The sequence below is a fragment of the Falco peregrinus genome, chromosome 11 (assembly GCF_023634155.1).
Source record: "Falco peregrinus isolate bFalPer1 chromosome 11, bFalPer1.pri, whole genome shotgun sequence".
Lineage (NCBI taxonomy): Eukaryota > Metazoa > Chordata > Aves > Falconiformes > Falconidae > Falco > Falco peregrinus.
The window spans coordinates 4642887-4713150 of NC_073731.1; the positions used below are offsets into that span (position 1 = coordinate 4642887).

Consider the following 70264-nt stretch of genomic DNA (forward strand, 5'->3'; position numbering starts at 1 on the left):
CTTGTTTTTCAGCTGAATCAATGAGCCAGCCTGTCTAATAGGCACACAATTGCACAAGTCAACAGAAATGTGTAGGCAAGAATGGTTATTAGAGGTAATGAAGACTTCATGATATTTTGCTGCAGTGGGGTGGAGGGGGCATGCGTTTGGATAGTTGCTCTGCTTCTCCATAATAACAACAGGAAAACAAACATGGGAAGACAGGAATTTTGAGAAATTCCAGGATTCGGGTTTAAAAAAATAATTGCTCAGCTATTAGCCCACTAATGTTTTGTTACATGTAAAACATACTAAGTACCTGTTTGCTACAATACAGAGGTAGGCTCCAGACCTGTAAGCTGTTTCTTGTCAGTAAGACCTTGCAGCGTTGGAGGCCCTGTGTGACAGATGTTTGTACAGACTGACAGCCTGTCCATCTGAAATACTTAAAAGGATCTAGGCTTTAAGGCTTAATTGTATTAGTATGGGATAGTAAAGCCTTTGTGCAAAGCTGTCACCTTCAATGGACTGTAGGAGTTCAAATAGACTTGAGTAACTGCAAAGGTTTAAGGTTGTAACAGCTGCTGTAAAGTTGGGTGACATCACACTGAGTAGTGTTTTGAATCTGTAAACCTGACATGTAATTTGAACAGTTTTCCTACTAAAAATCACGCTGAGCTGGTAAGATAGCAAAAAAATCTCATGGTAGTTCCTGGGGAAATTTCTTATGGTTCCTTGGTGATTCAGAAGTACAAATGGCACTGAAAGCTACCTCTGAGCTTTCAGAAATCTTCTCTTAAGTGTTCGTACTATTTAAGCTTTTCAGAAAAGCTATGAGAGCCTCACTAAAGAACTGCTAGTTATTACAGAGACAGTATTTAATTAAGAGTCAAGGCTGGGACAAATAAGCGACAGCTCAGAGGTAGCAGTGAACAGACCCTTTTCACCTCATTGCAATGTAACTTAGATTGATATTAATAAAGTTAAACTTTGACAATTACTCTGCTGATGACTGTTTCAGCTGAAACACCAGTTGTTTCTAAAACAGAAGAACCAAATAATCTTATTCTAATCTGATCATGCTGGCTTTTTTATACCATGCTACCCTCTGGTCATTGCTGGGGAATAGTTCTTCTAGTAGAGATAAGCATCTATTAGAGTTACAGAATTTTTATATAAAAAGAAAATATCTCAAATATTTTGCTTTATATTTTAATCTTTAAAAAGAGTAATCTACCTAGTTGTTGTAACTTCAGTTGGTCAGCAAAACTTAAGTTATCTTGCTGTTCACTGAAGGTCTGTGCCTTTGCAAAAAGGCAGTTGTGTTAATGGCTTAGCACATCTTACAAACTAACACTTAACTTTCACCTTCTTTGCTTGCAGCAGTAATGTCAGTAATTGCAGTCTCTTAAAACTCCATGGAAAATTACATTCAGTGCAGCCATTCGGAAAAGATCAGTTTCCCCTGCAAAACAGAACAGGTCTTGTAGCTGTACATATCCTGGAAGAACGTACTGCTCTAGAACAATCTGTCCTGGCTCCAAGGAAAGGTTTTAGTTCAGTTATAGACATACACAGATTAAATTATTTTCTAACACTTCATTTATACAAGGGGTTTTTTTCCCCAATGGGGATTTTCAGTGATAGCACTGGTTGGTTGGCTGTTTTGGGTTTTTTTTTCAGTTCTTTGGGGAAATTTGTTAGTAGCATACAAACCCATCAACTTCAGTTTTGCTGCAGCCTTGCTTACATCTACACTACGTGGAATTTGTGTTTGCAGAAATTAGTGCAAACTACTGGTATGTGAACTTGTGAGATTGGATCAGAGAGCTTTGTTTTCAGTCTTGGATTTGAAAGAATCACTGACATCTTTGAAATAATTCTATGGTTTCCAGCTTCCTCAGAAGCCAAGGATATCTAGGATCATTTGGATAAGAGGTGTAAAAATCACAAATCAGTCATAAACTGAAAATGGCACCTAGTAGTCATTTAAAAGCAATTCTTGGATATTTCCTTTGTTTTTGTGGGTCTTGAATTCTCTCAGTTAAATATTTTTCCTTTTATGCTGATTTATTTATGCAATTTTAAAATAGGAAGAATCTAAACCCCTGAGAAGTTACTAACAATACAATAAGTACAGTGACATCTTATTAAAATAATTTTAGCAGTGAGTCCAGTGGTGAACACAAATAGGGACTTATTATTTTATAGGAAGAATATTTTTGCAAAGAATCCTGCATTATTTGGAGCACATTAGTTCTGTTCTAGATGTCCCTGATGTTTTTAGGTTGTGAAGTGAAAGAAATATACAAACAAAACCTGTAATTTGCTGGTTTTTGTTGATCTCTTGAAGGTGTGTGCTCCAGTCAACTACAGATGAGATCGTATGGTCTAGGAAATAGGGGAGCAGAAATAAATGGGTCAGTTAATCCATTGTAGAAAAAAACCCAGATCCATAAGCGTTCTGGCCAAGTGAGGAACTGAGGATTAAACCTCAGGAATGGCCAATGCTTTAAATAGGTAAGTGAAAAGGTTGTACCAAAGTGGCTTGTTGCCAATATCAGTTATCCTGACTTCTACATGCACTGTCAGTCATGAAGAGGGAACACACACATGCCGGAAGAAGGTAATTGTAGCGGATTAAAGCCCCATGTGAAATGAAAGAGCCATCAAGATTCTTTATAGTTGCTTGGCATGAGTTCTGATAAGACAAAGTTCTCTTTTATTATTATTTTAAAATGAAGCCATTTACCACAGACTAAACAAAAATCCCACAACACAATAGCACCGGCCTGTACATATAGTATGTTTAATTGCTGTGCACAGCTGGAGCTGGCCAGTTAAAAGTAGAGACATGACTTCTTATTCAAATAAGAAGATTTAGATTTCTTCTTTCCTGTTTAACTTCATGTCATATTTTAGCTGCAGATAGGATTTTGTTGTTTTGCTATATTTTGGATCTATCTACCTGTTCTTATTTATTTTACATACAGAGAAACATTTTTTGTGTTCTCTTGTGTGTCTCATTGGCAAGAATAAAAAAGGCACAATTCCGTAGTGTTGGGGTCACAGTGTACAAGCCTGATCATTATGCAAGCTTAAAGAATAATGCTTATTAAATGTAGCTCTTGTGAAAATCACATGTAACAACATTGACTTATTGTATATGAAGCCAACCCTATGATGATAGTGTTAAGACAGATGTATGCACTTGAGCAGAGATCCATAGGTCATAATTTTCTTCAGGGTTGTGTTTAAACTACTGAAGAGTTTACACACCAAGGAGGAGGAATACAGGACACGATCTTACAGTTGTATTTTCTCTCTTGCCAGTCATCAAGTATTATGCAGTAATATTGCTTGTTACATTTAAAACAACTAACATGGGTTTGCACAGGTATTGATTCTTCTGTGCTCACCGTGTTTTATGCTGGTTTAGGTCCTATTGTTCCTGTTTGAAGTCAATAGGTGCTCTTATCACACAAAAAACCACAGCCTTAAATGTTATGCAGCCAAATTAGGTTTCCACCTGCCCAGTCCTCAAGGAAACATCAACAGTTGGTGACAGGAAAAGGCCTCATTATTAAAAGGTAATTACTGTTACTTTGATGCTTTTCAGTGCATTTGCTAGCATATTATCAGCAGCGCGATCACACAATTAAATTGCTAAGATAGTTGCACGTATAAAAAAATGACACTAGCAGTTATGAGAGATAGCATAGTAGTTCAGATTTGATAAAACAGTAGAATAAATATTTAAAAAGGAGCTGTTTCCTTCTTTGAATAACTTAGGACTACATGTTATATGTATAGACAATGTCTATGTGCATGCATAGATACACACTGTAAAATGTTGCTTTCTATATCTGTGCTTTAAAGACAAATTATGATTGTTGATGTTGAGAAACTAAAAACATTTACTTTCTTGGGTTTTGTGTTTGCAGAACCTCAGGCACAGTATTATTGACTTTGATTCTGATTAAGGGGAAGAAATATTGTAATGTTATTGGTGGTTTATGTGCTTGTACAGTCAAATATATTTGAAAGCATGCTCCGTGCTGTTTGCCTGCGTGTGTACTGTGCCCTGTGCATAAACTTCCACTCAGTGTTGCCTGGTTCTAAATTAATTCAGGCTGACAGATGCTGCCGTGCATTCAGTGTGGATGGATTTCACAGAGATTTTGAAGTTTTAAGTTACCAAATACTGAAACTCAACTACTATTACAGTATTAACAACTGTTTTTAGTGATAAAAAGACCTAGTGTTATGTACAAGTATGTAAATGCAAGATGTTGTTCCAACTAAATAAGGTACCAATAAGAAAAATCTCTCAAAGAGAATTTTAAAAGAAAATCATTGTTCCCAAAAAATGAAAACGTCAACTGAACTCAATTTTTCCATTTGAGCTTCTGCCAAAATCATAGAAACATTTGTCATTTCAGTTTTCTTCTGTACATTTTTTGATTTGGACAACTATGGAATTCCCAGTTTTGTTTTTGTTTTGCTAGCGCAACTAAACCAACCAAGGTCATTGTAGAAATGAAACTTACAGTAAAATTTGAACAAAACCATGACTTCCCTGCATCTGCTCTTTCTCTGTTGTCTGGCCTACTATTTCCTTTTGTGGTGCTCTAGTCTTTTCCAGAGTCTGCATTTTCACTCATCCTCATGTTTCTTCCCTTTTTCCCTTCTTTGCTTTATGGTGGGCACTCTTCTCAGTTTGCTTTTTCACCATTTTTCTTGTCAAAGTTTCCTTTTTCCCCTCCTTTTCTTTTTTTTTTGGTCAACCTTTCCTAGTTCTGTCTCATTCCATCATCTCTGTTCCCTTCTGCCTCCTCTGTCCCCACAGCCCCCCTGGCCGCAGCCATAATCACAGGCTGGTCTGGTTCCGAGGTGCTGGTAGCTGGACATGCCTGGGGAGAGCTTTGTCCAGGGGTCTGACACTGCCCCCGTGCTGTTCCCTCTCACTGCATATGGTGGGTACACAGAGGGAACCATAAATTATCCCGCTGTCCCAGGGACATCCCTGGCTTGGTGAGGCAGGGGACCAGTTACGGGGAATGAGGGAATGATAACTGGAGAGGGAGGCTTGCATTTTGCTGAGTGAATTCCCACTCATCTCCACACAAGTCCAGCAGCTCTAGGTCTTTGCCTTTTCTTAGGGACCGCAAAGTGTCCCAGTCCCACTTCCCGCCCACAAGGGAGCCATCCTTGCCCTGCCAGTAGCTGCAAGGGTCTTGTTGTCCACAGTGAGTCCTGTTTCTGTTTGCAGGGAGCAATGCCTATTCCTGTGAGGGATGTACGCTTTTAAATGTACTGCTCTACTTATTTGAAGAGATCTGTCAATGACAGACCCTGTACTTTCAACATACTTCTTATTGTTCCTTGGTGAGTACCCATGCATAGAAATTTTATTGAAGTTGTGTAATTTTCATTCTCCAGACATTTGCAGCTATCATTGATTTGACTGTAACAGAACTTGTTGGGTGCAAAAATTTGATAGTAGTTTAGAGTTGCTTTAATTTTTTAATTGTGCGTGTTCATGGATCAATTTCAAATTTAAAAAAAAAATCTGTAGCTATTAGAGATTTATTTTTTCTGATGTTTTCCCATAATCATTACTTTTGCTGCCATCTCTACCGTTCAACCAATTAATAATTCACCAAGCCTGTAATGAGACAGATGTTTGTTGTAGGAGTTTACACAGATCTTTGCTACCTTCAGACTGCTCGGGAGGAGGGACAGGATAATCAGCCTGTTGCATCGTTCAGTGGTAAGCATAGAGATCCTGGGATGTGAGCATGCTGTGAGCTCAGACTCTAGCTGCACTGCACAATTAATCTTTGTGAAGGTAAAACACTTGTGATGGCATCTGGTAGGAAGAGCTGCAGTGGGGGTGAGGTATGTTTTTTAGGTATATTGTGTGGTGGAATGCTTGCAAAGTAAGAATGTGTCCATGTCTTTATTTTCTTGGCATCTGTTTTTCTCTGCTCTTTTTTACCTTGTTCCACAGGACCTTCCATGAAAGGTGTAATCTTGGGAGGAATGGGTGGGTTAGAGCTAGTTTTAGTTGCACCTGGCCTCCAGCTCTTCCTGCAGATAGACTGCTCCTGTTCTTACTGCTCAGCTTCATAGCGTCTGAACTGCATACGGATAATGAGTCCATTTTCTTCCTCAGTGGCAACAGGGCCAGACTTTGAAAACTTCCTTTGCTTCAGTTAGATCCCTGGTTAAATCTGAAAGCAAATGGGAATATCCCTTTCATGTGATTTCATAAAGAGATGGTTCCAAAAATCCTTACTTTAGTTTGGTTGGGAACTTAGAACAGATAAGACAAATGTATTTCACTTGCAGCTCTACACCCAGCAGAAGAGTTACTGGCCTTTGATAAGTAAGTATGCAAAAGTAAAGATGAGCTTGGGAAGTGGATATACTAGGGAAGTGGGATCTGTATTTTTGGGTGGAGTGACTCAATGCTAGCATGGAGGGGCTTGCAAATACAAATATCTGTGTAATTAGCCCTTTTTTGAAACATTTTTAAATTGCCTTCCATTTTGTACTCTGAAATTTGCTGCTCTTCTCCCTCACTACAATAAAAATTCTGTATGGTAAGTGCTGAAAAGTGTATTATTAGTTCTCTTCCTCCTCTATGGAATTTGATGTTTACCCTCATCAGTGGCGTATAGGAAACCTGCATAATAATAATAATAATGGGTTATTTATTTGTCCTTAAAATGTAGTCCTTTTGGTTTGTTTTTAAGAGGTTATTCAGAAAATAAGCAGAGCATCTGGAGAAAATACGTTTGCTGGCACTATAGCTTAAATACATGTTTGTCTACCAATGTTAAGGTGACAGCTGGGAGAAGGAAAACTTGAAATGTTTTTTAGTTTGTTGCTGACTGTTAGGCAGGCTTTATCTGGGTGAAGAAAGATCTGAATCTGGAAATTTCCACCAATTGGTAGTGTCCACATTTTCATGTACTTGCAGTAATTCTGTATCAGCTGTTTTAGTTGTTCGTAACATTCTCAAGTCTTTTTGCATTAAAACTGCTGACAAGCATATATATTATTTGCTTTCTTTGGAGCTAAAAAGCATATATACTCTGAAGTATATCCTGTCTGTTTCATAACAAGAACATGACCAGCTCTTATTCGTTAGCCTCCCATACAAAATTGTGTACACTGTTTTCTGCCTGCTATACCTCCCCTTCCTCAGTGTCTGTAGTTCACATACTAAACATGCAGGTAACTGCTGGTACAGTGTCTCCAGGAAATGCTTCTTTAATATACCATGATATTTATTCCAGAAACCAGGATGGTGATGTGAGAATGCAGGTCTTGAAATGCCCATCTTTGAGAGATTTATTTTTCTCATCAGGGACAAGTCGTGCTGCCTTTTTTTTTAATTTTTTTTTTATTTGGCAAGGATAATGCAAACATTGCTTATCATAGCTTGCAATATATATCTTCTTGTCACAAGCAGATGTTGCAGCAGAATAGGGCAATGGGCATGATGTTGGTCTGGCTGCTCTACTGACTTGCCGAGTCGCAAACAAGCTATTTAATCTCTGCTTCTGAGCTATCCCCTCCTTCTCCTGGAGCACCCTAGCAAAGAAAATTCCGCCCTCACACCTGCAGCAGCTCTGGCATAGAGGGTGGGCTGTCCTGCATAGATTCCTCGCCCGCCCCGCTCCACCCCCACCCTGTGCTGCACTCCAAAGTGACAGGGACGCTTGGCTCCTGCTCCCTGCCACATAGCCCAGTGCCTTTGAGTCTGGCAGTAAGTCCATTGTGTTGAACTGCCACAAATCACAGATGTTGCTCTGGTTTAGGCTGCATGCATGTTGTCATTTTGTTTCTAAATAGCCTAATAAGTAAGGTGTATTTGCTGTTTAATGTAGTGTTAGGATAGGCTATGGGGATATCTATGCAGGCACAGGTGTTCCCGCTCTAACAGCATGTGGCTGCAAAAGCAGATGGGTCTCCTCTTTACTCTCTCTGGCAGACCTTGTTGCAGGTGAGTGACACCACAACAGCCTGGCAGCATTTACCTGGCATTGCTGTTTAAGTGCAAGTCACAATCCAAGAACTGTGCCATAATTCAGAGTCTCATAGGGTTCATCCAAAGCCTCAGGATCCTTTTCCATGTCCTCAGTGTGTTTTGTACTGGGCCTCTGCTGAGAGTGAGTTTGGAGAAACTGCCATCCACACTGCTCTCCCTTCCCGAACAAGCGCAGCAATTTGACAGCACACCCGTTTGGTTTTGTTTGGTGATATCCATTGCGCAAACTTCCTTTGTCTGTGGCTGCTTAGCAGGCAGTATAATTTATCCTAGTTTAATGTGAGGTATTAAGCCTTTTGTGCAATTCTGACTGTTCCTTTTTAGACAGGACGAATGTTTTGTAAGAAGAAAGGCAACAAAGTAAAGATCATTACATATGTTGTCCTTCCTGCTGTGTTTTAACTAAACACCATCTGCTGAAAGGCTGAATCCCCTTTGGAGAGACATCAGTTGTCTACTGAAGCACTTCTGAAAAACTTGTTGTTTTAAAGAGGAGAGTGGCATTTGGATAGTCTTTAAAGGAATTTTGAATAGTTGAAATAGCACCTGTTCTGGGAAACACTTTATACTGTCAGTTGTTATTTTGAGTGTTTATGGTGTAGTAGGCACTATAGAATAGAGGAGCAGAATAACAGTATTTTGAAAATCCAACAGTAAGGATACTAAATAGCTCTGAACATGTGCTAGTCTTTTACATCCAAAATTTCAGAGGGATCCCCTCACTTTGAACACCTAAATTTCTATGGCTAATCTTTTTTGCATACTTCAAGTGTCTAGAACAAGGAAAAGCAATAGATTGTAAAAGCTGGATGAAAAAAATGCACCAAAAAAAGAGCCGCTTCTGAAAGTGTTGGCATTAACTGCTTGGAAATAATAGAAAGGTATTGTGCTAGGTCGTTAGGATTTACCAATTATTTGTAAACAATCTTAAACACTTGGTGCTGAGGAATCAAAATAATTTTCTTTTACAGCTATTTTTCAACACAAGAGAGGCCTCTAGCTAGCAAAATAATTTCAGGCTTCCACTAGATGTGTTAGAAGAGCAAATATAATTTAAGTCACTGATTCCTGCCTGTATACTAATGCTTATCAGGTTATTTCAGTAACATGCATGTTAAATTAATATTTGGATTTGCTGTTGATGGACTAACAGTGACAATTGAGTTCTTTTGAAACTGGACTCTGTTCTTGGGGTCAGTTCTGTCCATTGGCAGGCTTACCAGCTGAGTAGAACTGCTACTTATACAAACTTTTAAGGTTGCCAACAGAATGATCAATCGAGTTCACAGCATGAGTAATCTGTGAAGCAGGCTAGGAACTTCAGGAGAATTGTCTTGCTGATCAAAGATTACCTGCAGGTTACAGTGAATCTCTTTGTTAGAAAGGTGCAAAAACTCTTTGAACCCCTGTGCCTCTAAATAAATCCCCCAGCCTGGGTGGGGATGTCTGTGAGAGTAAGGACTGGGTAGAACTGGAGTGCCTGAGGACAAGATGTGATTCACCATATCACAGTTGGGGTCAGCAAAGTCAAATAAGGAAATGAAAGAGAGTGAGAAATGTCTGATACTCCAGGCATGCTGGCTGCCAACATTAAGCAGAGCAGTCCTGCAGAAGTATTTAGTAATTTGCTTTGCTGGATTTGAGATTCAGTATTTTGCAGCACTGGAAACTTGAGTGTTTAGAGCCTAAAGCAAGATATTTTGGGGGAAAGGTGAACCCCCTGTACCTGCTGAAGACATCGGATGGGAGTTGTGTTATAATGACTATAATGAGGCTAAGATTGGATTGTACATCATCTAATTCCAAATTTCTGGACTAATTCTTGGCTGTGTTTATTCTTGTTTGACCTTCTTAAGTCTAGAGGGGGCGGCTTTGGCTTTTTGCCTTTGTGCCAGCATTAGTAAATCCGGCATCTCTAAAACTTCTTGAATTCTGGGTAGTTCAACAGAATATTTTAAGCACAAGGAATTAGAAAATCAGTGATGTGTCTAAATCATTCTGTCATTAAAAAAAAATAGATCTGTAGTTTGAGACTATTTTGGTGCATTTTGTTTAGCTTGAAAGATGAGACTAAGAACTTCCTACTACTTGATACAGTTTGGGGAAAAAAAAAAGTCTAGGAAGGCAGATTGCATTCCAGAAAACTGTGGAAACAATTACATAATTAGGTTGTATTTATTGTTTACAAATAGGCATTGTCTTAGTTCCAAAACTTGCTTCTAAATTTTTAGCTTGCAGCATTGTTGTACCTGATAGTAAAATAAGTGTAGCTGAGCTTGATTTAGATTTGATGTTTTATTGTGCTGTAATAGATAAGACTTCTGTTCCTAAAATGTTGCAGTAAGAAGGTTTTTGAGGTCTCTGAAAATGAAACTGTGAGGAAGAGGTTAGACGGAAAAGCTGTGTGAATTACTTACATTCACTGTCAACACCTGGGAAAATTTCTGGTTTTTTCTTTTGAGTAGTCTTTTATAGCATTTATACTACATTCTGAAGTACTAATCTGTTACTTGAAAATGACACCTTTATTATTTTATGGTAGAAATCTTTCACACTTCAGCAGGCAATCGTTTTCCCTTTGCCAGGTTTCTTTTTTCAGCCAGAAGCCTTTTGCTGTATATTGCTATCTGTGAGCCTTTTGAACAGCATAACAAATTCAATAGTGCCTATGAAGCACACACTAATATTTTCAGTGCTACTATTCTTTGTAGCGCACACCAAGACAGGACAAAAGAAAGATGCACATGAGAGAATGCATAAGGTGACTTTATCTAGTGTATTGCCTTTTGAAGGTGGTGGATGGCCCTCTGAGGAGTGGTCCGAGGTATGAGTGCTTCCACATTATGAGATTAAATTTTGCTTTGTAGCTATATATGGATATGTGGATGGCTAACTGCCCTGAGAGGGCTCATCCCCTGCCTTGTGCTAGCTTTGGAAGAAGAGTGGGACAGTTTAGCGAGCTAACTGGCAGAAAAGTTCTTGTGGGACTTGTTGCTGACCATTTAGTTTCCTGAACTAGCTCCCTGGAGGGATATCAGGTGAGCAGTTCAGCCAGCACAAAGACTGACATAAAAGGACTGGGTTACATCTTGCTGTAGCAAAGACAAAGTGCTTCCTGTCTGGGAAGGATGAAAGGTGTGAAGAGTTACCAGTCAGGAGAGCATCTCTTGGAAGTGGAGAGGTTTAAGCATGGCTTGTTGAGCTACAGCTTTGCAGCACTGGAAATAACAAGTTGCAGGGGTATCTGATCAAAGATAGTGGATATGCCAGAAATGCCGTCAGGATTGAAACAGATAGGGTTCCCAGTTTGTGCACCTGCTACTGCTGGAACTTGCGTACCCATCAAATGGACAGCACTTATAATATAAAATTGGATCCTGTCTTTTCATTAAGAGAGGAGGTTGCAACTCTTATTTTATGTTAAAAGCTTTTGTCTGCTTCTGCATAGAAGAAACATGTTCCCCAATGCTTCTGCTGTGGAACAGAAAAAGCCAACGGATGTGTAAAACTAACTGCAAAGTGGATAAATCTTTAGACTGAATTTGGCTGGATTTGAAATAGGTTCAACAGGATCAACCAACCATCACATTAATGTGTTAAATTCCATAATATGAAAAATTCTTGTGCTGGAAAATTAAAAGCTGATCTCCAAATAATTTATTCAGCATCAGGCAAGAGGAAAAAAATTAATCAGATTAAACAGTAACATATTTCTTATCCACAAAAGTTATTCCATGATATTTTAGAGTATAAACACCATGAGCTGACTTCTGGAATTATCACACAATCAAAATACAGGGCTATGTATGCATGTAAGGCTATGTGTCTGGTCCCCACTCCAAATTCCAGTAAATCACAGATTAAATTGAGATGTGGTTTATCTGCATTTGTTTCCACTTATCAAACATTTACTGTCTTCAAATTCCCTGTCTTCAACTGGGAATTCTGTGACAGTGAGAAATGGATGAAAGTGGGAAGTCTGGGGACAAGGTGCAACTAAGGAGGCGCAGACACCTTCCTGGCCCTTTTCAGAGAGCTCAGTCTTGTCTGGTGTAATTTGGCCTTTTGAAACTGAAACAAAAACATTTTCTAGTACTCATGGGATGAAAGGGATTTTGGTTGCCCTATCCAGAAAACACTGGGGTGAATTTACAGACTTCGGGTGCCACTGCAAAATGATGATTGTTCCCCTTGGAACGGTAGATCCGTCCTGGGAATTCTTAGTCCCTCCTATGCTATGTCATATCAAAAAAAGTTTATGGCATTGCTCCTGGCTGTCTTGTCTCCCTTCAGGCAGGGACTAAAGCAGTAGCTTTCGAAGATCATGTAGCGAAGGCTTAGTACTTACCTCAGCCAAGGAATGAAGGTCCTGAGTCCTAGACCTTGGAGGCACTAGGAGCCTGAATTCTGGGCCAAGTGGTCTGTGGTGCAAATCTAGGTTGTTCTTCTGACAGGATCCTGGTGAATTTTTGAGAGAAAAATGCTGTCTGGCTTATCAAGCAGGCTGAACATCACTCGGAAATTACACTTCCACTTATTAGCTTGGCCACGCTTCTTTACAGGAGGCTGTTTACTCTAGTTCTCAAAAGCTGTACAACAGAAGTACCCTGAAAAGTCCCTCTAAGCCCCTTGAAAATAAAGTTTTTCTTTGTCATGTCATCAGAAAATGCTGTGTAAGAGAATACTTGCACCTGCTGTATCTCCCATAATTATCCTGAACTCGGCACTGGATTTTGTGTTCCTATTTTTAAAAGCCATCTTGCTAAATAGATGTAGAGAATGTTCCTTTGGAAGAGTTAGTGAGCAGCAGCGCAGCATTAGGGAATCACCATGAACTTGGCATGCCTGGTATCAGCTGAGAGACTGAAAGGAGGAAGATAAGGGAACTGAGTAAATGAGCATGTTTTTTTGTGTGCAGAATACTGACTTGCAAATCTGGCAATGACAGAAAGAAAAACTCTCTTTTTAAGTCCCTTTCATGTAGTACCAATCACCTGAAGGATAGTTGGAATCTTTTTCTGAAGGCATTTATCTTATATACTGTTTAAGATGGAATAGTTAACCAAAGGAAAAAACCCTTGGCTTGCAAGCATTTGAAATAAGCATCTACAAAAATAGACAGCAAAGCAGAGATATTGCAACCAGAATTCTGCATACTGATTGCCAGGTTTTGAGTCTGTTTATAGAAGCTGGCAGCCTTGCATGAAACAAGAGCCAAGTCGTTGGTTACAGCTTTTGAGAAAGCAGAGAAAACAAAGAGAAGAAAAAGACATACAGAGCTCCTGTTTGGATATGCTACGTATGATTAAACTGAGGTTTACAAACCTTGGAGCCACATTCTGCAATTTGCATGGCTTATGCTCAGCAGAGTTACGCTCAGAACATAAGGGGAGGGCTGTGAAAAGTTGGCTGTCACTCCCTCACCTGCCGTATCAGTTGTGGAGCCAGCTGGGGACTGCTTCAGTCTGCACTTCAATTTAGTACAGGCTTAGCCCAGCCAGTAGTTGAAGCACCTGCTGGCTGTCAAAGCAAGAAGGCCATGAGTAGTAGTGAAGGCTGTGCTGGCTTACGTGTAGGGAGATACTATGTTTCGTAGGAAAATGCCTACAGCAGACCTATCCAACAACTACGTTGTAATATCTGAATGGCTCAGCACAAACCATGCATGCCGTCTGAGCAACAAGATGAGTATGTTTGGGCAATGAAGTGGGGAGGGAGGGAAAAAAAGAGTTAAAACTTAGTGGGTCTCCCCCCCCCCCCCCCCCCCCCAGTTTTTTTTTTATGTGTTCAGTAGAAATACACTGCAGGGCTTGTCTGTGCTTAAACTTGCCTAGTTTAATTAAACTGATCATTTAATCAACGTTAATACCTCAATGTGTGCATGTATCATTTTCTGCTTCTTTGTATGAGTTTTGTGCTCCCCTGTAAACTACAGAGCAGTTTTAACTGGACTGACGAGCATTGCCAAATGTGTTTGAAGAGTCCAAATTGCGACGGCCAGTCTTTCACATTCTTTTACTTAGTGTGTAAATGTTCTGTTTTGGGAAGATGTATTGTGCTGATAGTTCTTTTGGGATTATTCAGGACTGTGTAGAGGTCCTGTCCGAAATGGTGTAAGTCATAGGAAGCCTTATTCTGTCTTGATCTTTGAGTCTTTTCTTGATTTACTTTTGGCCTTGGGGAACCAGCCAAAGATACTAGACTGGAATTCCTGGGAGAAGGAATTGCTTGCTTATGTTTGACTTTTTGTAGCCTGCATGCATATAAAGCAAAGCAATCTAGAATACATCGTTGATTTCTCCTCCAGCATGAGACTGATGGCAAGACTGTAGATACTGGCTGCTGCTTGGCAAAATGTTGATAATGATGTCAGAACAGGACATGTGTGCGCCCCCCCCCCCCCCCCCAATTTCTAGACAGGAAAACATTAAGAAAGGGGTAGCTGTATTAAATGAAGTGGCTTTTATGAGAGAAAAGCAATAATGAATCTAAATAAATTATGTAAAACTCCTCTAAAAGGTTATTAACTTATAAGAGGGCAGAAGTGTAGACTATTTCAATGCTATAGGAGTGTGAATCCATATGAGGATAAAAGTTTAGACAGAGCTGAAAACTTCTGGTTGCAATGAATATTATCACTTGAGAACAAAATAGATCACACCAAAAAGTCCTCATCGTTTGTGGATCTTTATAAAGGAGGGATTTGTATATGCAACAATATGGGTGGTGGTGGTGGTTGCCTGTTTGTACCAACAGACATTCACATACCCAGTGTTAACCAACAGAAGTACCTAATGCTCTACACTTCAGTTACAAAGTGGCAGATGCACAACTGGGTGTGCTGCACCTAACAGTACAGTAGGATAGAAGAACGTGAGCCGTAATAAAAAAATTACTGCATGTGGGTACATGGATGATATTAGCGGAATCATTTCAGTGTGTAGATGAGGAACATATTTTCATCTTATCTAGATGAATGAGCTAATTTGACTGGAGGCTATTATTTGCTTTTGCATTTATATATTTAATGAGCATTTCAGGAGGGAAATTGAGAGGAAAACAGATGTGAAAGGTCTCTCTCTACTTTGTTTTCTAAAATGAACCAAGTTCCAGACCTGGGTTAGTCTGCCACCACCATCAAAAATGGATCATTTTTCTTGTGATTAAAGAAAATCACCATTAAAGCTATGTTCTGTAGGAGGTGTCAGCACACAGTGAAAAAGGCACTGTTCACTGCTTTGGAAAGGAGCTCCACATTTCACTTCCACACAAGGTATCTCTGTACTCAGGCAGTCTCGGTACATGCAGGACTTGGAGCAGACCTCAGCCTAGGTTGTGGAATGCAGAAAACAGCTGTTTTGCCTATAAATAAACCAAGAGCCTCTTCTCATACAAGACTTTTTTAACAGATATGTGGTAGGAAACGAATTGTCATTTTAACTATTGGTGTTTGGATAGTAATGGGATTCACATTCTAATGTATGAGAGTCACACTGTGATCAGGTTTCAGTCTTATCGTGTTGGTATCATGTTATAGTAAAACCACTTGTGCTGCAAGAGTTAAATCTGTCAGCTTTTCTGTTTCTAATCCCCAGGGTGCCAGAGGTTTTTATTTTGGGTAGAAAACAAAACTGCATGGGATTTACTCAAAAACATCTCCATGCACCAGTGATTATTCTGTTGTTTCATTCTCTTGTTAGATGCTTACTTTTTTTAATATATGAATTAACACAGAATTTTACCATGGGGGGAAATGCCTGTTTGATCTCCTGGGCTGATTTGTTTTCATTTTTTGGCTTTGGTTTGGGTTGTTTATTTTTTGGTTTGGTTGGGCTTTTTTTTTTTTTTTTTTTTTCTCCTTTTTTTCATGTGAATCCACAGAGCAGCAGTAGGAATTCCACTGATCTTGCCAGCTGGCTCAGTCCCTGGTGACAGTTTCTCAGTGACCAGCTAGTTCAGATGGCTCTGCTTGACCTTTGGCTACTTGCAGATACTCCTGCCAGGTAACTACGTGCATTTGTGATAACAAGTAATGTGAATATTTGTCATATAGTGGGATACTGTGGCAGTAAAGGGGAAAAATCTTTAACTAGCAGCCAGAAGTTCTACCACCTGTTTAACGGGTATAAATCAATCATCGAATTAGCCCCAAAACAGCAGGCTTCCGCTTTCCATTACACTCAATTCTAATCAGTCGTTATCAGAGAGCAACCTTGGCTGTACCTCGTGCTCGTGGAAAAATAGCAGTTTTCCTCATCTCAGAACAAAAGCAGGAGCTTTGAATTGCAAGGGTATTTGCTCAACTGCAGTCTAGCCCTGTACCAGCCTTGCTGAACCCGAGCAAGCTGGGACAAGAACAGAGCCAGCAAAATTACCGATAGCGAGTGTTGGATCCGCCCAGTATGAGAAGAGCCCGGCACTCCCAGTTCCCGCAGTGCTGAGCAGTTCGTGCAGCCCTGGGACTGCAGCGACTGCTGTCGGAGATGGGCAGCAGCCAGGTCCTAGCACCAGCGATCTTCCTTAAACGCTTCTGGCTGCCTTTTAAGGGGCTGGCCTGGGGCCATGGTTTGAGTTTATGTCATCTTATCTCCTGATTGCTTGGGCTGGAGGGAGGGGAGAAGCTTTTAACCCTGAGCATTTCTGTCCCTTCTCCTGAGTGGCAGCTGGAGCAATTGGAGACTAAGGAGAGCACAGCTCCCTTTAAAGGAGCTAAAGGAGATAAGGCACAACTCCTTTCTTCAAAGGAGCTCTGGACCCCTTCAGTCTTTCTCTCTGTTTTCGCTCTGAAGTGTAAATGCCCCATTTTTGAACAGGACTGCCAACCCAAAAAATAAAAGGAAAAATGCTTGAATTATGTTTAATAGGCTTTGACATTCTTGTATTTGCTTTGTGGTTTCTGAGATTTGGCATTCACTTGGAGGAAGAATTGGGGACTATAATAAAATTCTTCCTTCTCTGTCTTAAAAAAAATATAAAAATCTACAGTTGATGTTTTTCTCAAACCATACATTGAAAACAAAACAACCCCCACCCCCACCCCCAAATGCTAAAATAAGAAATTTAAGCATAGTGGCTGTTCACCTAACAAAATTGGCATTGACAGTCATGTAGCCACCCCCCGCGGTAAGCAGTGCCTCTGGTTACCCCGGTTTCTGGAGCAGCAGGCATGTCCGAGTCCCATACAACACAGGCAGCCCGAGTTGGGTATTAGTTCTGAATTTTATGCTAATAGCTCTAAAAGGTTTCATTAAGCTTTTCTTCTCAGTTTAGCCAATCAATTAGTTCTCAGAAAGCAGCTTACATGCTAGCAGCCCTGTCCTCAGGGCTGTGGTTTCTATTCTGTTAACAGAATATTCGGTGTGTTATTTCTCTGACAAAAGAACCCCCTCCCCTTCTGTGATATGACCTCTCTGTGTCAGAGATGTTAATGAAAATACTTTTCTGATTACAGTTCTTCTGCACTGGTTAAAAGGGTTTTTCAAGTAGTACAATAACCTTCCAATAAGGAGAGGATAAAATGGTCCAAATTTCTTACAGCACGTTTTGCCATGGGGAGGGGGAATTGCTTAGTTCTCCGCAGCTGGGTCCAGCCAGACTTCTCTCTGGGACAGGTTCCCTGAGCAGACCCTCTGCTGAGGCCAGCAGCTGTTGCCTTTCTTGTTTGTTAGAGAGAGGATATTAAATGTTCTCCCTGCTGCTCTCTGAACAGAATATATGCATAGTCAACCAGTTAGTAACTGAGGATGGTAGCTAAGGGGGTGAAAGGATGGTCTATTGATAAGGGTAATAGGCATCTGCAGGCCTCTAGGGAAACTTGCCAAAACCTTTTTCTAGTAACTGCAGGGATTATCTAAAAATCAATAATAAAGGCGGTAACTAGGAGAAGGAAAAATACATCTCTAAGGGAAGCCAAATTCTGTAAGTGCTCTAGAAGAGCAATCATGGCAGGATTTAGTGTAATTGTAAAGCAAATCAGATTGAGGAAAATTGTTTTAAAAAGGACCCTTAGCTGGCAGTAAGGACCATATGTTCTTTCTTATCTCTGCAGAAATACCCTACTTTTTTAGCATATTGACTTATGTGAGTAGCTGTCACAGTCTTGATTTTTAGCATCTACAAATATATTTGTAGTGAAAAGAATAAATTGCTCTAATTGAGTACGCTATATCAATCTTTGTGGTTTTAACTTTGTTTCACCTCTACTAGTCTGTAATGTGTGTCATCTTATTAATCTGTAACATACAGGAACATTGGGATAAATTTCCTGAAGTTAGTGGACCTCTATCCTTTTCTGCCAGAAGTGATCTTGGCTCATCATCTGTTATTCTGTGTTATTCCTAGCAGATGGTCTGTAGTAATGATGTAATCTCTTCTCATGGCACTTTGAAATGCTAGTTTGGTTTGTGTGTGTGCATTAACACTTTATCGTTCCAGAAGAGCGGTAATTGCTATTAATACTGAAATCTTATTTTGTCCGTGATGCTGTTTAGATCAGGAATATCAGCTGTTGAACAGAAGTCTTTAAATATGTAATTTAACACTGTCTGTAAAATTGAATCTGGGTAGGACTTCACAAACACTGATTTCTTTTTTGTTTCTAGGGGCAGGATTTTTAGTGAACTTATTTCATTGTAGCATCTAGGAACACTGGCCATCAGGCTCCCCTGTGTTTAGATAAATGCATGAAAAATATAAGAAATATTTCTGCCTCCTCGTAGCTAGTGACCTGTAAGGCATATTTGTAGCCTTTTAAATGTCTGCTTGTATAGAGTAAATGGGAGTGTGGGCCCCTTAGCTGCTTTCTAAAAGGTTCAACTTTGTGTTTTGAGGGTGTGGAAGTTAGGTGCCTACATGCTGTTAAAAATCCGTCAATTAATCTCACTTAGAAGGGACAGGGAATTGTGTTAAGGTTTTTTCTTTTGTTTTATTCCTGCCTTTGTTCTTAAATGGTTGTGTGATATTGGGCAACTCTGTATCAAATCTAAACAATGTAGCAATTAAAAGATTAGCTGCTATCTTCCCACTCCAGAGTCTTCCCCACCTGTGCTATTAGCACTCTATTTCTTTCCTTTTTCTTTCCTCACTCTCTCCACTATTTATTTGAAAGGCCATTAACTTATATCAGTTTCAACCTTCCCTTAGCCTAATGCTTTCCATTATGTCTTTTCCCTGGCTTGCTGTGTCCCATCCTACAATAGTATTCTTACCCCCTTTTTAACTAACTCGGCATACAAAGTGCTTTTCTGAAGTCCAGACTGCTAAGAAGTGGTTTTTATATAGATAGATAGATAATAAAGTAGATCTATTCGAAGGCAAATGCCTGGTTCATGGAGAACTGATCTTTTACCAATCTGTGTTGCATTATATCTCATTTTTCATACTAAACTTTGTATCTTTGTTTTTGTAAAAGTACATACCTTTAAACTTTGCATGTTGTCAAGGCTAGGTTAACAGATCCACAGCTGATTGTGTCCTGTTTTCCTTCACTTCTTAAATATAGCTGCCATATTTGCAACTCTCATCATATGATACTACCCCCAAATTATTTTCACTGCTTACTCCCAGATCTCTAACTTCATATGGCAGTTCTTCTAGAAGTCTGGGATGGAAATTGCCTAGCACTTCCTCTTAGAATCATTAAGATCTTCAGGTTTTGCTTCTACCTGGGGAGTGGCGATGTCTGTATGTGTTCCCACTCTGGCCTATGTTCCACTGGCTGCCATTATCAGTGTAGATGGTCATGTAGGATTTTAAGTTTTTAGCTTAATTTTGAAACCTGTTTATTTTCATTGTTTATCTTTGATTTCTACCTGGCTTTATTCCTCCCACCTCAGTTTCAATTCTGCTTTCCCTGAGTTGATCTGTTAAAAGTGCAAAGAACTTCTGTCATCTTTCTAGTGTGCTTTGTGAGATCTAATCCATCTTTACTGCTGCAAAGTCTTTTATTATCACACTTCCTTATCACTTTCAGAAGTAATCTAAACTGATCACTTTATCGTCAGTATGTCTTTGTGCCTGCTGAATACCTAATATTTGTTATTTTCAACATGGTTGGTTATTCAGTTTGGTTTGGACACTTTCCTACATTTTTGTTCTCTTCTTGTTGAGGATACAAACTCATGATACAAGATAGACAGGAATTTTATTCAAGGAAGCTCCAAGCTTCCCACTTCTGACTGTAGAAATTCTTTACCTTATATTATAAATATTAGGTGTATTGATTTCCTTCTTGATTGCAGAACTGTACATATTGTATTCTTCATTTTATCTATTCAGATTCCTTAATTTCACATTTAAGGCCTAAACTGCACAAAGGTCTTTGAAACCAGATGGCTGCACAGACAATTACTAATGCAGTTTTACAAGTATAGAAGTGTACCCCTCAGTGTTTGATATAGGATACTGTTGGCCTAAGGGATGTATTTTTTTAATATATTAAGAGAAGCCTTAAAAATGCATATTTGTTTACTGAAAACCATATTCCAATAAGGAGACCTGCAAGTATGTTTTGAATCTGGACTTTGACATTTCTCTAATAGCAGGATTTTTAATAAAATACTAAAGTGTTGATTACGAGGTACCATTCGTATTAAAAAAATACTGTCCTTAATTCCTTTTCTTTTTCCCTGGGTGGAATTAGTCACACGGTAATATTTTTCTGAATTAGATGGTAAAAACACTGATAAAATCAGTTTGGAATCATGGATAAGTCCTTATTAAAATATATTATACTGTGCCTATAAGGCTTATTTGTAATAAGAATGTAGCTTTTTCTGCCATAATTACTTAAGATTATAAACTCTTGGGAACTGTTTTTATACTGTGTAGTTCTTAGCACAGCTTCAGGCTCAGTGGTCATGAGGTACTTCTTGCTATGTAGATGCAATTAATCATGATAATTTTGTCATATGCAAACCTTTCCCATACAGCAATGACAATTTAGATTAAGATTCCAGAAACATTATTTCATTTGGCATCCATACAGAAGTGAACAGCAGCCCAGCCCCACTCAGGCTACTGTCAGAAGCAGTCCCACAGAAATACAAGACCTTTTGGGCTGTCCTCTTTAAAGAAGCAGAACTTGGTTCTTGGATGATGATGATCCACTGGAGATCATGGCAAAACATTTGTCTTTTTTCTCTGCAGAAGTGCTTCTGTCCTTGTGCTAGCCAATACTTTCCTAGTAAGTGCTGTAGAAATAATAAGATAATTTATACTTCTCCACTTCAGCATTCTCGGCTCCAAAATGGTTTCCATAATGAGCTAATCCTAACATTTCTGTTGTGAGCATTACTGCTGCCATTGCTGCTTTTTTTTTTTTTAATCTGAGTGAGCTTATGAGACAAACCCTTGGAAGTTATATGAAAAGAGTGCAAGTTGCTCCATATTCCCTGAAATGATGTTGAACAGTCTTTGTCAGTATCAGAACTTACACACATCTTTTATCTTTTCAGCTCCCATGGAAACTGCTTTTTATCACTTCTTTTGAGTATGAAGCTATGTCTGTAAAGTGAGATGAATCAAAAATCAAACTATGAAGACCTCCCAAATTCAAGGTAGTGCTTGTCAGGTATAATGTAGGTATTTTTTTCCTGTTCCTGGCAATGTTTTTGCAGCAGATTGTGAAAATTAATGTATTCATGGTAGATAGGCGGCTTTTGCAGGTGAATTCACCCAGATGCTATAATCTAAAGTCCTTGATTTTCCTATGAGTATATCTAAATGAATAGGTTTAAATGAGTACTCCTCCCAACTTTCTCAAACCTTTATGCTTTTATTTCTAATTGTAAAATATCACCAGTGAAAAGTGAGTTAGGTATGCATTTCTCATGCATATAGCTGTAGGCAGTATGCAAGCGTATGATATAGTTTCTTCCTGGATCTGCAAAAGGGTGGCCTTAGAGCCTTCACTGTCAATTAGAACTTCCACTTGATGCTACACAGTTAAAGCTATTATTTTTTCCCTTGTAATAAGCACAGACATTTGCAAAAGTTGCAAAAATCAGAGGCTTCTTACCCTGCTCCATGGGAAATTATGAATAGAACCAACCATCAGCACTGTTAACTCCTGTGGACAATTACTCAAATCCTCTGGTCTAGAGGAGTTTGTTTATGACACAATTGCTAAGTCACTGTTGATTTAAAAAATGGATAAGCCACCAGCAAGGCAAAAAGTGGTGTGCCAGAAGGGCTCCTAGCGTCCTTCCTTTTCTCTGTGTTTGTGTGGAGTTTGGTCTCTCACCTAAATGCTATTTTGAGACAATGCTTTTTCCTGTCTCAATCTCATCTCTTAACTGGCCTATAGCTAGTAAGTAATGGTTTGCCACTTAAGGGTTTGGAGGTGAGAGAAAGGTTATTGTAATTGCATAATGCTGAACTGGGTATGACATGCTGTCCTTCCCCTGTATGTTGCAAGAAGTATGACTGAATAGAAGACAGAAATTGGAAGTAACAATGACTACTTCTCACCCTGGGTTGGAGCCTGGATATTAAATACCAGTTAAAGCCCTTAAATCATAGATTCATAGAATCATTTTGGTTGGAAAAGACCTTTAACACTGAGTCCAACCATTAACCCAGCACTGCCAAGTCCACCACTAAACAGTGTCCCCAAGTGCCACATCTACACGTGTTTTAAATGCTTCTAGGGATGGTGACTGAACCACTTCCCTGGGCAGCCCGTCCCAATGCTTGCCCACCCTTTCAGTGAAGAAATATTTCCTAACACCCAATGTAAACTGCCGCTGGCATAACTTGACGCCATTTCCTCTTGCCCTGTCACTTTTACTTGGCAGAAGAGACCTACCCCACTGTACTACAGCCTCCTTGCAGGTAGAGACTAGTTGTAGAGACTGATGAGGCCTCCCCCTGAGCCTCCTTCGCTCCAGGCTGAACACCCCCAGCTCCCTCAGCCACTCCTCATAAAACTTGTGCTCTAGATCTTTCAGGAGCTTCGTTGCCCTCCTCCTCACATCTCAGCACCTCCGATGTCTGTCTTGTAGTGAGGGGACCAAACCTGAACACAGTGCTGCAGGTGCAGCCTCACCAGTGCCAGGTACAGGGGGACAGTCACTGCCCTGCTCCTGCTGGCCACGCTATTTCTGAGCCAGGATGCTATTGGCCACCTTGGCCACCTGGGCACACTGCTGGCTCATCTTCAGCCGCCTGTCAACCAACACCCCCAGGTCCTTTTCTGCTGGGCAGCTTCCCAGCCGCTCTTCTCCAAGCCTGTAGCATTGTGTGGGGTTGTTGTGACCCCGACGGTGAGGTATAGTGTTGTTAAATGCTAATGCAATGCTGTGGTGTTAGTGTAGTTACTCTAATGACTGATTCTGATAATCCTGTGACAACATGTATGGAAATAATAGTAGGCCTTTTTATTTAGGTTACATTAGTTGGGTGCTGTAGCAGATGTCAAGCATTTTGAACAAAGCTCGCCGTCTAATGGGTAATACTTCTGCAGTGTAACTCAGTCTGTGTAACGTGGCCAGTTCTGCAGGCAGATGCTTTCATGAGGCTGTACTTTAATTTGTAACTGAAACTTTCGTATGAAGAAGCTCTTTTACTGACTTCATCAATAGAAAATCACTGCCGTGGAGAGTATAAATTATAGTTCCATGAGACATTGGATTTTATTACTATTATTCTGATGAAAATCTTTATTGATCTTCTGCTATTTCTGTTTTAATTGAAGACAAACTGTGCACTTTATGCTCAGAAGAATCCAAGGAGAAAAAAAGGGATTACTTGAAAATCCAAATGAAAGAAAGGTAAAGCCAAAGTTTTTGCCATTAGACTAATTGTAATAGAATTGTGGTTTGGTAAATATGCCTTGTGTTCTTCCAAGAAACAGCAAGCAGGGATGCGTACTGACATGCTGCTTGTGCTGCATTTGAAGAGTGTAATGTTGTTAATTTCAGGCTGCTATTTCTACTGGTACAAACGGAGATTTATAAAAGCTCTGTAAGATCAAGGTAAATCTGAGGAACAAGACTGTATAAAAATTCAACTTAATTCCGTTGGCGCTTCTGAATTTTGTTTTGCTTCCATGGCCCCTCTTCATCTGTTACAAAAATCCTAGCATTTCCCCCATCCTCTCTTCAAAAATTAAGAGTTATTCTTCCTTTGTTGCTTTTATACCTGTCACCTGGTGATGCAGAAGAAATTTGTTTTGCAGTCCAAAAGAGACAGATACCTGGCAGAAAAGGACTGTGGAACTGGAAGCTGAACTGAAAAGATGCAAACATGAGACACCTTCAGACCAAGGGAATGAATACGTCTGCTTTTCTAAGATAAGTCTTCTGCCTTTCAGCTGTAGAGGATTGCACCTTTTCTTTTTCATTTCCTGTGCTTGTTGTCAGTGTATGTTGGAGTGTGTTTCATGATGGAATTCTACACAGAAATGGCTATATTGACTTCTATATGGAGTCACTCATCCCTTCTGTATGAAGTCATGTCTAGCTCCTGTCTATGACACCCACATCTTTTCTAATTATTTCTGAGATAAGGTGAAGGGATAAGAACCTATAGTATTGATAGTATGGATTATGTCTGCTGGGGTTTTTGGTTTGCTTTTTAATGGATACTCTCAAAGATTTAAACAAAGCTGTTTGTCAACGTTGTCACTTCTTGATGACGTTAGTGGTAAACAAAACGCTCATAGGTCATTATTTGTTTGGTTTGCTGGTAGAACTGATTACTTGGAATAATACCACTAAGTTTGTCTCATGCTGTAAATCCCACCTTAATAAAACATTTTTCAAGGAATAGGTAAAACGAAAATTAGATGTTTCTTTGTGGAATGATGTGCTTTTATACGGTTAAGAAAATATTTTATCCGTAACACCAAGAAAGCCTTCCTGCACAGTTGTTGCCTGTTTTGTTTGAACTTCTCAAAAAGAGAAAAATCAGTGGATAACGTAAAGCTTAAGCACTTTTTTTTCCGCACTGTCTTCCTCTCCCCACATTCTTGTCCTTGAGCCCCCTGCCAAAAGCGGGACCTCCTGCTCAGGCTTTGCTTGTCACTGCTATCAGCAGATTGTCACCTGATGGATGCCCTCCATGGTGTCCTTGGTCTGTGCTGGGACACTACCTGCAGCTCCGTTAGCAGGTGTGGCAATCTGGAGGGGGGAGCTCTCAGTGCAACAACCTGATGTTTGATCTGTGGGGGTTTCAAGGGTTTTACTTTTGCCTAGCTCTTAGTCCTTGGGACCAGATGCCCAGTGGTGGCTGGGATGCATCTTTTGGTTGATTTGATCCAAAAGGAATCCAATTTGCATTTTTTCAAGACTACTCAGTGATATGAACCACAGTGCAAGATGCATAGACAATTGGAAGACTTGCATCAAGTGCATTCTGCAGCCAACCAGATGGTGACGTGGAAGTACCCTTTGATTTGTTTCATCTCTTTTATGTGCTTCAGAAGCTTGAAGATGAGTTTAGTTCTCCTGAAGCGTGCCTGCTGACCATTATTCAGTGGATGCCCTGCAAGCACGGAGCAGCCTCTGGCAGGAGGGCCTGTGCTGCCAGTGTGTTCCAAGCTGTCTTGTGAAGACTGTTCTGAGCTCTGAAGGCAGCCCATCTTCCAGCCCAGTGAGACTGATAACACTGCCAGGGAGGTCTGATGCAGACAAATCCTGCCTGTGAGTACGTGCATTCTTGCTTCATTGCCTGTTCTGAGCAGAAGCTAGATTTCTGGGAGACAAGGAAATCTCCCGGTCTCTCCCCTGGAATGTCCTATTTAGTAATTCTGCATGCATGAGGCCTTTCTGCCCAGTAATCTCATGGAGTATTGGGAATGTGGATGAATATTTGCACTTTATGGCTGAAGAAGCTAGAAAGCTGCTGTCCTGCCACCCACCAATGGGTCAGAAAGAGAAGACTGAATCCTGTTTTCCTGCTCAATAGATTCTGTGAGTGAGTAGTCTCTGTATTCACTACTTGAAGCTTTGTATACCAGCCCCCTGCTCATTATACAGGGAATTCATAACTCTCTTACGTGTCTGTTCTTTTCTCCATGGCTGTTAGATGCACTCTGAGAAGGGAAGAACAAAAGAAGAAAACATTTAAAATCCTAAGACACTCTAAATGTCTGGCAGTTAGACAATATTAATTATACATGTATCTGTGTATTTGGAAACTCAGTAGAACTTTTATTTCTCAACGGTTCAGAAGAACAGCCTTTTCTGTAAAAGGTGTTTTCTAACTATAGACAGATATCAATTCCTTTATTGACTGAATTGATTCCTTCCTCTGCTAATGTGTCTACCATCCTACACTGCCTGATGAAGGTGACTTTGACATAAAAATTTACATCTTTGATAGAGGGGATGAAGAAAGCTGTTTCGTTCCCAATGCTGTCAGTGTACAGCCACTGCACACTGGTGCTTTGAAACAACTGGTTGCTTTCATCATCCTGAAAGTTCCCTGGTATCTGTTAACTTAAATAGCACACCACTCCATATTCTACTTTTTCCATGGGCCAAACATATTATAGGAATGAAGGCAATCTTGGATATTCACCAATGTTATTTTTGTCTCTGACCACAAATTTAATTTGTTCAAAGGCTGATGAGCTTTATGTCTTTGTGGTGTCCCACACACTAGAAAATGAACTCCAAGCTCTCCTTGTCTAGGAAGCATTTGCCAGAACTGATAATACCATTAAGCCAGAATATGCCAGAAGGAATTCAAGTGCAGGTGAGCTCTAGTCTTTATATTGCTGTTGTCCCTTAAGAGAGTTGTTTGAGTCAGTCTCAGATATTTAAACATAAACTTGGAACTTTTTTTTAAAGGAATTCAGAGGCTTTTGAAGGTGCTTTTAAATCATCACAGCAGGAAGATCTAGCATCATAGTTTTAAGATGATACAGGAAATGAGTATACCTCTTGGGCAGAGTGTTGGGGAATAGGGAAGTTCTGAAGGAATCCTAATGGAAAGACAGCAAGAGAGCTAGTGAAGAGCAACATTCTCTGGTGGTCTGCAGCTGAGAGATGTAAAAGACCCTAGGCATGAAATTCTTCTGCATATCTAGAGAAAGATAGGTCTCTCCTGTATTCTGCACAGCTTGAAAAGAGAGGAAGCACTCAGCCTTACCGCATGACGCATGCTGTGTCTGGCAACGGCTTCCTCCTTCAGAATGTAATTAGCATTGGACTTGGACATATCCAAGAAAGGGCTAACATAGACACAATTTCATTAATATTAATGGACTTGCTAAAGAAGAATACTAAATGTTGACAAGATAATGCACAGCTTTAATATAGACAATTTCTAGAGCTGGCAGGGATTCTGGAGTCTTCCTTGTGGAAAGTGCCCAGCTATAACATTTATTTTCAGTGTTTAAAATTACTCCTGAGAGAGATGTGGGTGAAACCCTGGTCCCTGTTTCAGCCAAAGCACCCACTTCTCTTACTGGCACCTAGCCTTTCACCTCGCTTTTTCGAATAAGTGCTCACATTCTTGAGGCTGAGCAGAGAACATTGAAGCTGTTTTTCAAAATAAACATGGAGCACGTGGTGTCTTTTTCCCTCTACCCAGGGCAGCTTGTTTAATTAAAGTGGAGGACACAAGCCTGTCTGGAAGGAACTCAGGATGGAGAGGAGGTGCAAACCCAGAGGACCACCATGAAACACAGCAAGCTGTTTGTTTTTTGTTTAAATGGAAGAAGGACAAAGGAAGGGAAAAAGGAAAAATCTTGATTCTGGAAAATGAGAAGGTGCTTATCAGAGGAAATGCAGGTGTGTTGATGTATGTATACCAGTGCACAACAGTTTTCTTTCCAGTTCCCATGCTTATTCTAAAGTGTTTTGACTTTTGAAATATATTAAAAGACAGGTGGGTTGTTGCTTGTTTCCGGTGTTGAGAGAGATGAAAAAAGAAGAGGGGGGCAGGTTTTGCACCATTGAAGGGAGGAGAGGCATTTCCTTAATGTCCGTTGGTATTGAGTAGAGAGAAACAACCTTTTATCTTTGTACAGTAAAAAAAAAAAAAACAAAACTAACGTGATATTTTGGTGTTCCTGTTAGGAGAGAAGCATACAACCTCAATGTAAACTTTGGATTTGCTACAGTGCAAAGAGAAACACTATGTTGCTGGTAGTGAAGATGTATTCTTCATGGCAAAACGCTGGGGGAAGCAGTTAAGACCTCCTAACACTTCCATGTTCTCCAGGGCTGTGAGTCTGCAGGTCACAATACTGCTGTGTGACTAAGGGGGGTGGGAGAATTTTTTTCCTCTAGTAAGTCAAATCTTGAGAACTGAATTCTTACCGTTCCTGTAAAGTCAAAGGTAGGGGTGTTGCTAGGAGTAAGAATGCTTGGAAATCTGCTGCTGAGTGCTTTTCTGCCATGTATCCCTCATGTATCAAACTGGGATCTGGGCCTCATCAGCAGTTGGTCGCTGAACCTGCCCCATTGCAAAATGGATGACTTCATCTAGAGAGTTGAGATGTTCCAACAAGTCACCTTCACTTTCCATAACCTGCAGAGCTCTCCAGTCCTGCAGGTGTTGTCAGAGTTGTGCTCTAGGGAAACTTACCCCCTGAAAAAGCTGTGTTAACCTCTAGCAAGTCCCTTGGAATCTGCAGTGCTGTCCCAGACATACAGTGCGAACAAAGCCCAGGGTGCTGTAGCACATTTGTACCAGGGTTTCCTGATTCTAAGTGCAGTGAGATATGGCCTAAAATGAACCATTGTTATAACAATGACAAAGATGCTGGGGTAAAAATAACATTATTTCCTTTGGAAAGAAAAGAGTTCTATTTTTAATTATTTTTTTCATTAGTCTTTCTATTTCACTCTACCAGTGTTTATAGTACAGAGTACAATACTTTTTGTTATGATTGTTCTTTGTGTGACTGGGACATAAGTAGGCATTCTGTAGCAAAATGTCTGGGATACAGAATCCAAAAAGCTTGTGCTGCAGGAAGTTCTAAAAAAGCCCCACACAATCCCCTCCCACCCACCCTCCAAAAAAACCCAAACCCCAAACAAAACAAATGAGCAAAAACCCTAAAAGACTGCCATAGTTTCTGTGTGGAAAGTTATTGTATCCTTTGGAATGTAAGCTTGCCTATCTCTTCTGTTAGGACACTTCTCTTAAAACGAATACTTTCTTCGTGGAAAATCAGATTTGCTCCAGAATTGAAAATCTTGATTTTGATTGCTAAAAGACATCAATCTGCCATTGGCAATGATTTTTGTTGTTGTTGTTGTTGTTGCTTTTTTTAGTGGGGAGTGGTTGGCGGGGTTTTGGTTTTGGTTCTCCTGTTTTTCCATACAGCCAGTTGATCCAAACAGACCCCTGTGACTGCACGGCATTGTAGTCTTCAGGGAGGCTTTCACACACGTCAGGCTGGTATTACTGCTGAAGGAGGTTGGTTTTTCCTCTTTGCTATTATTCACATTTCTCCCTGTGATGGCAGAAGCGGCATGGTTAGCAAGGGAACAGATCAGGAAACTAAACTGAGTGAAAATTTGTAGAAATTTGGAAGGCTTAAACTGATTTGAGGAGTCAGGGGAGAACTAAAATCTTTAGTTCTCTGTTCATTTTATCTCCTCCAGCTTTGTGGGGAGGGAGGGTGTGGTTTTGGTGGGTTGCTGTTGTTTCCTTTTCTCTAAATTTTAAAGGGTTTTGGCCATTGTTAGAGGGGAGAATGGACTGTTTGCTTGTACCTCAAAAACCATTAATTCCGTGACTGTGGCAGGACAATGTGAGGAGTTTGCAGTCCAACTGTAGACAAGATGATATACTGTAGGTGCTGCAGAAACACAAATATTGTCTGTTCAGCCTCTTTTGTGGGCGCTAAGGCTGCACTCAGTTGAGGAATTCCAGGGGCACACCGGTATACCACTGTGTACCCTATGCAGCTACTGGCAAAATTGTATTTGACATTAAGGGGGTCAGAGGTGGGGGAAGCTGTAGCTGAATATGTCTTCCAGCAACACAGTCTTGCTGGTGAAAAAGTTGTTTCTGTGTACACGGTTTTGTCTTTTGACCTGCACCTTCCAGCTGTTCTTTGTAGAAAGGAAAAGTCTTAATGAACAACAAAGGTAAAATTTTAAAAATTATTGTAAAATATCTGTGCTAGGCTTATATCAGAAGTCTGGGGAAAATGATAGTCAGATCCCTCCATGTGTTTGAGAAGTGATTTTTGTGCAGTAAACAAAAAATAAGAAATGCAGGCTTGGGATGTGCTTGTACATTATGACTGAGACAAATTAACAACTCATCTTGTTCTTTACTTCTCCCGCCTTATTGGCAGTCATCTGATCTTCCCTCCCCTTGTGCTTGCCCTGCTGCTCACCAAAATGGCTGGGAAGAGCTTTTGTTGTGGTGTGGAGTGTTTTGCTAAGATTATTTCTACTATTTTAGCAAGGTGAATAGGCTTGCTGGGTGCTCAGAAGGACTTTTTGATCTGCACTTTACACGCCTCAGACCCTGTTCAATAGTAAACGGTCAGGAGAGAGGAAAGGGACTGGTCCTTTTCACCTGAAGCAAACTTTTAGAAGCAAACTTTCAATTCATTTCAAACGTTTCTGTGAAAGCACAGGTTGATTAAGAAAAAAATTTCACAAGTACTTTATCAAGTATGTCATGCTGACTCAGTCCTTTGCTCTTGTTTATGGTGAGTGAATTGTATCCACAGACTTATATGCACAAATTGCAAATAATTTATCAAATTAAATCTTTTCCTTTATTTTACAGGGTGCCTGCCTGAAGGAAATAGCAGAGCTGAAGGCTGTGTTGAATGGGTACTGTATGAAAGGGGCTCTTGTGGTGGTGAGTTAGGCTGGAATACAACTCGCAGCAGAAAAGGGAAGCATATTTTCAGCATCTCTATGCTGTTGTTTAGATAATGTGTTTTACTGAAGTTTTTCTAAAATTGTTATTAAAAAAACCCAAACAACAAACTAACCAAAATCTTACCACATCATGGAAACTGCTTGGTTTCCTGCAAGGTGACTTATGAAAGCAGACAAATTCTGCTGTGCAGCTTCTTTGGATTGTTTTGCGCTCTGTTTGGAGAAACCTTTAATGATACAATGCTGTAATTGCTGCATGAACCTTTGTTCTAGAGATGAATGTATTTAGAAAAGAGGATCATAGCTATAAAACTATGAATCCTTAAAAGAAAAGGAGCAAATAAAAGAGTTCTGTGGAAGTTTGGATTATGTAGAGAAACTAGCTTTTAGTTGCAGGTTGGCTGTGTCCTTGGGCCAGCTGTTGTTTAGGCCTTGTAGTTCTTGTATGTAGCTACTAACCATGTAAGGAAGTGTTTATCTTAGTCAAGGAATGTGTTAAGTGATAAGAGAGGATCTGTAGCAGCAAAACCAGGCCGAGCTGGTTCTATGGTTTGTGAAGAAATGCCAAATAAGGGATGTGTACCAAATCTAGGGGGTCACAGAGTGAACCATGGGATGAAGAGGAGTGAAGAGGAAGTAATGACCACAGACCATCAAGACAACCACCTAGAGGCCTAACTGCACAGCCATAAAAGGACACCGTAAGGTCCCGGGAAGACTCGTACATACGCAAATAATTCTGGGAAATGTAGTGAATCTGTATAGCTATGTGACATAAAATGGGACCTGTGAAATAGTTTGGGATGCACGTTAGGTGGAGCGATCCCCCGTGCATCCGGCACTGCAGTAAATAATGCCTGCTTCTTAATACTACATTGCTGTTAAGGAGTTGTAGTCCCAGGTTTTGGTGACATTAGGAATCTCATCTACAGACTTTGTTCTTTATCCTAATACTTGTCCTTCCAGAATGTCTTCTACCTGAGGAATTAAAAGCTTTTTGCAGGTTTTGTAGGAGTTGTCTTTGTCAAGATACAGGCCTTGTGAGAATGGGGTGGAAAGTGCTCTGTAGGCTGCATGCTGGATGGTCCTTGGCGTACCTGGACAGTCCCCACTTAGGTTTCCATCCCCTTCAGCTGCCAGCGGTTGCAGGGGATGGAAATTCCTTTAGGATGTGGCAACGCTGTCCTGGAGAGAGGAGTTATGCAGGGATTCATTTCACAGAAACAACTTCCAAGGTGGATTTTCTTTCCATTTAGTGTTAAACTGAGTGTGTTTCACAGGTAAATAGTGCTGAGCTCAGCTGTGTGGCCTAAAGTGGAGTTTGCCCCATGTTTTATAGTTGCTGGTTCTACGTTAGAGTAAGGAGGGCAGGCAGTAGGCTTTGGTATTGTACTGTCTAAAAGAGCAGTAGTTGTTGAATAAAACTGAGAACTTTTTCATAGTTACTCTTTATATGATGATGAATATTACCCAGTATATTTGCTGCCTCATCAATGCTAAATGTATCAATGACTGGGTATTCTGTAGCTAAATCTCATTTAGAAATAATGATGTCTCCAGCCATTGTGAAGTGGCATCATTGTGCAATATCCCTGTGCTTTGTAAGTAACTTCAGAAACATAAAGATCTTGGTGGATAGCATTTTCTTTAATGTGTTAATGTATTCGCACATCTGGTTTGGCCAGTAAGAACAGAGGACAGTTTGCTTCTGGAGAAGATGAGAGAACTGCAGGAAGCCCTTGAGAAAATCTCCCTCGCGTAGCTTGGCCTCAACTGTTCATGAGAATGGAGCAAGGTTACCAGCTTCCCAGCAGAGACCAGTGGATGTTGGGTCAGGTATGCAGATTGCAGAGGCATCATTGCCTGTGCTCAGAAACATGGTCAGTCACTGAGATAAATTTGTTCTGCCCCAGACTCAAAACTGTTGGCATGTGGTTGGTGATTATTGGCTTCTGAAAGCAGTGGTGCAACTTGGCTGTCTCAGTTTTAAACAGTTTCATTATTTTATGCATGCACTTTTATTATCCAGTGAGGAATGGCTCTAGCTGTTACAATCAATTAGAAAAGTCTAGATACTCCTTTCAGAAGCTGCTCAGCCCCATGAGTGAAGTTGCACGGCTGGTTTGAAGCTGAAGGCTATTTCTGTGCAACATTGAGCTGCCTTTCGGTGGGAAAGGGAGGAAAGGGAGCTGTGTGGACAGGCAAGCCTGTGTGCTGCATGGGTAGTTCTGCTGCTAGTTCTCAGGGTTAGAAACAAGCTGGAGCAGGCAAACAGGTACCCAGCCAGCTACACGAGGAGGGTTAAACTCAGCTTCAGCTTGCTAGGCCAAAATTAAATCAGCCTTAACAGGGTATGAGGAGAAAGGAATTCACCCAGGAATAAACTATGTATCTAGTTAACAAGCAAGGGCTATGGGAAATTCTGACTGAGGAAACTAAATGGACAAGGATTTAAAATAAGAGGTTTTTCTAGTCTTCATAGTGGGTGACTCTGCAAATTTATTTTCTGAGTTTTATTTAAAGTCTTAACTGCTTAGTATCTCAGCTCTGATACTCACGTGCTTCTGGTCTGACTGCCTCAGGAGGTATCACAGTTTTGCAGTATCATAAACCTTATGAACCCATTGATAGCCATTTCTTAATAATGGATATTTTGCAATGGCATGATAAGCAGGCCTGTGGTGTCAGCCAGACTAGCCTTAGCGCTTTGTGCTGAAATTCTGCTGTGTAATATTTGGAATTGCTTTTTTTTCCTTAGAAAACTCTTTGGAGTTCAAAACCCCAAAATGGCCATCAACAAGCAATATGTTAACTCACACCTAGCTGTTTGCGTGGCCCCTTGAGCGTTAGACCTGAGAGCTCATCACTTGGCTAGCTGTGGTGGTGCCCTTGGCAATTCCAGTACTTTCAGGGATAAAGTTGTTACTGGACTGAGCTCCCCAGAGCTGAATTCAATGAATGACACACACACACACACACACAAACAGCTATAAGAGCTGATTTTTCTTTATTTGCTTCTACTGCTTATTACAAACATCACTTGTGTATCTTTCATCCATTTTAGAAAATGTAAGATGGCCTAAAATACTCATTTAAAAGTATAATTATATATATATATATCTAATGCATATATAATATGCATTAAAAAACCCTTTGTGAGAACCATGTACATCTGTATGTATGGAAGGCTATGTTTGAAAAGACAGTGATGATCTGAATGTGGTAATGGGATGGTCTGTAACAATTCGTTATGCTGGCAACTCAAATTTCCTAGCTGTGTTAGCTGTGTGGTTCCTTATTGTTAATTGGTAACCTGCTTAATCTTACTAACCTTCTTGTGAACCTGCCTAACTATTGTTAGTAATCGGCTTATTGTTAGAAAGCTCTAACTATTAGTAGCAAGTTTTGAGTCGTGCAAGTGCAAATACGCTTGTTTTGAGTTCTGTTGACAACTGGCTTTCATGATACCATTTGTGTTCATGAAATTAAACATGGGGTCATTTACAGTCTTAATTATCATTAAACAACAGTATTTCTTGCCTGTTAATGTTTGCCTTCTCTGAACTACAGCGGCTTAAGTATAGGAGGGATTTTCTCATGTGGCTATTCCTGGGATGCAGTTCTTTGAGATGCTGATTGTAACTGGCCAGCATGAAAAAGGTGAAGTCCTGCTTGTCCCTGTCATCTCCTAATCTCACCCCCTCCATTTGGCTGGGCTGTTTTAGTAAGTTAATTTGGGTCAGTGAAAGTGTCTGAAAAACAGGGAGGAAAATAAAGCATGGGGAGAACGGAGCTTGTGCTCTTTGGGCACAAGCAAGCTGTTTTATATGCACAGCTGGCTATGAAAGGATTTACTCTGAGAGTGAAAAATGAGGTACTTCCTCTGAAATATGCAGAGATGCCCAGTAAGACTGGACTGGTTTTTTTTTTCTGTGTGTTTGTGCACACTTAGCACAGTGGAAGCCTCTTAATACTGTTACTGCTCAATACAGAACTAATATTTTTCTGATACTATTGCAGGTCTGTTCTGATCTGACATTCCTCAAACACCTGAAATTCCTATTGAAGAAAGAAGCAATTTTGAGTTTTGCTGGAGTGTGCAAGGGCTTTTTCTTTCCTAAAGCCAGGTGATTCTCAAAATACTATACAACCACAGATCTAAGACTGAAATTCCACTGAAGGGTGAGGAGGACAGACATCAAACCCTTTCCAATTTTATCTGCATGCTAACATTTGCAGCTGCTCTAACTTGTAATAATGGACTAGTTAGTATTCCTGCACAAATGTGTTTTGCATACAAAACTGATGTTTGACTTAAATTTGTGGGCAACTGTATAGACATACTTTTAGAAATAATTTTTAATATATATTTTGATCTTTATAGTGCTTATTATCTGCTAAGCTCAGGCAAATATTTTGCTTTCTGTCATTCCAGCAGCCTGAGGATTCTGAATGAGACTATAATTAAATAATTTCAAAATAGTGATGACTTCAAACATTTTTTTTTCAAAAAGTTGAATTATATTGTTGTTCTCTTCATTTGGAGCAGCTGTAAAAGGTGGTGATGTAACTTTTTTTTTTCTTAAAGGAAAAAAGAACGTAACATCCTGCTTGATATTATGGTAATTATGTACATGAGAAGATGGTTTCTAGAGGAAGTGTTATCGTACATATGAAGAATGCTTGAGAAATGCAGGTAAATTTGGAATGCAAACCAAAAGGTAGAAACACCCCTAAAAGAGGGGTGATTGGCTGCCCAAAGCTCAAGATGTTGTTTAACAGTTCACAGTAGCAACTCTTCTTGCTCCCATAGCCTCACTGGAGTCCAGCTAGGGAGTGTGCTTTTGGAGCCTGTTTTTCAAGATTTATATTTAATATTATATTTATATATTGAGTTAGATTATATATAAATAGAAAGAAATATTTATATATCGAGTTAGAAATATATAAAAATATACATATAAGTAGGCTTGATGTACAACCTGTCAATATTAATATTTTAGGACTGTATTTAGTCCTAAAATGAGTATTTTAGGTGTGGGTGCTGAACAGTCACACAGGGCACGGCATGTGGCTGTAACTTAAAAGTAATCCTTATTTCTCTGTGGGCCTTGTACCTCTGTTTGGTTTACTTGACAGTGATATTCCTTTTCCTGTAGAATTTGCTACTGCTAAAAACATACCATTTCCGATGTCTCTAAACTTCAGCAAACACAGATGGTTTATTACAGTGTAGGTCCTATGACCTTATGACCATTTTCAGCCTGGGCTTGCCAGATATTAGAGCCTTTTCATAGCAACTGCACTGCCTGCGAGCACTACACTTCCAGGATCTGTATCCCTTTCCTGGGATGTGTATCCCCACTTGCAAGCCAGTGCCTTGCAGCCGAGTGATAATGCTGACCCTTGAGACTGGCTGTAACACCAGCCTTCTCCAGCGCGGTGGATACGGCTACAGCTTATCTCTGTGGGAACCTGTTGGCGGGTGTAAGCAGATACGCAGTGGGAGGCTTAGTACAGAATTTCCAACCAAGGCTATTGCTCATATTCAGTACCATGAGAATCACTCAGAAACCCAGAATGGGATCTGCAGTGTTTGTGGACATAAAAGACATAAAAGTATTTCCAGTCCTGCTGGAAATACCGTGTCTGCCATATCCTTTGATTCTGTCACCTTTTTTTATGATCACATTTTGTGGTACAATATCTGTTGCTCAACAAGTCACCTGGGTCTTTCTCCTTAGAGCTTCAGGTGATGAATTTCCATTAAAAAAATGTTATTCTTGCGTTTAGAAATTACTGTTTAATACTGCAGTCTACATGTGAAGTTATCTTCTTCTTCCCCTGTGGTATTTTTAAACCTGTTTTTGGATACACCTTTCTCATTTTCTTTGCAAATTTTTGAACATGTTTCTACTTCTGTGCTGTGGCCATTAATTAAAATATTAAAGACAGAATATTCAGTAATCTGTGAGAAACTTTTCTGTTCTTCTCAGTCCTGCTAGGTGGCTTTCCTGAAAGTACAACTTGCATCATTTCTCCTGTAATGGGCTTTTTACCTTAAAATGTTGTATTATATCGTCTTTTATGAACCAAATGATATCTTTTTTCCTCCATGTTAATTGCATCAAAACATTTTGACTTCTGACAGGAAGTACCGCATATTCTATTTTCCTTTCTATGGTACTACCCTGCATCCTGTAATTTACCAAAATCCTAGATTTGGATTTTCATGTTGAAGGTACAGGTTTTTTTTCCTTAAAAAAAAATTTCCTTTCAGTGCCACAATCCTATTAGTTTTTTCCTGTTTTGTCTATGCTTTAAACCATCCTCCCTGCCAGAAAAATAAAAGAAGATCAAATGATGACTGGAACAATAGGCCAGTCCAAAAAATATCCCATGACAGTGTGATGTATGTGCCTCATTCTTTGTCTGAAGAATTTTTCTTTGGTGTACTTTGCTTCATGGGGTTTAATTCATCCTGACCTGTCTCTCGCCATTTTTGTTCTGTCATCTGTGATTTTTCTTTGCTGTTTCTTTCCTTTTTAATTCCTTATTGGCACACTTACCCTTTTCTTGTTTGTAATGCAATTTCTGAATGTTTTTTTTGACTGCAGTTTCATTATTCTTCCGCTTTCAAAATCTGTGCTGCTCAAAGTGATTTTCATAAATGGTTCCTTTAATATCTCAAAGTTTGAACTCTGCAATCTTTTCCCAATTAAAGAATCCTACTATGTATTGTCATATGAAAACCAAACTACCTTCTTGTCATATAAAAACCATTCTCTATCTTTGATCATTCTCGTTGCCTTCTTCCCATTACATAATAAATCCCTTTTAAGATGGGAGGACCAGGACCACACACAGTATTCAAGATGTAATTGCTTTGTTTCATTTTATAGTACTATATAGTTTAGGAGTATTTTTTTACCTTCATGTGCATTTATTTGCACTTATTAAAACTTCTGTAATTTTCATAAGATCCTTCAGCATTTTTTTACAGTCATTTTCATTTTTTCACAGCATTGAATAACTCTGTGGCCTCAGCAAACTCTTTGGAATGGATACGACAGATCCCTTCGGAGTACGCTGAACAGTCTTAATCTCATTGCATGTCTGCCAATAACTGCATTTACACTGTGAAAACTGACCTTTTCTTTCCTAAACTTTTAACTAGTTACTAATTTATGAAGACCTTTCTTTTCCTACAATCAGGCTGGTTTCTTTAAGATCCCTTGATAGCAAATTGTGTCAAATACTTCCTGGAAATCTAGGTTAACCTTGGTAAATTCTTGGTAAACCAAGTGTCAGTCGGATCCCTTTAGTCCACATGATTCTGCTTGAGTTTTTTGGAAATGCTAAAAAAGTCGAGACATAACCTCCAAAAGCTGTACTGCCCTGTCCTTGTTGTATCATATTTATCAGTGTTCATTAATTTGGTTATTGTTAAGGTTAATATAGTAAAAAATTGGTGAAAAACCCAATCTAAGTTATACATAGGTCCCTAACTCCTCCTAAAACCTTTAAAAAAAAAAAGGGCATTTGTTGTTACTTCCAGTTCAAAGGAGTCCTAGTAATGTTTTCAGTCTCTGTATTAACAGTTCAACAATTACATATTTATTCTTTTACAACACTTAGTTGAGTGCTGTCAGATCTTAGAAACTTGATCTTTTTTCTGAGGAAAAAAATCTTCAAGTAATGTTTGAAAAAAAACCCCAACCCATTATTTAGAGCTCCTCTGCCTTCTTTCAAAAAAACCTGATTTCCCATAGAGACAAGAATCAGTAATACGTAACTGTGAATTCAATAACATATTGTACAGAATTACAGAACACGGACAAAGACAAGCAAACCAACCTCAAGTTTGTATTGTGGGGCTGTCAGGTATAACTAGAGATTGTAAACAGCTATTTTCCTTATGAAGTAATGATTCATATTTTCATTTATGACATGTATATAATGTATATTTTATTTAAGTAAAAAAATGTTTCACATTCACAATAATTATGCTCACACTTCAAAAATAAATAAAAGTAATAACGTTTAAAAAATTCCAAACATTGTTACACAGTTTCTCAAAGTCAGGAGGAGGAAATAATAACAGATTTAGCTAATGCTCTTGCATGCAGCAAGGAAGAAAATAAAAAATAATCCCTGTTGTTAGTCATTGCAGATGCTTTTTCAAACCTGGTAGTGTTAACAAATGCATTTACTATTCAGTGAACAGGTTCTGAGCACCTGTGCAATGCTGCGTTATACTCTGTCCTGACGAGGCTTGCTTGCAATCCTTGTTTGTGGTCTGGTATTATGTGGATGCATTCTTTCCTAACACTGCATATGACAGGGTAGCAAGAAAGCTAGTCATAGGAGGAGAAGGTGCTACTATCATAAAGAAGAAAAAAACAAAACCCTTCTATTTTCATTCTTTGTTGTGTAGCAGCTAAGTCCTGAGTAGCAAGTGTGTAAGAAAAGGTACTAAAGCACTTATTTCCATACTTCCATGCAACTAGAGCTGCTTGGGCTGCATTTTCCCCTGGTGTATTAAGATTCTCTCTTTACAGTGTATGTTTACTGTCTCAATAAAGAAATTTGAATATTAACGTCAGCGTTTGTTATTATGTTATGCAGAATGATTTTACATGATCCACGGGAAGAGCTCTTCAAAACAAAAGGAGTTGAAAGAACAGTTTTGGGGTTTGGTTAGGTAGTCATACAAGATCTGCAGCATAAATGCTATTCTGCTGACTGACTCCTCTGCCTTACTTGTGAGTGTTAAAATTCTTTGTGAAAGTTTAAGTGGCTCCTCTCGGTGCATTCTAGGCATTTTCTTCACTATAGGGAGAGCAACTGCAATACTCTTTAATACTTCAGTTAGAGGAAGTAGCTGAATTGATAAAACAGCTTGTTTCCTCCAAAACCAGTGATCTTTTCTGGCCCTGGCATTCAGCTGACCCATCACTGAGCCGATTCAGCTCACTGAAGCGGGCAGAAGACAAACCCCCGGGGAAGAAGAGGGAGGAGCTGAACAGATCAGCTTTGGCCATATTGTCTGACTGCACAAGTTGTCTTCCTAGCAGCTGCTCTGCTAAAACCACTCTGAGGGCCTGTACAACAAACCCTCGTCTATTCGTTGCCATCCCAGGTGTTGCAGGAACAGACCCCAGGAGTACTGAAATACCTGAGACTGGGAAGCACTGGTAATGGCAGACTGCTGCTCCAAACGCTCATCTGGCTTTGCCCGCATGTCAAAAGAGCTGGACATAAGACCCGAGTACTTACCAACACAGCACGCAAGACATTGTTATTAAACAGTGGTTGCAGTTCATTTTATGAACAGAGGTACACTAATTGCAGTCACAGAAGACTAGAATAAAGAAGACTAATACAAAAGTAAATTCTTTTCTTGGTGGAAATTAGTAACTTGATCTGTCTTATTGGAAAATAGACACAATTTCTGTGCTGGAAAGACTGTTAAGCTACGAGGTTTACATTCACAGAATTGTGTATCGGTAGCGAAGCACCAAGTTTTTCTTTGGTGTCCGTTTCACTGCCAGCAGTGAAATAGGTTCCTGAGCCCAGGCTGTCCTGCCTGCCCCCCTCTCAGTCAGCTTCGTCATCGCTGGGTTTCTCTTCTGAATCATAATTTTCATATTCCTCATCCTCATATCTGAAGGCACCCTCCGCTTCAGCATCAGACTGACCTTCCTCTTCATGTGACTGGTCAGACTGAGAGCTGGATCTTGACTGCTCCTCCTCTTCCTCTTGGGAATGGCCAAGTGACATGCCTGCCTTTGCTTCCTCTTCCTTCTCCTCATCCTCTTCAGGGTGCTGGTCAGAGGAGGGGCTGGGCCCAGCCTCCTCTGCATGGCACGGCTGATGAGCAGAAGGGCTGGCTCTCGCCTCTTCCTCACCCTCCAGCTCACTGGACTGGCCATCCCGGGTGCAAGTTTTGATGCCTTTCCTCTTCTCTCTCTCCTCTTCCTCCTCCTCACAGGACTGCTCAGACCGAGGACTGCTGTTAGCTGCTTCCTCAAAGGATTCTTTTTCTTTCACTTTATTTTTGACAACTCTGAAAAGACAATTTGCACATGTGATTTTATTTTCAGGTTAGGTGCTTTCAAGTAGGTTTTAAACTACTTTCAGGTAATCTAGGACAAATCCTGGTAGACTTGGCTGGGGTGGAACCAGGGAGATAAAAGGGAAGGTGGGGACACTAGAGTCTCCTTTTATGCTAGAAAGTAACTCAACAGTATTGCTAATATATTTCTTCTTTTTAAGAAAAAAATATCAGTGAAAGTAGTGCAGAATGAAGTGACTTCCTAGCAACCTGCCAGAATTTTTGGTGAAAGGAACAAATAAAAAATGCTTTTCTTCGCTCTTCTTTGAGGTGTGTTACGTAAACATATCCAGTGCTCGCTCTGTTTCATGAAACAGTATTTAATTCAGGAAAACCAATAAAAAATACATACTATTGCTAACGATAGTAAAGCTAACTACCTAGTCAAATATTTACCTGGGAAATATTACCAATAATTAAAAAAAAAACCAAACCTACACATCAAAAATTACTTTCTAGTTACTAGCTACGTGGGGACGGGGGGGGATGGGGAGGGGGGAGAAAGCCTTCAGTAATCTCTACCTTTCTCTGGCATCAGTGGAGATACTAAAATCTTCAGAACTGGAGCATTGTAGCAATTTAGTTGTTTGTCCTTTCTTTGAAACAAACTCTGGGCATATCCCCAGTGCTCTCAGTCTGTTAGAATAATGCTTTTCTGCTGCTATTCTGGCATTTTTCTGTAGGAAAACCACAATGGTTATGTGTTACCTAAATGCATTAAATGCCTGTCTTTCGATACTTTTTTTATATTAATACTCTCTCTCATTAATTGCATCTGATGAGTTGAATGACTATACACTGCAGGGAAGAATGGCAAAACAATACTTGAAAACTTTACACCAGATTTTCCTTTTCTGTACCTAAATCTGGTTTGCTCCCTGCACCTACTGGCTAATGAAGAGTTATGTATTCTGTATATAGCCGGTGAGGGAGGAGGGGAAGATGTGGACATGTAGAAAAAATGCCCTTAAAAAGCAGTATTGATTAACCTTCTTACAGCGCTATTTAACAAATTACATAGATGTGTATCTCTGCCTCTGAAACTGAGGGTGTAAATTCTGTTCCTGCAGGTAGTATCGAAGTGAGGAGGACTCGCCCTCCAATCTACGCAGATGCTCCTGCCCCGCAGCGATGGCAGAGCAGGAAACCCACACAGCCAGAAGGGACGAGGGAACCAGCGATCTATGACTTGCTGCCTCTCTGGGTTTGGAAACGGGGCAGAGCCCACACTACCAGCACATGGTCGTACTGAAATGGAAACAGAAAAATATGCTGCACCTGAGCTTTACAGTAGACTCTAATTTCTTATCACTTCTTTCCCAGCTTAAACCTCTCACATTTCTGCTGTAACTTTTTGTTGTGTTTTCAGTTATCACATGATAACCCTATCGGACAACATATTTACAACAGTCATCTCGGTTCCCTGTGCAAACATGCCATGAATGTTTAATTACAAAATTTAGTAATATTTATACAGAGATGGGGCAGCAGAGATTAAAATGGGCTAATACTGGTGTGAAAAGTATTTTTTAGATATCTTCTAAAAATGTTTGACTAAAATGTCTTTTGCAGTATTTGAAGGTAAGTTTAAGAAGTAATACAGAAGCAAGACAACCTGAGTGACTCTTTCAAAGAGCAACGGCCTTTGGTTTACTCTTTCTTCCATTTCTTGCAACTCTTGCAAATATTCTTGCATTCTCTGTTTCTCATAATTCCTAAGGGAAATAGAGCACAAGAGAAATTATTATTAATTTATCATACAAGTAGTTTTCTACAGCAGCTAAATTGCTCATAACAAACTAAATATTACCCTACTTAAAGACACATAAAAGGTAAATTATTTTATGGTGGTTACAGGGTCTGAGGTATACTGTCTCACTGTCTACAGTAATTGCTTGCCTCTAAGTACTGAACAAAACTGTCTCTGGAGTAGTCACTTTGGATAAGCAGAGAGGTCCTGGCTAGTGAGGTTAAAGAGAGGCTGCCTGAGTTTGCATTCTTTGGGGTTTTTTGGGTACTAAGTGGGTTTTTTTTAATTTGGATACTTAGGGTTTTTTAAATGCTGACTTCATACCGACATATTGCAGTTGTTCTAAGCAAAACAAAACAGAATTTTAGACAGAAATTAGTATTATTAAATAAAAATCAGGACTTTAAGGTAAAGTTTGACGATAAGAATACTGCTACTTTAACCAGTCTGTTTCACAAGAGGGGTGGCCCATTCTCGATCACAGTATGATTTTTTTCCCTAGTTGGTTTTTCAAGGGCCCAATCAGTATAGAAGGATGATGAAACTGTTGATTCCTCAACTGAAATGGTATCTCAGATCATAGCAAGCACTAGATAATCCAGGTAGCGTGGGCTGTAATCCTCGGTGTGTGTCAAAGACACGTTTTTGTGATGATGCCTCTGTACTGGGCCAGCTCTAGCATTACTAAATCAGACACTTAAGGGCAAGTATGAGAACTAGGGAGCATTTTACACTTCTGTCTCCTCCTGCCTCTTTCCCTTGCCATCCTCTGAATTTCTGCAATACGGCTGTGCATTAAGGCAAGTTATTCACCATTCTGAGGGAGTGAACTTCATTGTTGCTACTTGCTTGCTCTCTCAGGCGGCTTTCTACAAACCTAATTATCTGTTAGAAAAGCACTTACATTAATATACCTTATTACCCAGCCTATGCTGAAATAAGCATTATCAAGTTAAGCACTTGTACCAGCCTTAATGCATCAGCACTAGGGAAGTAATCTTGCTTTGTAATAGCATAATTTTATGTGCAGACAAGAATTAAGCATGAGTGTTTTACAATACTCTTGAAATCTGATTAAGCTAAATACTTAATGTGGAGTTCACTGCTGAACGAACTCAAATCAAACCTGTAAACACACCCACTGTCTCTCTTAATTGTCCGCTCTGCTACCGTAACTCAAATTATTTTCTGCTTCTGTCCTAGAGTCAGCAGATCGTCTGCCCAAGGACACTTAAATTACAAAGCTCCTGTTATTAACAGTATCTGCTGGTCATGTTACAAAAGCAATTGTGCTTCAGCTCTTGACTAACAAAATAGTTAGAAGGGACTGCCCTCTTCAACCTGCATCTCTACCACTGCATCTCTGCTCTCCAGGACCCTGTGTAAGCCCTGCTTCTCCTAGACCACTGCTTGCTTTCTGTGTGTGCTTTGGCTTCAGCTGTCTTTGGGGGAGGCTGTAGGCGGGTGCAGGTGTACGCTGGATAGTCACTGGCTGCCCCTGTGGCCAAGCAAAATGCTTGTTACAGCGCTGCTTCTAGCATATCCCGGCTGAGCCACTCCACTTCATGCTTTCAGCAGGTGAGAATGCACGTGCTTCAGTTCCTGCTCCATTTTCTCTTTCTGGTCACAGTGAAGCAACATTGGTGGTGAATAACCATTAGAAAGTTTGCTGGTGGAACAACCTGCAGTATTGTCTCGCAGGCGGTGCTGCACTATTTTAGCAAGTTTGCTTATAACAGCCCAGAGTTTAAAGTCTGTTAAGAATATATCCACAGTTTTCTGTTTGAGCTATACAGAAAGAAGAGACCAGTGTAAAGCAAAAAAAGAAATGAGGAAACCTTATTTGTAACCTTTCAACTCAGCCACAAAGACTGCCCTAGCCTCCACCCTCATTTCAGAACGATCTCTGTCCTGAACCGCATTCAAAATGCCTTAGAATTTAGTATGGTAGCTTAGAAGTTGCTAATCCAAGCTATGACTCTTGTAATCAGGCCTATCTCTTTACCATTCACCCTCATAGTGTTTTGCCCTACTACTGTCAGTTACTGGCAATGTGCCTGGTTACTGGGAATTAGGATTCACAGGCACTGCCCAAGAATCCTGCCTGTGCCTGAAGCAGCAGGTGCAGAGCAGTCGGTACCTCTCGCTGTCTGCACCTAACAGCGCCTTACATGGACGGTACTGCTGCAGTGCCACCATGCCAAGGCAAATTATAAACCTCACTAAAGACTCAGTCAAACAGGACTAATATTTCCCACCCCCCCACCCCCCCCCCGGGGTTAAAAAGAACAAGAAGCAGCAATGGCTAAATTAGCCACAAATGCAAGGTCAAGCAGCACTCCCGGAATTAGATCAGCATCAGGGAGCTGGAGCCACCTGGCCGGCTAGCTTACCGCACGCTGAGAAGGCACGGATGCTTTTCCCTGTGTACTACTTTTCTCAGTCACATCGGAACAATTTTTGTATCTCTGCTAAAGTTAACTTTGGATCCCACTCCTCCGAAGCACCAGCAGCTTCCTAGTTAGCTGCTGACAGGTGTGCCAAGTTAAAATAAAATTCCTGCTCCAATTTTCCCTTCTTAAGTGGGTTCACAAAGTGAACTGTGGCAGTTTTGCTACTGTAGGAGACAGCTAGCACTGAAGTTGTACCAACACCCATCAATCCAGCAGCGCAAGGATATTCTGTAACTACACTGTTCCTTTTCCTTTTGATTTTCCTTTAAAATTTTCCTAGTTAGTTGGTATGTCAACTGAGAAAACACGGGAGTCTCCTGGTAGCTAATCTATAATACTGTAAGGTGGAACATATAGAGCGAAATCATTAGAACAGGCAACAATTTCCCAGTTGGAATTTGGCCACTTTTTTAACTAGCTGCTTGTACAGTGTATAATTTATCAAATGTGTAAACCTGTAAACTTAGACTATGCTATTTTTTTACATTGTATGTTTAACATACAATGTAGAATGAGAGGTTCAGGATTCAGGGGAATGCACAAAATACCTTAATGTTTTTAATTTGGATTTAGACATTTGAGCTAGGCTCTGATGTGGGTCATTGGCCTCAGCCCGAACTGTTACAATTTTCTGGAGTTTTTTCGTTCTTTGTTTCTGCTTTGTTCTGTTCCTTTTATGTTGTTCTTCCAGCTTTCTCTTTTCCTCAAGTGAATTCCTAGTGGAAAAATAAACTAAGGCTGAATTGATTTTAAATCAAGAGCAAGACTCCAAAGGAGATTCAAAAGAGAAAAACAGGGTGGAAACACGATTGGCATAAAAGGACACAAGCTATGTACCATTTTAAGGGATTCTGGCATACATACCCTAGGAAACAGCAGCCAGTTGTCCCTTTCCGATGGGTGTTCTGAGAAAGATGCACTACTGTTTCTTTAACAATCATAAGTACTAATTAAGTCCTCTATTTAAATATTTTAAGTTTTATATTATAATTAAGCCCTTATTAACTACATATGTAGAAATACAAAAGAAGTTGCTCTTATTAAAGTTTATATAAAATGGAGATCGTCACTAAAGTAGTCACCTTATGGCTTGCAGCCGTCGTCTCGTGGATTCTGTGATTTTTGGCAATTTATATTCTCTGAATCCTGAGAGAGGTGAATTTGCACTCGAATGTCTCATTTCCGGTTTACGTCTTGGAGAGGCATACGGCCAGCGTGTTTCTTTCAACTTCTCTTCATCCTCTTGGATGTCCTTCAAGATCTTCCCCTTGTTTGAGGGAATATATGGAGTCCGAAGGTTGAAAGGTTCACAGACTGTAAGGTGTTTCACTTGTTTTTGTTGCAGGAGCCGTTCCTGAAATTTCTGGTGTAGTAGTTCAAAATCTGGAACGCTTGCTTTGATCTGGGGTTTGTGTTGTGTTTGCCTTGGTTCCACGCATTTGTGTTTCTTCTTATTATTACCTTTTAAAGCCAGTCTGCTGTTGGGTAGAGATGAATTACGTAGCAACTCTTCAGCTCTCATCCTGATCCTGATTTCTCTGTACAGCTCTTCCTCCTTTAGCTTGTCATTAACAGCTGGACTGTAAACACATTTAGGAACTGGTTTTGCCTTGAACAGTTTTGTTTTCTTTTCAGGTGTGGAAAGATCTCTTAACTGCATTTTCCTGATTTCATTCCTTTGCTTCTCTCGTTCCATGAATTTAAATGGTTTCTGAGAAGCCAAAAGCCTGAGTTTGCTTCTCTCTTTCATGGACCTCCTGCGTTCTTCATTTTGTTGCACAATTTCATGGTAGAGTGGAAGGAAGACGGCAGCGGGCACTGGATTGGCTCGAAATTTTTTCTGACACTCTGCTTCTTCCTCTAGTTGCTTCTTCAATAAGTTCTTTTCTATTTCAATCTGTGACTTTGATTTGACGTTCTGTTCTTTTTTTCTAGCTTCTCTGATAGTCATCTGGAAAGGCCTGGGCACAGTAACTTTTGGTGACCATGCTTTCTGTTTCTTCCGTATCATTCTGAAGGCTGGCGAGCTTGGTAAGCTGTGTTTGGTGCGGGAGATGTAGTCTTCCACAGAGAACCCATCCCACATTTTTTCGATCCGTTGCTTAGCAAATGCAGATGATTCAGTGTCACTACCATCTTCTTCAAACACTGATTCTCTGTCAGACCCATCAGATATGCTTGAGCCTAAGGGATCACTTAAGTCAGAGTCTGAAAAGGATTTGTGCAAATTTAGAGGCTGATACAAGCTCTTCTCCCAAGTTGGCCTTTAAAAAAGGAAAAAAGAAATTGTTTTGGGTCCAGTCCAACAGTGATGCAAAACTTCCACTTTAAGGTATTAAAACCAAAAATTAACAGCACTGGTGGGATGAGTAGAGGAGGAAGAGATGGGAAAAGAGAAGCACACTGGGCACTCACGCCAGATCACAGTTTTAAGTAAGTGCCGATCACGAACAAGTCAGCACTGCTCAAGAAAAGGCACTGCGCTCTACTAAACACGTTGCCCAGTCTCTGCTGCACCCACACTTGTAAATCTCAGTCCGTTAGCAAGGTGAATAAGCATCATTTATTCTTAAAACTAACTTTTCTGTGATTATCTGCTTATAGCAGATGGGGGGAGTAACACTTTCCAGCCCCAGAAAAAAAGCCTGTTGTTTTACAGATGTCTGCAAAGCATCTGAAAATCTTCAGATAAGGCACCGCTAAACTTACCTACAACACCTCTTAGAAGCGGCATTTTTCTTGTCCAGGGGTTGTGTTCCTTTTAAATGCGGTTTATTCCGATACATACTTTCTAATTTTGCCATGGTCTCCAAGTGGGCGTTCTTCAACTCTTCTAGCTTCAGGTAATATTCCTGATTTGAATGGCACATTTTGGAGACGTCTATCCACTCGTCACAGTCTCCGTTTTGAGAGACAGTTTGCTCTTTGTCGGTATTTGAATTCAACTCAAAACCACCCTAGAAGAGAGATGTTTGTAAAATTTTCTCACTGTTAGAAGAAAGGGGAACAAGCTTCTTAGCATTGCTTTATCCTAATTAAGTCTAAGGAATGAGCCAGTAACACCAAATAGATAATGTAAGTGCAGCGTTACACGGAATAATCTTACTGCATGATATTTTATATCCTAGTGGTCCTGTTTAAAGCATGTAAAAATTCCAAAGTCTATCCTGTAATGAATATATTTATACCAGGAAATAAGATCAAAAGAACTTAATAAAAGAAAAAAGTTTAACTATTTTGTAAAGTGTAATTTTTCCTTGATCACTATGCAGCTCTAAAAAAGCCCTTATTTAGAAGCAAACAAAACCACAACAGAACCTTCTCTGCCTCCCATTTCCACAAGCATCCTAAAAGTAAGTCCTTAGATATCTTGTGTATTAATGTTTATTTTCATAATTTACTGTGAAACAACAGGGATTCTGCACAGCTTATGATTCCAACACTGGCTGCTTGCAGCCGTTTGCAGGTAAGCACGTTCTTTAGTTATTTTTAAAGCTTACAGAAGTTAGAGAAGTTGTTCAAACCAGGTTAGTCTGCGTTACAAAGGCTTCCTTTGTGTTATTTCTAAGCACCGTGTTTTGAAAAATTAAGAGCACAGGTTTTTTTATCAAAAATTAAAGTGATATTTTTTCACACAGAGGGATTTTTATAAACTGACATTCCAACAAAATTACTTTATGTTGTCAGGTTTTCACTGCAACAGTCTCTGACTCGTTTTTTTCCACTGCATAGCGACCTAACAACAGGAGTTACAGGAGCAAAGAGGTAAATGTGAAGAGCCGTTACGGAGCGCAGTGCTCTGCACCCGCTCCCCGACGCTGCGTATGACCCTCCTGTTCGGAGCCACCCGGGCTCCTGCCCGGCCCCGGGCATCTTCTCCCCTCTGAGCGCCGCGGTGCAGCAAGCTGACGAGGAGGCTGGCGCTGCGCCCGGCCGTCGGGCAGGTTCCTGCGCCGCTGCGTGGCTGCGCGGGGGTGGCGGCATGGGGGTACTGGTGGGTGGGTGTGCAAGTGGGTGGGTCAAGGGGGTACTGGTGCGTGGCTGTACGGCTGAGCGGGTGCGTGGGTGTACTGGGGGGTGGGCGTGCAGGTGGCTGGGTGCGTGGGTGTACTGGGGGGTGGGCGTGCAGGTGGCTGTGTGCGTGGGTGTACTGGGGGGTGGGCGGCTGCGCGTGCCTGTGCCACAGGTCGCCGCCCAGCGGCGCAGACGCGAGCGAGAGGCCGTGCGGGCTCCCATCCCGTGCTGAGCCCATCGCCCGGCCTCAGGCCTCCCGCGCCCCCCGGCTGCCCCTCCCCCCCCGGCGGTACCTGCGCGGCGCGGGGCGGCGGCCCCCGCTCGTACAGCGCGGCGGGCGTGCGGCGGCGCGGGTGGAGCGGCGGGCGCACGCAGGATGCGGCCAGGCGCGCGGCGCGGTGCGCAGCCTCCATGGCGGGGCGGAGCCTCCGGGGCGGCCGGGCCACGCCCCGCGCCTGGGCGGCAGCGGGAGGAGCGGCGGGAGCGCCGGCCGCCCTGCCCGCCCCCCGCGCCGGCTCCCCCCGGGCCGGCTCCCCCCGCGCCCGCGCCCGGTAGCCCCGCCGAGGTGGCCGCGGTTGCGCCGCGCTCCCCCCGCCCGGCCCCGCTCTGCGCCCCTCGAAGTTCTGCAGCATCTTCTCCCGCCCCCGCGTCTGTACTTCAGCGATTCCAGCACGGGGGTAACCGGGATCGGCGGGAATAGTCTCCCAACTCGGCACAGAGGCGTTACCGAGCCACACGTTTATGGTAGTGGAATTACGAGTATTTTTACCGTAAAGAAGCAGATGAATAGATTAAATCACACACACCAGTTGTTCTAAGTCTTGTCAAGAACTGGAAGTTCGCGCTATGGCAGGCAAGCTTTAATGGACGTTAACACCCAAGCTACAAGAGATCATCGCTGGATGTCCTATGGGACATTCAACAGCTCAGGCTAGGAAGCAGAAGCTGGAAAATGTTTATTCTAAACTATGAAATGTAACATTAAAAACAAACTAAATTAACTCAAAACTGAGTTCTCGTGAAATTCCCTGGTAGCCGAGAACCCCCACACTACAGCTCACCCTACCACCATCACTACCTGATGCACCAAGACACAGGGACCAGAACAAGGGATGTCACTTTCCCTTACGCAGTAATCCAATTCAAGGGATATTCTAGGACTTTGTTTAAGACAGTGTAATTTGCATTATTATACAATAGTATACTTTAGTATACTTTGATTTTTCACGCACCTTGGGGAAAACAGCCTGATCTGGGGCTGGGTGTGGAGCTTATGATGTCTAAAAGCTTCCACCACTGAGTAATACCCCTCAATTTGGAAAACTTTCATAGAAGCAGCTCCGAGCAAGCACGTCACTAGAGCGCAAATTCAATGGTGTTTTTAAGAGTATGTTACAGGAGCTAATTATTTGCTGTTAAAACTTTCCAGAGCTAAGTGCATGTGGCACACAAAAGCAAATATAACAAGGTTTACCTTATTTCCAGCAAATTTATAAAACGAAGACTCAAGCAGACTACTGCATGTTTATTGATAAACAGGATTTCCTTTTTGAAAACACAGTTACTTTTTTTTAAATTAACCTGATAAAAGTACGTAAGCCTCTGGGGGCTTCAAGACAGTTCACGCAGGTGCTTCTGGCGAGGAAACCAGACCCCAGGGAAGGAGGTCTAGGGCACGGTCCCCAATCTCCGGAGGTTCAGCTTACCGCGTGTTCACCTGCAAAGAGGAGCTCACACAGTCAGTCACGCCCACCAGATACGCAACAATTACGTCTTCACTTAAACATCGTGGCTTTTTAGTCACTTTTAGCTCCTTACTTTAGTGCCATATTTATAATGCATTTCATTTTGTTCCAACTGCGGTTAGAAGACGACCAAATGGTTTAAGTAGCATACAACTGAGAAAACTACACCACAGTTGTATTTTGAGGTACAGCAAATTAGATGACAATAACCATCCTGGTGCTTGTGGAAAAAAAAAAATAACCAAAACAATGCAAACACTACTCACCACATCATCAATCTTAAGAATACTGCGCACAGTTTCTGTTGCAAGAGTCAGTGCACTCAAAGACACTAGCAGTGGCTGGACAACCAACTCCTCCAAGATGTTGGAAATGCCTCCCTATGAGAACAAGGAGCTTTTACTTTTTGCAAATCAGACTACAGTTTGATTTGCAAGTTTTCTTTTAGTAGAATCCCAAGAACAGTCAGCTCTAAACTAGCCTATCAAAGGGCTTGTACTCTCCCACCCTCAACCGGAATATTATGGTACACATCATCTCCCCCAAGCACTTGGCATATCCAGTCAAAAATCAGCCATGAGAAAAGATAAGCACAGTTATGCCAGCTTAAGGAGTGACAACTGAAAGAAGCTAGCCCAGGTGTGCTACTCGTAGCATACGGGCACCTTCTGCTGCCGGTAATATTGATGGACCATTCTAAATGGATCCACTTTTGTAGCTGAAGTAACGTTTTTGAAAAGATACAGGAAGTTTCTTGTATTTAATATCTGCTATTATCAATACTCAAGATAAGCTGTTAAAGCCTCAGCGAATAAGCTATCATCTACCTGAACACTGATTTTAGGGACATTTCGACACTTAGGAGAGACAAACTTGCCCTGTCCTTAGCTCTGCCCTAATGCTGCGTATTTTCCTTGTACTGCCCGAGTATTTTTTTAGCTATGCTATGCATATAACAGTTACCTTTCTGACGTTAATGCCAGCTGTTTTCTCTCCTTGAGCATGTCTGTTTCTTAGCTCTGTTACAGTTGAAATAGGGTTGAGACCAGCGTTCTCAGCCAGTGTAGACGGTATGACTTCCAGTGCGTCTCCATACGCACGGACGCAGTACGAGTCCATACCCCTCAGAGTGCGAGCATACTCATTCAAGCGCAGTGCCAACTCAATTTCTGGGGCTCCACCTCCTGCTATTAAAGCTCTGAGGACAAATTAAAGTTACACCCCATTTCACCTCAGTACCTAAATGATTAGCTCTCTGTAGTATTAGCACACTAATTACTCTAACCAAACGCAGACGTTACCTTTTCTTAACTAAGCATCTTATGACACACAGGGCATCATGAATTGAACGCTCGGCTTCTTCTAGAACAAGTTTGTTGGATCCACGTACCACAATGGTTACAGTTTTTCCAGGGTTTGTGCAGCCTGTAATCTAAAACATAAACCCGAATACTAAGACCAAAAAAAAGTGCTTCTGGACAGAAACAGACTTCAGTTTGTATTTGCAAGCTCTACAACAGTACTGACATCTGGCTAAGCAAAACCACTACACTTCCCAAGTCAGTGGCTACACAGGGATCAGAAGTAGGCACTTAAATGTAGTAATTTCGGTAGTAAAAAAACATTAAAAGTTAGCACTTGTTATTAACATAATTAAGTAGGTATTAATATTTTGTCACTCACTCACCTTTATTAGTTTCCCAGAACTGTTCAAGTTGACCTCCTCTGCCAGCTCAGCAGACCCCAGCATGTCAGGAGTAAACTGGTCAATATGAGCAACAGGCTTAGTTCCAATTGTCTGAAAAAATAATGGGGGGAACAAAAATAATCCAGCACATGAACTGCAAAGTCAGCAAGTACACCACGTAACTTCTTCTGCCTATTACAGAAAAACGCAGCTAGGACTTTAACTTTTACATCTGTACTGAATCCTTCTAGAAATGTGACTGTTCAACAGAACAGGAATGGTTTTGAGGGATGTATCGGAACATGAAGCTCATGAAGTGTCACAATAAATGGCACTGGCTGGGTACAGAGTTTTGGGGTAGACTTTAAACACCACTGCTACTTTAACAGCCATTTATAGAACTCACTTTACCTTACATATAAACTCAATGTCATCTCTTTCAATGTCTTTAACCACCATGATCTTCATTTTGTTCAGAAAATGGAGGGCTAGGTCACTAAGAGCATCCCTAAAAACAAGAGGGAAGTAGTCAGTCCACAGTGCTATTTTAGTAACCGGGTCATACTACTAGCCAGTTGCATGCTTCTTACCAGCAGTGCTGAAATTCTTCAGACTGCAAAGTAGGGATGTCATTAAACTCAAAATATAGACAACACTAGTGCTGCTTTCTAAAGGTATGGTCACTGTTACAGCCAGCCTGATGCTCTGCCAAGTGTGACTGTTAGTATTTGGCTTCAATCTTCCACGTATTCCAAACAATTCCAGCTGTTCCCCCAAACACCCACATAAGTCAGTACATCGGTATTAACATACCGCAAAATAGACTTCTGAATCAGCAGTACGTTGCATCCAGCCTTCTTAATCTGCTTCACTAAATTTAGAATATAGGCTCTCTCCTCACGCAGTACTCTGTCCATTTGCGCATAATCAGAAACAACTATTTGGTTGTCCATCTATTTAATTAAAAAAAAAAAAAAAAAGAGAAAGAAAAACAAGTATTATGCACTCCTGACTTTAAAAGCAAGTGTTAAGATGTTCCAAATTCTTTAACTTAGGAGCCTGCGATTCAAAGCAAACAAACATGACAGTAGAATATGTCTAATTAGAGATTGTTTAAATGATGAGAAATACTGGACTTTTGAACTATTTTCTTTCTTATACCAAATCCAAGTTCTTAAAGAGTTATGAGTATCTATGCAATACCCAGCAGACCTTCATTATAGCTGTGGAATAGAGCTGACATCACATCATCTTAAAACCCAACGTGTTATCATTACATTTGCATCTCCCAAGTACTACAGCAAAAGGTTTCACTGTGGTCATGGTTTAACTCACATCTGTCTTTGGAGCAGACAAGCAGAACTGAACGAGGCCAATTTTGGCTTTTTCCACTCTGGTTACACCAGTATTTGCCACCTTCTGAGTCAGGACTAGTCCTTCAACCAGTTCACAGTCATCAATTGTGCCTCTGGAAACAAAAAACATCTATGACTCTAGCACTTTGGGAAGCTGAATCCAGAGACAAAATTCATCTAGTTACGAACTGTTTCTTACCCCAACTTCTTAACAATTTTAATATCTCTCAGGTCCACACTACTAGCTGTAGTTGGGTCAATCACCTTCATCACTGCGTCCACACTCATTGGAGAAAGTAAACTAGAATACTGACACACAACCTAAGGGATTGAATAGTAAAGAAAGGAGAGGGAAAAAAAGGTGAGAGATTTAACACTGATAAACAGTAAACTCAAAAAAATACTGACACTGTATTTCAGTGTCTGACTCTGAATTTTAAAACAAAGCTTGTTTTCCCTCCTTGTCCATCAACCAGATGTCATAACGTGGCGTCTTCTTAATGGCTGCTCCGTTTAAAGGAAAGCACAGCCATGTGGGGGGAAAACCCATGCTTAGCGGCTTTAATTTCTCTTGCTTAGACTCTTAGAAGAAGACTTTTGAGAGTTCCCAGATTATTGCACTGGAAGGGAAACTAGCACACTTCTCCAGATTTGGATACTGTCTCAGGAGTTTCTGCCACATGAACCAAAACACCCTGCACAAACTGCTGGCAAAAGCTCTCAGTATCCCACCCGATTTTTCTGTTGCTATTTTCACTTGAGGCTTGTTTTTACACTTACAGTCGACATCTAAGATCGCCATGTATTTCAGACTGACATTCAGTTTGAGTGCTTCAATTTTATCTGAGGCAACCATGACTTTCTGAAAAGTCAAAGGCAATGTCTGAAAACCAAGTGGATTTGTGATGCACAGGGTATTCTTATCAAGCGAAGAGCAGCAGGAACTGGGAAAAACAAAAAAAAAGGCCCAGCTACCCTGGAGGTACAAGTTCAAGTATCAGTCATACCTTTGAATTCAGCGAAGTAGTTGCGCTATTCAGCAAGGTTTCTCTGTCACTCAGTTCAACCGGCTGTGCCATGTTGGTCAATACTTCAATACCTTTATCCAAAGCTTTCTGGAATGACTCTGAAATGATGGTGGGGTGAATTCCTGTGGGCAGTATAAAAACTCTGTTAAACAGTCATGCTTTCAAACCAGTGGTTTTGTTGGGTTTTCCTCACCCTCTCCTTCCTTTTTAAGATTAGAGAGACTCCTAATTGTCAGAATTAAAGTGTCAGAATAAATTGAAGATATTTTAGCAACACGTGTTCTTCATGAGTGTATGACCTCCCACACTACTTTCCAGTTTTAAAGCTGAGGAAAAAAGCTCTACCGTTCCTAATAATTTGTCCTCACAGTCAAGTACAGCACATTTCCTTGCAGTGTCTGACACCCCAGAAACATAGTTTCTCCGTTTTCTTTGCCCTTGGCATTCTTAAAGCTGCTTCTGTTCAGGTTACCTACAAGGAGCCTAACGGCAATCTCATTTCAGATTTCCAAAGACTTGTTTTCTCCAAGTTGTGTATGAAAGTCCTTGATGTCTCTGTAGTGTGTGACACACCCTTTATCTTTTGAAAGCAGGCAGCTTACGGGCAAATGTTAAGACAGGGATCTTCTAACTACCTCTTACAGCAGAGGGTGCCAGGCTGCTGGTCTGGCAGCACCACCAGCACCAGGAAAGGAAGTAAATGAACACAAGCAAACTACTGGTAGGGGCCAGAAAGAGGACAACAAGCAAAATGGTGTCTGCCAAGGTGACGCCAAGTTTAAGTCCAGATCTGAGGCAGAACAGAACTTTGCAGGTCCAACCATCCTCACTATTTCCAGCACACACAGAAACCTAATTCTTATGTGGCTGGCCAGCTACAAAAGCTCCTGAACTGCAGGAAAGATGACTACATGAGAATGCCCTGAGGTGATGGAAAAGAACTCACATTTTTTCCCTGACTAGACTTTTTCAAGAGCCATATATTACAAGCGATGGGAGGCGATAAATTTGCCAAATATAAAAAAACCTACAGAATCACTGGTCCCAAATTTCATTTATACTTTCTTAGACTATCTCTGTCCATGCAAGAAGTACAAATACAATCAAAGTGAGTATTTGCACAGAAACATTTATCACATGATTAGCTACTACTTCCTGTATCAACAGTAATGCATTAAATTAAAAATAAAAAGCTAAATGGATTTTTTAAGCAGGAGTGGGACCCAAGTAGAACCTGGGTGTGAAGACTCCAGTTACCTCTCATGTTTCAACCGGACACAGGTACTTTAAGCTTCATTAGATACGTGCAGGATTTTAAGAGACTTACAATTACCTTCAGTCATGTTTTTGTATTAAATATATTATTTACCTTTCTGAAGAAGTCTGGAACAGGCATCCAAGAGAGCTCCAGCAATGACAACAACAGATGTAGTGCCATCACCAGCTTCGATATCTTGTGCTTTTGACAGCTCTACCAACTAAACAACAGATTATAACAAAAATTTATACATACTGCCACTTAATTGCAAACACTGACAATTGCAACAACAACAAAAGGTAGTCAAGAATGCAGCATTACCGAAGTTAAACTTGCTATCAGGACGAATCATGTCTTTTCTAATCCGAAGTTTGTACCTTTTGTGACTTACTTCCCATACTTGTACACCTATTTCGCTGAAATACAGCTATGGTAAAAGGAAACAAAAAAGCTTTTCTCCCAAGCTTAAATCTGATCACACCTGTCTAACAGGTCTACCTTTCCCCTTCCTGCAGGAGGGTCACAGGAGGCTCATTTCCACCTCCAACCACAGCCAAATCTAAGAGGTCTAACATCTCAAAAGGCCAGGCTACCTATCCTCAGGCCACCTGACCATAACATTAACTCATACTCTTCTTTCTTTCTCTTCTGTCCTAGTGGTCTGGGGCATCACTGACTCTTCTCTCTCAAATGAGAGGTGAAAGTCTGGGCTAGATGCTTTTGTGTCTTACAGCATGACCAGAGCTATTATGCATAAGGAACGTGGTAAGAAATAAGGACTTGGAACTCTTCAGCACATTTTACAATCAAAATATATGTTCCTGGAGCACACGGCACAGAACTTCTTGCTCTATCTAGTGAGATACTAGCAAGTAACGCTCTTCAAATCCACATAAAGTGTTACTATGCTTTTTTGTCCCAGAAATTAAGCTCTGCCGTTGTCCAAGCAATGGAAAACAAACAGTTACCATTTTGGCTGCAGGGTGCAGAACTTGCATTTGTTTCAGGATAGTAGCACCATCATTAGTGATTGTCACATCTCCTTTAGCATCCTGAATCTAAGAAGGAAGAGGAGAAACACAGCTCTGATCAGTGTAGAACTTTTCTCCTGACATTATTTTTCGGAGATGTGCATTTAGGTCACACGTTCCCTTAAGTAAATGAAAACTAGAAAATAATTTCAAGACAAAAGATGGCATCCTACATAAACCACGCTGACTTTACAGCATCTCCAGTAAACTTAACATTTTAAACGTTTAAGTATGAAGCTTACCATTTTATCCATTCCCTTTGGTCCAAGGCTTGTTCTAATTGCATCGGCAACAGCTAGGGAGAGGGAAAAAAACCCATACGTTTGCCAAGAAGATCTGAAGAGCTACAAGCGCTGGTTCCACCATTCCAAACGTTTCTCCTGGCCAGGCGGCGCCTCCCGGCACCGGGCAGTGCCCAGCCACCGCGCCAGCACCGAGCAGCGAAGGCACCCGGCGCTGCCTCGGGGCTGCTTCCCACAGCTCCTCTGAAACAACGGCCGCCTGGCCACGGCCATTTTACAGCTGAGCACGGGCACGGGGCCGTTCCACGCCGAACAGCCCGCCCGCGGCCTGTGCCACACGCCGCACACGGCCCGCACCGGGCCCGGCGCCTCCCGCCGCCACCAACCGCGGGGGCGGCCAAGGGGAACGGCTCGGCACCCCAGCGGCGCGGCCCTGCAAGCCGGGCCCGGGCCGGGCCGCTCCCCTCAGCGCGCCGGGGCCGCCCCTCACCTTTGCCGGCGGAGATGTTGCTGAAGCGGATCTGGGAGGGCTTGTCGCGGTCCTGGTAGGTGCCCTTGGCCCGGTTCCCGGCGCCGCCGTGGCCCTTGGCCCCCGCGTTCTCCGGCATGGTCGCCCGCCGCCGATGGGCACGGATGGGCCGAGCGGTAACGGCAGCCCCGCCGGGAACCTTCCAGAAGGCGCCGCCGCCGCTCCCCCCCGCCTCGACGCGCCGCGCCCGGGTCCTGCCGGCTGGCGCCCGCCGTGACGTCACGCGGGGCTGCCCGCCGCGCGCCCGCGCCCCGCGCGCCCAGACGCGCCGGCCCCCGCCCGCCGGCGAACGCCGCGGACACCCAAAGGCCCGCCCGCCGCCTGCGCGAGGGGCCGCGCGGGGCCTCGCCACGGCTTCGCGCCCAGCGGCGCGGGGCGGGGCTCCGGGGGCGGCGCTGCGCCAATGGCGGGCTGGGCCTGCGCTGCCGCCACCGCCGCTAGGGGGCGGGGGGGCGCGCCCGCGCTGAGGCGGGAAGCGGGGCCGCCGCGTCCTCCACTGCGGCGCCTCCTCCCCCCCATCCCCCTCCGCCTGCCCCTCGGGGGAGCAGGGGCACCGAGGCGGGGCTCCGGGGGGCAGAGGCACGGAGCCGTGCGTGGGTTCTGCGCCCGTGAGGCGGCTGGTGAAAGGGTCTCGCTAGCGGGGGCCTCCGTGAGGGAAGGCGGCTCCCAGGGCTGTGAGGAGCGGTACCTTTTCCTTATGTTATGGCCACCAAATCCCGCCGTTGGTCTCATCGTCACCACACAGGCCCTGTGAAATCCAGCTGCACGCCTGTGCCAGAAACACCTGGCAGGCGGTTCTGGGCGGGAGCACAGCTGTAGCTCGGCGCCATTTCTGGCCTGGCGGGTCTGGCCTTGGCCCTTTACATGCCTTGGTGTGGCGCCTTGCCGCCTTTCCCTGCTAAGACCAAGGCCTGCCATGGCATCCTGGCTCTTCTGGGCAGGTTTCAAGCACCTGGGTTTTTGTGCTTTGCAGAACCTGTTGCCAGAAAGGGGGTTTAAGCAGCAGCTTTATTCACAAGTGGAGTTAGGCCGACTTAATTGCAGGAGAAGAACAGAACCAATGCCTGAGGGACTCATGTTTCAGCTTGTATCACCACTGTAAAAAGGTAGGCTTTATTACCAATAAAAATAATGTTAGAGTTGAAAAATAGCTCACATCTCTTAGGAGGATCTTGCTTCAACTACTGTATTGATACAAGATGCTTCTGTATGCCTGTCTTTTGGGGATTTCTGAATAGCTCTTTAAATTATTTTCTGCAGCTTGAACAGAATACAAACAAAATACGGTTCTGATGCAAAGCATATACTTGAATCCACAAAGTGAATTAATTTTGTATGCTGTTCAAAGTAAGATACACAGTAAGACACAGCAGCTCCAAAGAGTTCTGACTGAAAGAAAAATGCCCAAGTAATATCTAAACCATAGCATTTTTATGGCTTATCCCTTTCTAACTGGATGTGAAAAGTCAGAATCTATGATATGGCAGTGCTAGTACAGTGCTCCCATGTAGAGACAGTTATACAAGAAATGTGTCCCTGCACTAGTGAGGTGCTGCTGATGTAAGACAGTGCGTTGTAAGAAACGGGCAAAGAATGTGAGCTCTTGAGCTCAGTTTCCAAGTATCTTCATCTATATCAGGAGCTCACTGCACGTGAAGCATATCCTCATGGCGAGCAATTTTCTAGTGCCAGCTTTGTCTGGTGATACATAAAAATCAAGCATTTGGACAGCTCTGTTGTCAGGAAAAAAACCAGGGAAAAAAGACTCCGCAGTCACATGATTTCATAATCTCTCACCTGTTCTTAACAGTTGCTTTGGATTTTTTTCTCTGGATTTATGCACCACTGAAACGTAGATAACTGCTCTTTGTCTGTTGGAGATTATAGAGAGAAGGTTTTGGAAGTGAATTATCTTTGACTTTTTATTTTCATTCATATTTTAACAGGCAGAGAAGAAAAGAGTTTTACATAAAAAGGTAGCGATACATCCAGGGCATAGACAGGGGAAAGGTCTGCTAGTAAGAGGCTTGACCTGCATTTATATCACCTTCCAAATCATCAGAAAGACATCGTAAATGACCGAGATCACTGGGGACTCTGACGCTGATCTTAAAGTATCTCAAGCAGTGATGGAAACAGCACTAAATCCTGGACATTTAACGCTAATGCAACATTAAAGCTAGAACCCATAGAGTGCCAAGCTTTTAAAAGAGCTATTGAGGTACGTTTAGGTTGCTGTAGCTGGTCATCCGCTTGTCGCCTCTAGTTAGGCATCATTTAGATTTTGTTGTGGTATTACAGGAGGCTCCTGGTTTCTCCTGAATGTATGTAAGTGTTATAGCTACATTTCAGGGTATTGTGTGAATTCAGGCAGTGGCACATAGTGCTTCTCTGGTGCTGAACGAGTTTTGAATTTGGTGATGCCAAAGAGGCGCAAAGGCCCTGGTTTTCTGACACAGCTAGCTTGTATGCTCTTACCATCCGTGAGCATATGCTGCTCGATGTTGCGCTAGGCTTAGGAGCAAGGTTTTTTCAGGATTTTGAAGGAAATGAAGGTTAGACGTGTTGCTGTCACAGCCACCTTGCCACACATAGCTCCATGTGTGGCAAAAACAGCCCCTGTAGCGTTACAAATCATTTGGGGTTGGAGTTTTTTCCATAGCTGGGTGGAGAGCCTGGACTTTCACTTGTTATGTAACAAGCTGGTGAGCTAAGTTTAGGGCTGCAATGGTTAGCAGCTACCTTCTTACTAATAATTTTGGTCTGGCAGGGTTGCTTCTCTAGAGCTAGGCTTCAGGGCTCGGTTAGGATTAAGGGTTTTGTAAGCGTTAGCCTGTGCACTCAGGTTTGCACTGGATTTAAAAGGAGTTGTCTGGCTAATTTAAAGGCTGTTGTCATCTAGTGTCATCTTCATCTGCCTCGTTCTGTTCCAATAGAAACTCCTTGGCTAGAGTTTGGTTTGATCTTAGGTCATTGCATGTCTGAAGATGTCACTGGATGGAGACTGAACCCGGAGCATGCATTGTGTTTTATTACTGGTTTTGTGCCTGTTATCTGTAATTTAGATAAGCAGATATGTAGGGCTATCAAGCTGTTGAGTTTTATTTAGGGCTTTGGCTACTACTCAGGTTTTTTGCTTCATTCTATGTGAAATAGAGATTATTTTTTTCTTTTTACTAGTGCATATTTAGGGGCAGCCTTATGGTTAGGCTTCTTCCTGCGGTGTCCCATTGACCTGTGTGTCACTTGTTAACGTTGATCCAAGCAGAGGGTTGTGAAGAGACATTTCTTAGGTATTCATAATTTCGTTGTGCTTTTGGGAAAGTTAGCTGAGACAGCTTAACATCAATCAGACTTGCTGTTGAAGTTCAACTTCATGTCAGGGTGAAGGCTGAGGTTTCAGGCAGCAGACCCAAAGGACCAAATTTCTTGCTAGGTCATTTTTAGAGCCATCGCTCGCAGAAGCGTTCCAGACTTGTTTTAGAGCTGAGTTTAGACTCAGAGTTGCCTGCACATTATATTGTTTTTCTTACCCTCTTATCATCATTTCTGGCTGTTCAACCTTATTCAGCATTTTCAAGGAGCAGTGAGATGATAACAAATCATACAGAAAACACCCACATGCATGATCCGGTTTGGGTTTTTTGGCTTAGTTTCTTGAAAAAAATGAGATCTATGTGCTTAGTACTCTGTCCTTCAAATAGAACTTGGATCTATAGCCAATTTTGACTAAAAGTGGTATAAACTCTGCGTTTTCTGGCTTTCTGTAAATGGGCAGCTGCGCAGAGAAGAGAGATTTTTGAAAGCACGCTGAGGACAGAGCTCAGTCCTTCTGGGATGTTCATCAGTGGCACAATGCTTCTGCAGCTTTCAAAGTTTCACTTTACTCAGACGGAGGCAATGAACTGCTATCAGCATCAAACTTCTTTGATAGTCACAGCTGTACAAGGTGCTTGAGACTCTGGGAGGATCACATCACCTCTGTCTCTCTTATTTTTCTTCCTCAACTGTTTCTAGTCCGGTGCAGTTAGATGATACGCTTTTTTACTAGCTGTTTGTGCAGCATCTTGTCAAATGGAGTCCTAATATCAAGTGGACCTTGCTAGTTCTGCTGCAATGTGAACAACATGAACAACCTTCACAGCATAAATATCGTCAGCGGACAACTAAACATATGATTAGGATAAAATGGGACTTCTGGGAATATTTGCATCTCTGTCCTTTTTGCAAGGAAAAAATACCTGGGTTGTGTATCTTTACTACTTACTGCACTTACGTCAGGTTGGATATAACCATCAGACTCATGTAGGGTCTTTTTTCCTGGAGATAACTTGCCAGCTATTCTCAAGGCAGTACTGATGACAGCATAACAAATGATTGCCAAAGAGAAGGTGACATCGTTTCACCTAATGGCCTTAGATAAGTTATTAAGAATCGTCACTTAATCATGCTCAGATAAGAGAAGTGGCTTCTAAACACTTAATAAACGCAATACTCATGACTTCCTAGCACAAAATATTTTGCACAACAAGTAGATTTTAGTTTTTCAAGGAAGAAGAAAGTCTCTACCTAGCGCTGAACGTGTGATTCCTTTCCCTTCTGGCTAGAGTTTCAGCCCAGAGGTTATGGTTCGTGGTGGGAGAGCGCTGTGCCCCGGTTAGAGCCCTGCAGGACCTGCCGGCACGGGCCGCCTGCATGGCAGGGTTAGCTGCACCGCTGCTTCCACCTTCTGGAGGAGACGGCGAATGGGGTTTATGGACTTCTCTTGGGGGTCTTTTACTTGTTTTGATTTACTTTGGTACTCTCCCGCTCTGGGTGTATCCAATAGGCTATGTATTGTGGAGACTTTTTGTCCCTTTTCTCACACTCCCTCCACACAAACCCTTGTGAGGGTTTTTTCTCCCTTACGTTCCTTTAAAAAATATATATAGTCTGAGAGCCATGGTAAAGAGTTGAAAATGCTGCTCATCCAGCCTTTTCAGCAAAAGATCTAGCAAAAATGAGGACATGTACTGTGGTAGTATGTCAGGAAATACACAATGTGCCATACAAGTATTATCTTCTTACATGTACTTGTAGGTAATACCATCCAGCACGGAAGGGTGAGGATTAAGTAGCAGTACAAAATACAGTGCTGCACTGTGGTTTGGGAGAGAAGAAAAATACTCTGTTTATAGTGACTTTGTTCTGCTAAGACAGTAGCGTAAACATTGCTAATCCTGTGCAGAGTTTGCTATAAGAGATTCCTATAGATTCAGACCTTTTTTTCAAAGATTGTCCTTTAAAGGTGGCTACATTTGTCAAAGCACTCTTAACAATGTGTTGTGGTATGGGAAATGTCAGCTTGAAGTTAGGGGTTGGTCAGCTCTAGCAGTGAAAATGGAGATTATTTATTTCACGCTTGCTTGGCAGCCCCTGAGTCTTCAGAGGTGCTAGAGCTGGGGCATGCAAGCCGCTACATTTTGCATACGGGCAGATCAATTATATGTATCAGTGGCCTGGGGCACTGATCTGCTCAGGTACTGAGTAACCAGATGCTGCAGAGGCACTGCACCTGGCTAGGCAGACCGCGTAGGTACTGCGGCACGGCTCAGAGCATGGTCCATTTCTCTGCCCAGCACTATAAAATTGACCACTGTGCCCTGGATCTACAAAATCCACAAGCATCAGTTGAATCATCAGTGGGTTTTGAGGCAGGTAAGAGCTGCTTAGAAGATCCCCATCCAGTTATTGTACTATTCCACAATAATATGATACGGCAAATGAATTTCAAGATACCAAATAACACAAACATACTTAATGTTACTTACCTTTGTCTGTGCTGAATGAAAAAACACTGAATTCTTGCCTTTCCCCCTCCCATAAGCGCAATGAATGGTATCTGATCTCTGTTTCCAAAATCTACAATATTTTTAAAAAGTCTTATTGCACTTGTAGACTGATTTACTGGTTTGGGTTTTCCCAGACAGTAATCCCCTCCTTGCTCTTAAGAAAAATTTTACATTTTTCCTTATGAGTGTCAGGTTGGCAGAGAAATGCTGGTTGTCAGGCTACAGGAAGAATTAGAGGGAGGGACAAATGAGCTGCTGAATGCCAGCTATGGAACTGGGACTGTTGCTACTGTTAATTCTTAGCACTTCTGCTTTCTTTCCCTTCGGTTGTTATTAATAAGCATACACAGGCGCACACAGGTGAGCAATGGGTAGTGTAAGTTAGCAAGCCTTGGTTTGTAGGGTGCAGGCTGAGGGTCTTCGGTGAAAGCGAGTGTTTCCGTGTGGGAGAGTACCTGGGGAGATGATTTCCACTCGCTCCCTCTAGATGACAGCAGAACACCAGCCTGGCTGTAAGGGATTGTTTCCTGAATATATTTCAAAAGAATATAATTTGTTGTCCTGCTTGATTACTTTTTAAAGAGGTTGGAATTATTTTTGTAATATATTACCCTGCTTCAAAACAAACTCTGCATACTTTGGACAGCTGATAAAAAGAAAAAGCACCCGGAGTTTAAACATGTTCTTTTATTAGTGTCTGTTTCCGCAAACATGAAACATGTTCGCACCTGTGATAAGTATCTCTGTATTTCACAACTAAAGTGCAAATCAGATGATTCTTGGCAAGCAAGGTCTTGAACCCTCAGAGGCATCCTCATTTCTAACACCACATGAATGCATTTTTCTGGAGATCGCTGCGGAGGAGTGCAGTGCTTGCCGAATGAGCATGGTGGTTTGATTTTTGCATCCTTGCAGGAAGAGGCTGATAAAAGCCAGTGGTATGATGTGAGGTCCCTGCCTTGGGCTGCTTTGTCTCCCAGCTGGCCCATTAAATGCCTCTCACAATTCTGGCCAGGGACAACTCTCAAAAGCAGGCTCCCTTCTGTCACCGAGGTGGATCAGGCTGAAGCGCCCAGTCCTGCTGTGCTGGGCTTTCCTACCCACCCGCTCCTGCTGCCCAGGACAGGGCTCTTGGTGACTGCTTCTCTAAATGGCAGCTGTTGTACCAAAGACACGGTGGTCCCTCTCTGTTCCCTGACAGCCAGCAAGGCCTTTGCCTGCGTGGGTTCTGGCCCTTAGAGAGCTGCTTTTTTACTGTACGGAGGCATTTTCAGGGATCGGCTCCCTTTCCCAGAGTGTTTCTGCATGAGACTCAGTGACTGATTTTCAAATGCCAAGTTAGAGATGGAGCAGCATGCACTTCTGCCGTGACACTCTGGGGATGCACCCACATGCACCACTGGCTATTTTGGACTTCTTTTGCTTGAACTTGGTTCTATAAAAAGAAGAAAAAATTGACAAGCAAATGGAGAAGGTTCTTAGGAATGCAAATAATGGTTTCTTCTTAGGAAGAAAAGCCAGAGAAAAAAATTACACAAGCTCTTCAGAAAACATACTTAAATGCTGTCTGCGCTTCCCCCAAGTGATCTTCCTTTCACAGAGAAACAGGACAAGCTGAACTGTGAAACAATAAGTGGATTATTAGTTTGTGGGGTTTTTTAATGGGTTGGCTTTTTTTAGTTTGTAAAATTGTTTCAGATATGTTTGGGTATCCCAGTCACACTACCAAAGGTTTATGTCTTTGGGGTTGGAGACGCAAACAGGATTTGCTGTTGGGTGCAAACAGGAAGAGGGGGAGGAACAACCAGGAGAGCTGGGCAACTTCAACATGGCTTTATGCGTGGGTGGGAAAGTTTCCGTTTCGCTCCCTGGTTGCTCTCCTCACCCGCTCCAGTCCCAAGCAGCACCGTGAGAGCCGGCTCCACTGCTTGTGACTATCCAAAGCAATGACAATACAGGAAATGTCCAAAGTAGTTGTTAGTTGTGTTTACAAGAATGGCAGCGCTGGGTTCTGAGGTTGGGGAATGGGGTAACAGAGTTTTTTTTTCTGCAGTTATACTTGGATTATGTAGAAGCCAGAAAATGGGCTTCAAGATAACTTTACCCTAATGATTAAAATACTGCTTGCTTTTTAGGGTTTACTTTCTAAATCAGTAGGTACAGCTACAATAAAAAAATCTATAGGGAATAATGTGGTGAATCAGTTTTTCTAGAAGTATACACTGTTTTTAAGAACTAGCAATAAGCAGTGCTTTCAAAGAAAGATTTTATACTTGAATAGTTACTTTGAAAATACTGTGACTTACTCAAATGAAAGTTGCCCTTTTGACTAGAGTGCCATTTTACCTCTTCTTGGGCTGCAGCAGCTATTTACAAGACAACGCAAGTTCTGGGTGGAAATACAATGGAGGATTTTTTATCTAAGCTGGAATTTTTGAGCTATGGCAGGATAAAGCCATTAGCTTTTGTGACCTGAAAATTATTTCAGAATGTATATATAATATATCCAAGGAAGAGTGGTTGCAGCTTAGCACAAATATCAGGAAAAAGTGAAGCACTGATTCAAACAGAAGGGAAAAATTACAACGCAGTGAAGTTGATCATTACTAAAATAAAATTGGTGAAACTATAAAGTGGTAGTGGTGGGGAAAGCACTTATGCACCTGAAGCACTGATATTTACCAGAAATGTCGAGAAATAAAAGTCCCATGTTTTGAATCCTGCTGCTAAATCTCTTACATCCCACTTGTGAAAGGGTGGGGCGTAACTGGGCAAGAGAGAGATACTACCCCTAGCTGGGGGTCTGTGCTTCATCAGCTGTTGAGGGCTATTTTAAGTACAAGTAGGGGACATGGGAGTGGGACTAATTTGCCTGGCTCCCAGGAAGGGGACTTTTAAAGAATGGGAGGCTTTGACATGTTGCTTTGGCTTGAAGGCAGTGAAGACCTGTGAAAAGTCAGGAGTGAGAACTGGTTGAAGGAATCAGTCATGATGAACCTGCATCTCACAATAGGTGGGAAGGTTCAAGAGACTAGGGTTGGTATAAGGTTGTGCTTCCAGGTGGTGTCAGATTGGAGTGTCCCCGGTCACTGGCCCTCAAGAAGTCAAATCTTCTTACTGGCACATCTTCTGCTGAGCCTTGTGGCTTTCTAGTTAGGTGTTGCAGTGATTATGAGTTGCAATGTTGTAAAGTGTAGTTAAGATGTATCCTCTCAAAATCTCATTGTAAATGATGGCTTTGGGCTAACTTATCGTTAAGATGGAACAATCTTTATTTTTAGCTGTGGTATTTTTTTTGTCCTTCTCCTCTAGAGCTAATCTTCAAGACTATAGAAATTGCTATTCACAAATCTCTTACTTTGCTCCACTTTGTTTCTGTTTCTGGTAATACCAAAGACCCCTGTCAAGGTCTCTTAGAGCTGTGTTGTGCAAACCCAAGGGAGTATATGATCTCTGCCCCACTTTGGAATAGTGAGTCAAAGACTGAAGGTTCCTGCTCACTCCAAACGAAGTTAAAGTATCATCTATGCCTGTTCACTAGACCTTCCAGAAAATGCAGGGGAAAAAAAGGCCAGAAATAAATACGAAAAAGGAAGTCTGAACTACCAGAATATGAAAATAAAAGAGGTTTTCAAAGTGAGAGGTGACGCCATCCTGGCTTCTCTATTTGCATTTCAATTCTATTGTGAGTTTGAGTCATGAGGCTCAGCCAAGCTCAGCAGCTCAGGACAGACACGGCAGGAATTTGCAACAAGCATCAATCCGATGACAGTGTCATTCCCAGCACTGGTGTAGGGGAAAGGACAAACATCCATGAAAGGACCACCAGCTCATAGTGGTGAGGATGGCACAGGCCACCTTATGCACATACAAAATGAAAGCTCTTATGACATCAGAGAACACGAATTTACCATAATAAAAACATTACTATATGCTGAAAGTTTGTTCCAAAACAACAAAATGTTTAATTTCTCAGGCTAAATGTTGTAGATAGTAAAGACAACACGAAGATCTAGGTCTTTAACAAAGAACCAGAACTCAATTCTGTACCTTTTATTTCCATTAATACTGGAAACATTAAAAAAATAAATGAACAGAACATAGACTTTTTTACACTGTATAGCAACTTTCACTCTCTGAGCTCTGGGGGGATTTTACATATCTATACAGCAGTACGCAGCAGCAGAAACTCGCAGCTACTGGAACATAAACCTATGGGTCTCCGAATAGAAAGTATCTGATCAGGACAAACGCCTCCCCTTACACAAACATCTCGGAATTTTAATGGCATGCTCAAAGCCACTGAAGAAGTGGAACTTTCAGCATCTCTTACTATTTTTGTAGCAGAAATTAGCACCCAAAAGTACATTTGAAAAATGCCTGCATAACTGCCTGCTGCTAGTGGATGGGTGTTCAGTTTTTCAAGTCTCAGCAACACAGGCATTAAATTGTTTCATTACTTGGCTCTTTGCCTCTGTATGAGGTAAGTCGTCAGCCTGCGAAATCTGTGGATGGGATCTGAGCAATCACCTCTGCTTAAAATCAATTGTGAGGCAAATGCTAATGTGTTCCCCGCTTCTGTGGGTTACTGCTGTACTGCAGACTCCTCACTGCCTCCGAACTGGTGGGAGCCTCACTTGTAGAAAACATCATACAAAGTCAGAACAAAACAATTATCTCTCCCCTAAGTATCCCTGCAGTGTCCCTTTTTACAATTAATCTTCATGTTTCTGTTTCCTGACCTGAAGTTAGGCTGAGCAGTTACAGTCATGGGAGTTATTTAATGGAGTTAGGTCTGCACAGCACCTTGCCACTGAGCCCAAGGAGGCCTTTCTCTCACTCCTTCCAGTAGTACTCTCTTTTTGCATAGTAACTTTATATGGACATTAGAAGAAACTGAGAACCCAACTTCACTTACGCGAATAAAAGCAGAGTCTTATCTTGCTTAGCTAGATGCATCTTGGGTCATGGCTCTCAGCGGGCTGTATTCATGAGACATACTGGAGGCAGACAGTGGGCAAGGCAGCCTCTCACTGTGTGAAATGTGTGCTAGAATATTTGTAAGTGATCGTAAACACAACTTTTCAAGGTTAGTGTCCAGGTTTGCTGCTGCGTAGCAAATGAACAAGAGTCCAAGGACTTTTTTCTGTTTGACTACCTTCATTATTATTTTTTCTTTTTTTTTTTGTGCTTTTCTCTCCCTTAGAAACATAAGGGCTATGAAGTCTGGTCTTTTGTAGGTTTGCTGAAGGACATTTTGTGATTCTCGCAAACACGTACCAAGGTGATAGAGACAGTGAGCTTTGAAGGTGTGGAACAATCACCTAGAGCTAATTAGTGGTTTGTAGTTTTAACGGATAATCAAATGCTGGGTTCTTATAAGAGACTAAGTGTGTACCATATTGCTCACTCTGAGGCTTTTTACATGCCTTGCACAGACAAACAGACAAAATAATTGTGGAAATGAGAAAGAGTCCACTTGCTGCAGACAGAGCAGCAAAGACACACTTGTAGCTAGGTTTTGTTTTAAATTTGGTACACGAATTACCTGGAATTCCCTGACTCTCTGGCTGGCTTGACCCTGCTTTGTTTGAAGCAGTCACACAAATGTGGTAAGTGGTGTATGGTAATAGATTATACAGAGTGTATTGCCTTGCTGTGGAATAAATATTGTCCAGGACAAACTGTCTGTCCTCATTGCCTTGGGCATGAAGTGTCAGCTTATAGGTGTGAACAACTGAATTTGGGGCACACCAGCGTATCTGTGCAGAGCTGTCTGTAACTTCAGACACCTCTCTGAGCCTTGGTGGATCTGGAACCTCATCTTCCCTCGACATGCCAGGACATAAACACGGGGATGCATTCTGCAGTTCACTGCATGGCTTCTGAAGGTGCCTACAGGGATTGTAGTCACAGGAGGTATATGCCTGCACTGGAGTTTTTGTTGACTGTTCATCGTAATCGTAGTCATCTACATAGTGTATCAGTGATCTGGTGGATGCAGGCTCTGACTGAGCGTCGGTCCTCGTGGAGTTCAGCTGTGGTAGGTTCATACGTGGTGTACCTTCCCCAGCACGAGTGGCAAAGGAGTGCATATAATGGTCGGTGGCGTTGGGGTTTCCTGTTGCTCTAGTAGAATAATCACTAGTGGGTTGGTTGAACGGGCCTTTCTGGGGAAATGTTGCATCGGTTGTTCTGAGCTCTCTCTTTAGCTGGTCTGTTTCAGTTTGACTTGTGTAGCCATAATTTGAGGGCTGACTATAGAGCTCTCTGAGAAAACCCAGGGAGGTTGTTATGGACGTGGAAGAAGGGAGATGGCTCGTGAATTCAGCAGCTGCCACCTCCTCATGGGAGGAACTGTTGGCCTTTGTGAGCATT

General features: G+C 41.7%; 3 protein-coding genes and 1 long non-coding RNA gene across 12 annotated transcripts in view; 1 reads left to right on the plus strand and 3 right to left on the minus strand.

The window, feature by feature from the left end:
• Positions 1–5703: 5703 nt before the first annotated feature.
• On the plus strand, positions 5704–42496 carry LOC114012506 (uncharacterized). Of its 8 annotated transcripts, XR_008749171.1 has the most exons (12): positions 5704–5880; positions 21496–21597; positions 23736–23811; positions 24219–25683; positions 27581–27780; positions 28069–29416; positions 30749–30795; positions 31439–32682; positions 34417–34506; positions 34867–35028; positions 35435–35542; positions 42034–42496. It is a non-coding gene; the product is annotated as an uncharacterized LOC114012506 (long non-coding RNA). The 8 variants fall into 8 exon arrangements; XR_003554994.2 differs by lacking the exon at positions 28069–29416 and adding an exon at positions 26648–26740 and having other exon boundaries at positions 5709–5880; positions 30749–32682; XR_003554993.2 differs by lacking the exon at positions 28069–29416 and adding an exon at positions 26677–26740 and having other exon boundaries at positions 5709–5880; positions 30749–32682.
• Positions 38248–49681, minus strand: FAM161A (FAM161 centrosomal protein A). 2 transcript variants are annotated; one of them, XM_055816164.1, is made up of 7 exons: positions 49474–49681; positions 47876–48123; positions 46249–47430; positions 45715–45882; positions 42579–42678; positions 41486–41640; positions 38248–40915 (listed from the first exon to the last, which is right to left on the minus strand). In XM_055816164.1, the coding sequence occupies exons 1-7, from the start codon at positions 49591–49593 to the stop codon at positions 40447–40449; spliced, it is 2442 nt and encodes an 813-aa protein (XP_055672139.1). In that variant the 5' UTR covers positions 49594–49681; the 3' UTR covers positions 38248–40446. The 2 variants fall into 2 exon arrangements, with proteins under 2 accessions (XP_055672139.1, XP_055672140.1); XM_055816165.1 differs by lacking the exon at positions 45715–45882 and having other exon boundaries at positions 38249–40915; positions 49474–49679.
• A 1004-nt stretch (positions 49682–50685) lies between these two features.
• CCT4 (chaperonin containing TCP1 subunit 4) lies at positions 50686–58256 on the minus strand. Its single transcript, XM_055816166.1, has 14 exons — positions 58017–58256; positions 57527–57579; positions 57222–57311; positions 56365–56473; positions 54975–55117; positions 54167–54288; positions 53948–54080; positions 53426–53565; positions 53024–53120; positions 52613–52723; positions 52227–52357; positions 51889–52123; positions 51192–51305; positions 50686–50897 (listed from the first exon to the last, which is right to left on the minus strand). The coding sequence occupies exons 1-14, from the start codon at positions 58132–58134 to the stop codon at positions 50883–50885; spliced, it is 1611 nt and encodes a 536-aa protein (XP_055672141.1). The 5' UTR covers positions 58135–58256; the 3' UTR covers positions 50686–50882.
• Positions 58257–67827: 9571 nt separating this feature from the next.
• LRRN4 (leucine rich repeat neuronal 4) overlaps positions 67828–70264 on the minus strand; it is a 9699-nt gene continuing 7262 nt past the window's right edge. Inside the window, exon 5 of the mRNA XM_005238589.4 lies at positions 67828–70264. This exon is cut by the window's right edge and continues 282 nt beyond it. Within this exon, the coding sequence (XP_005238646.2) occupies positions 69217–70264 (1048 nt within the window). The 3' untranslated portion in view covers positions 67828–69216.

Excerpts from the sequence above, each read along its gene's own strand:
- FAM161A (XM_055816164.1), bottom strand. The coding sequence starts at position 49,593 with ATGGAGGCTGCGCACCGCGCCGCGCGCCTGGCCGCATCCTGCGTGCGC. Across the intron at positions 45,883-46,248 it reads CGACGGCTGCAAGCCATAAG|GAATTCACTTGAGGAAAAGA; the intron begins GTGACTACTTTA and ends TTTTTCCACTAG. Across the intron at positions 41,641-42,578 it reads TCTTTGAAAGAGTCACTCAG|AAAAATGCCAGAATAGCAGC; the intron begins GTTGTCTTGCTT and ends GTTTTCCTACAG.
- CCT4 (XM_055816166.1), bottom strand. The coding sequence starts at position 58,134 with ATGCCGGAGAACGCGGGGGCCAAGGGCCACGGCGGCGCCGGGAACCGG. Across the intron at positions 54,081-54,166 it reads AAAATTGTTAAGAAGTTGGG|AGGCACAATTGATGACTGTG; the intron begins GTAAGAAACAGT and ends TTTTGTTTCCAG. Across the intron at positions 52,124-52,226 it reads AGATGCTTAGTTAAGAAAAG|AGCTTTAATAGCAGGAGGTG; the intron begins GTAACGTCTGCG and ends ATTTGTCCTCAG.